The sequence below is a fragment of the Rutidosis leptorrhynchoides genome, chromosome 2 (assembly GCF_046630445.1).
Source record: "Rutidosis leptorrhynchoides isolate AG116_Rl617_1_P2 chromosome 2, CSIRO_AGI_Rlap_v1, whole genome shotgun sequence".
Classification (NCBI taxonomy): domain Eukaryota; kingdom Viridiplantae; phylum Streptophyta; class Magnoliopsida; order Asterales; family Asteraceae; genus Rutidosis; species Rutidosis leptorrhynchoides.
In genome coordinates this window covers 681,675,185-681,747,273 of record NC_092334.1, presented here as the reverse complement: position 1 = coordinate 681,747,273, position 72,089 = coordinate 681,675,185, and the positions used below count along the sequence as shown (strand labels likewise).

At 32.6% G+C, this 72,089-nt stretch overlaps 2 protein-coding genes and 1 pseudogene across 2 annotated transcripts; 2 read left to right on the top strand and 1 right to left on the bottom strand.

Annotated features, from left to right (window-relative positions):
• The first annotated feature begins 27,643 nt into the window (after positions 1-27,643).
• On the top strand, positions 27,644-36,973 carry LOC139890308 (uncharacterized; annotated as a pseudogene).
• A 28,816-nt stretch (positions 36,974-65,789) lies between these two features.
• LOC139893990 (probable carbohydrate esterase At4g34215) lies at positions 65,790-67,110 on the top strand. Its single transcript, XM_071877192.1, has 2 exons — positions 65,790-66,365; positions 66,883-67,110. Exons 1-2 carry the CDS (start codon positions 65,790-65,792, stop codon positions 67,087-67,089), a joined length of 783 nt encoding a protein of 260 aa, XP_071733293.1. The 3' UTR covers positions 67,090-67,110.
• A 1,783-nt stretch (positions 67,111-68,893) lies between these two features.
• LOC139890307 (uncharacterized) lies at positions 68,894-70,083 on the bottom strand. Its single transcript, XM_071873198.1, has 6 exons — positions 70,012-70,083; positions 69,695-69,909; positions 69,500-69,598; positions 69,265-69,386; positions 69,071-69,128; positions 68,894-68,955 (listed from the first exon to the last, which is right to left on the bottom strand). The coding sequence occupies exons 2-6, from the start codon at positions 69,891-69,893 to the stop codon at positions 68,894-68,896; spliced, it is 540 nt and encodes a 179-aa protein (XP_071729299.1). The 5' UTR covers positions 69,894-69,909; positions 70,012-70,083.
• Between the last annotated feature and the right edge of the window lie 2,006 nt (positions 70,084-72,089).

The window sequence follows — 72,089 nt, the reverse complement described above, 5'->3', positions numbered from 1 at the left end:
AAAGTAAAGGTAAAGTTTAAGTATAGTAAAAGTATAAAACTATGTACATATAATACGCGTATAAATATATATAATATTAATTTAAATCGTTATATATATTTAATAAAATAAAATATAAATATCGTTATCTTTATCATACTAGTTAAGTAATGAGTTGTCAAAAGTGGTTCTAGATATTTATAAAAGTTATATACGTTTTAATAATAAAGTTCTTTTTAAACTGAAAACGTTTTTGTACGTTTGAAACTAAATAGATCAATCGAGTCTTTATGAGATTCAATCTTCCACTATCCTTTGTCTAGTTCTCAATGATTGACAATTTGTTCTTATTTATAAATCACTTTACCATTTTCCAAATATTGTTAAAATGGAAAGATTTCTCAAATCAACGTGGGCCTTTCAACAGAGACTTGTAATCATAATTCAATATATCTGATAATTCAATCATTTGATCTTATCTTCTAATTCCATTGATAAATATTTTGAAACAGATACAATCATATAAAGTATTTAATCTAATATTTTGTTTACGTTTCAAGTTATAATATATATACACATATACATATATAATCATATTCGTTTAATGGTTCGTGAATCGTTGGAACATGGTCGAGGTTGAATGAATGTATGAACATAGTTTAAAATTCTTGCAATTTAACTTAACAAATATTACTTATCGTGTCGGAAACATATAAAGATTAAAGTTTAAATTTGGTTGGAAATTTCCGGGTTGTCACAGTACCTACCCGTTAAAGAAATTTCGTCCCGAAATTTGAGTGGAAAGGTCGTGAATGATAATAAGTATGTTTTCATGATGCATACGGGCTGAAAATTAGAGTTTTATCATCAGCGAATAATTTGGATAAACAATCCATTTATATGAAGAGTACGAATGAAGCTAACATAGAAGAGTGAAATGAGTAAGTGTAGATTCATCTTATCATTTGACGTAGATATGATTGATTCCCAGATTTCAAGGGATTTGAAGAAAATCTTTGTAATAAGATTTGATTCTCCGGTAACAAAAGGAATTAGGATCCGCTTTAAATGCGATCGTCCATTTTAATTGTTCTGTCAGAGATTTTCTTATAAATTCACCTCCTTCCTTTTCTTACAACTCACACCTTCTGTTGATGCATTTTATGCAAGTCCCTAGACATCTACCCATGTCCATTGCAGGTACAACAGTTTACAGGCCACCATGATCGTTCGTTATTATCCTATCCGTGTTTGTATGTGGTTACAGCAACTGCAGGAACGAGATGTGGATGTTTGACTATGTTAGACTTAGTCAGACGTCCGAGTGAAGCCTCACTCGTACTGCTGACAGGCTCATACGCACGGTTGATGCTGAGCTAAGTCACAATTACAACCTAACTGAGAAGACACGAGTGAGTGATCACCCGTACGGCTGATGAAGCCAACTCGTATGTGTGATGGATGAATCGTACGGGTGAGTCAACAGCAGGGGTATATAAAGTCTTATGTTCTTCATTTTTTAGGTTAAGCCTCTCATTTGTTACACACACTCAGATTGGGTGAGCTCTTCTGATTCTCTCTCAACCCAAATCACCCAGGTGGTGAATAATAGCTCTAGGTGTTGATCTAATCACACTTGATTTAGTTGTGGTATAACTAAATTAATCACAAAAAGCTTAACCTATTCACTAGAGGGGTTGATTCACTTATTCCGTCATTGTGTGAGTTAAATCTGTTGATTTCTAAGTTCCTAGTCATGTTTCATCACCTTCTATTCTTTCCCCCTCAACTCATATTTTAAAGTATTCATCAATATGCTCCATCCAGTTCTGATTCTCGATATACTTATAACTTTCATGTCGGTCATTCTTTTTTTTTCATCTACCGCCGGAAGAATCTATTTACTTCTACTATACTCTTGGGTTTATAGTGTTTCTAGTTCTCCCGTGTCTTTATATTGCTATATGCATCGATATATATGGTTTATAATTTTTTTGTTTGTCGTTGGGCTTTATATCTTCCCTTATATTTCAAAGTCTCTGTTTCTATCTTCTATAATCATTATCATCCACAGTTAATGCTCTCTTTTATTTGCTACAATTTATACCCCAATTTCTATTTCGGAGTTTTGTCCTTTCGTTTCTTCTTCTTGCGATTAAGCACCGTTTGTAATGGTCCAGAATTCACAAATATGAATTTTGGAATGAACATTGTTAATGTTCTAGGAAGGAAATTGTGATGGCACGATCTTGACTTGTCAAATTACTAGAATACCTTGGAAAAGGCCGAATCATCAAGAAATATTTTCTTGATATTTTAGAGGTTAAATAGAATACAAGAGTCGTATAACATGGCACATGATGATGTTATGATCTGTGAATCATCACGTTCCATTTAGAAACTCAGCATGAATTACTGTAATATAATCACGTTGATCAAGTGTCATTATATTATACTAACTCATGCTTCAATTTCCAACACTACTTCAAAAACATTCATATTTTAAACTCAAAGGTTTACAGAGTATAGGAACTAAACAGTTTCCTTTTTGATGTAATACAGATAGCGCAAAGAGATAAATGATTCCAGATAAGAATGGTTATGAAAATATCTTCAGAAATATGGAGGATATTTATAATGAAAGATACGATGACATCTTAGAATTTCTAATATCAGAGGATGATGAAGAATATTGTCTGTAAGGGTTTAGTGTCAGGAGCAAGGTATTCGTTAATGACTTCAGCAGACACTGAATCATTTGGATTCTTTGAAGGCAGGTTCAGTCTTTGTGATTTGTCCACAGCCTCCTTCATACTTTGCTCGATCCGTTTTCCAGTTCCAAAACTTCTCTATTTCTGAGCTTTGTTAATACACTAATCTTTATCATCAAACTTTTTACTGCTAAGGTCGTTTACAGTTTTTGTTGCTTCATCAACATTTCGAGAACTAGTTCGCGGTTCAGAGTGTTTTTCAGAAACTTCACATTCGAAGTATGTAAGCCTTGGAAATAGACGTTATGTATAACTGTTGGCGTCAACATGCCGTGAGATTTCAAAATACTGATTGCTAACTCCCAATGATTCGTATGACAATTCTCGTTACAAGAGGCAGATGAGTAAATGATGAGGTTTCGATAAATATAAAGATTCTTCGGAATGCCCAAGATCAGTGAAGTTGTTGGTAAGTTTATTGCTAATGTGGTGGAATATGAAAGGTTCTCCGGTAACAAAAGGGTAATCACATATATCAAAATTATGATAAGGCTACTCCGAATGAAAAATCGAAGTTGTCTTGTTGGAGCTGTGATATAATTTGCTACTTTGCAAAGGAATTGCAAGGTTATTTTTGCTAATAAATGCCAAAATATCTGACACATATATGTGTTGAATTATGACTTTGGTTTCGAGAGCTTTTTAAGTACATAACTGTGGGTAATATGTGGTTGGATCATCATCTCAATTGCTCATTATTTGAAGTGTCTTCAGAGATTTTCGAAGGGTTTGAACATAGATTGTAATCGTTTGTATACATTTGATGTTCTAACACACTTTTGAAGTCAAAGTATAGCTTTGAAAGATGTAGGAATCTAAAAGTAATGGTACCGGTTATATCTCGAAATGAATTCTGAGATTTTAAAATCAGAATACGTAATTGGGTTTGAATGAGTATGGTTGTTTTGATTTCTATGAAAGAATGTATATTATTGTGAAAGTAGGAAGTATAATTGATAATTTGCTTAATCTGATTCGAAGAATGTAACATATTAATTGTGAATTTATATATATCTCTCGGGTATTAGCTACCCGTTAAAAAATTTTCACAATTAATATTTTGTACATAAGAATTTTATTACAGTCTTTATGAAAATATATATGTATATATTCTCCTTAGATGTAACATAGATTTTAATGAGTTAATACTAAATTAAACTCATTCGATTTACGGTTGGAACTAGAATTGAATAATTCCTTGAAGGTTTAGAGGTTACATAAGTATTTCTTCAATAATATTGAAATTATGAATCAATACTTCGTTATTTGTTGAGATGTGATGTTGGTTTTCGTTAAATTCTTGTGAACTTCGCAAAGTACGAATGATGTTATCTGAAAAGTTTCGGTTACATCAATGATGAAGTGTAAAATCAAATATATACTTGATTTATTAGGAATTAGAATTTGTTGAATTGAGACAGAGATTGTAGTTAACGATGGTTAAGTCGCGGGTGAGGGACGTACATTATTGCATATTTGTAATATGAATTAACTAAGTAGTTAAGATTCACACACAATAGCTTAGCACGGAAAGATTTATTTTTTATTTCAAAAAATATATATATATATATATAATATATATATAATTTCTTCAGAGGGAATGAGTTAATTCTTCATAACTTGTTGATACAATATACACGTTATTGATTCGTAATGATGTCCACAGTGATTCTTGAACTGGCGGAGTTTGTGATGTTATAGGTGTTGTTGATTCTGATGTTGACTGTACTGACGATGCTGGTGACGTTGACGGTACTGTTGATGCTGTTGGTAAAACAAGTTTAACTTGTTAATCACACACCATTTTTGTCAGGGTTTCTACTCTTCCTTCTATCATTTTGGTTCGCTTAACTGATTTATGGTTAGGGCTAGATTAGATAATCTCTAAGACTTTAGAGATTATATAATCGCCGCGAAATGTTTCTCCAATGAAGTTATGAATGAATACTTCGTCAGTTATTGTTGTTGGTACTCCTTGGTATCTATGGTGCGTATGACGTTGATGCTCGTGGGACAGATTGTGAAGTTGAGGTTTACAACGCGGTTGTGGTTGGAGTTGGTAATGGTACTGTTGGCGTTGATGATGGTGGTACTGGTTATGCTGCTGGTGCTGCTGCTGGTGTTTGTAATCTCTGCACCATATTCTCCAAAGCCACTACCCGAGCGCGAAGTTCGTTGACTTCTTCTATTATTCCAGGATGATTGTCGGTCGGAACGAGCGGATAAATAAAATCTAGAATTTGATGTAGTATATAATCGTGACAAGATACCCTGGAAAAGAGAGAGAAAATGGTGTCTCGAACAGGTTCGCCGGTAAGTGCTTCAGGTTCTTCGCCAAGAGGGCAATGTGGTGGATGGAAAGGATCGCCTTCTTCTTGTTTCCAATGATTGAGGAGGCTACGAACCCATCCCCAATTCATCCAGAATAGGTGATGACTGATTGGTTGATCCATTCCGGTCACACTGCTTTCGGAGCTTGAGTGAGATTCCATTTCGGAATTCGAGTGACTTGAACTAATAACAAATTCCATTTCATACGATTGGATAAAGGATTTTCGATATAAAATGATTTTTCGGCTATCGGGTGGTATTCTATTTACATAGGATATCTATATATAGAGATCAAAAGATTTCATAGATTACGGAGGAATTTGCGGGGTATGTCAGGTAAAGTTTAAAGTAACAGATACGATAAGATATGATTTAGCAGATACGCTAAGATATGAAGTTTGTCTATACACTACTCATGCAATTAATGTAGCAAGACGTGTCTAGACTAATAATGATAAGCAGGTAATTTCCTATGGATGATAAGCAGATGATTTCCGACTAGAAATGATAAGCAAAACTTTTGACATGCAGACACGGTCGAAGTCCAGACTCACTAATGCATCCTAACGACTTATCAGTTAGACACACTAATGCAGACCTGGTTCGCTAAGACCACCGCTCTGATACCAACTGAAAGGACACGTTCATATACATTATAAACGATTCACAATAGTTGATTACATTGCGAGGTATTTGACCTCTATATGATACATTTTACAAACATTGCATTCGTTTTTAAAAGACAATCTTTCTTTACATCAAAAATTGACAGGCATGCATACCATTTCATAATATCCACTATCCAACTATAAATTGATTTAATAATAATCTTTGATGAACTCAATGACTCGAATGCAACGTTCTTCGAAATATGCTATGAAAGACTCCAAGTAATATCTTTAAAATGAGCAAATGCACAGCGGAAGATTTCTTTAACACCTGAGAATAAACATGCTTTAAAGTGTCAACCAAAAGGTTGGTGAGTTCATTAGTTTATCATAATCATTTATTTCCATCATTTTAATAGACCACAAGAATTTCATTTCCAATTCTCATAAATATACGTCCCATGCATAGAGACAAAAAATAATCATTCATATGGTGAACACCTGGTAACCGACATTAACTAGATACATATAAGAATATCCCCTATCATTCCGGGATCCTCCTTCGGACATGATATAAATTTTGAAGTACTAAAGCATCCGGTACTTTGGATGGGGTTTGTTAGGCCCAATAGATCTATCTTTAGGATTCGCGTCAATTAGAGTGTCTGTTCCCTAATTCTTAGATTACCAGACTTAATAAAAAGGGGCATATTCGATTTCGATAATTCAACCATAGAATGTAGTTTCACATACTTGTGTCTATTTCGTAAAACATTTATAAAAGTTGCGCATGTATTCTCAGCCCAAAAATATAAAGGGTAAAAAGGCAAATGAAACTCACCATACTGTATTTCGTAGTAAAAATACATATAACGTCATTGAACAAGTGCAAGGTTGGCCTTGGATTCACGAACCTAAATTAATTATATATAATTATGTGTTGGTCAATATTTGTCTAACAAATTAGGCCAAGTCATAGTGTACCACAATCCTAATGCTCGAGACTAATATGCAAAAGTCAACAAAAGTAAATTTGACTCAAAATAATTTCCAAAAATCTATACATGATTAATATATAGTTTAAATATCGTCGTTTTATATTTTTAAATATTTTTAAAAGATTTATTAGAGTAAATAATATAATTTATTTATTAATAAATAAAATTTTATATTAAATTTATATAATATAATATACTTTTATATATATTAAGTAATAAAATTTATAGGGTTCATTTAATATCATAAAGATAATATGATAGGTATTATTAAAGTAAGTTATTACACGTAGTAAAATATGTTTGTATCACATATTTATTTGATAAAATAATATCTATAATGATAGTAAGTAAAAGTTGTATTATTTTGTAATAATAATTATTATTATAAAAATATCAATATTTAAAATTACTAAGATGACATTATGATAAAACGATAATTCTAATTATGATAACTTTAATATTTACGATAATTTTTAATATTATCTTTAAAATAATAATTCTATTTAAAATAATAATAATGATGATATTTTATAGTAACAATGACATTTCTATTAAAATGATAATTTTTGTTAAAATAATAGTTTTAATACTAACGATATTTTTAATAATAATAGTAATGATAAAAATAATAAGAACGATAATTTTATCTAAATCAATATCTTGTAATATTTTAATTTCATCATGATACTCTTACTCATTATTTCCTAATCGTTTCGTTTAATAGCTTTTAATCGTCTTTTATATCGTGTTCATAATAATGATAATAATAGTAATCAAAATAATTAGGTGTTACAAATATTTGTTTTAATTACACTAATATTAATAATGATAGTTACTATAACATTTTTAACGATAATACTAATAATTATCTTAATGATAATATAGTAATAATAATAATAACAATGACAATATCCATTTTTAAATAATGATATATATATATTAATAATGATAATAATAATAATAATAATAATAATAATAATAATAATAATAATAATAATAATAATAATAATAATTGGATAATAATAATAATACTAATTATAACTTTAACGATAATAACGATAGTAATAATAATAAAAAATAATAATTTTTAATGATAAATCTCTTTTATTGATAAAGATAATAATAATGATAATAATAAGATAAAACTAGAACGACGATAAAAACGACGATAATAATAATCATTTTTAATAAAAATATAGAAAATTCAATTGATTATAACTTCTAATCCGTTCATCGAAACCATTCGATATCTAAAGGAAAAGTCCTTAATTTTTCGCTAGCTTTCCAAGGACATGCATATCTTATACCTTATCTCAACCGCAAGTGTAACTAATTCAATATTCAACCTAACCTGTCTAAGGGCAATATCAAAAGTACAAGCATGCATAATCCTAAATACTCGAGCACTAGTCAGGGATACACTATTAGTATGTAAAAGTTAAATTATGAGTACTCACGTATCAATATTGAGATTCAATATTGCAGGAAAGGTACGTAGACGCAACGGAAATGATAAACACTATATTGACCTCACGAGCATACCCATGAACCATACTCAATCACCTCCATAGCTATAACCCATAATTTCCTTAATCCTATCCTACTCGAAAAAACAATTTCGAAATCACTCGGACAGCACTCCGTCGTAATATTTTATGTATACTAATAATATCTTGAAATAATACGGAGTAAATATATATATGTAAATCGATTGAGAGAGTTTAGAGAAAAATATTTTCAAGTTTCTATGAAATAATGAAACCTATTGAATTCTATTTATAATAGATTTTTGAATTATTAAAGTGAATTATTAAAGTGAATTATTAAAGTATGAATTATTAAAGTATGAATTATTAAAGTATGAATTATTAAAGTGAATTATTAAAGTATGAATTATTAAAGTGAATTATTAAAGTATGAATTATTAAAGTGAATTATTAAAGTTAAAGTAAAGTAAAAATAAAGTAAAGGTAAAGTTTAAGTATAGTAAAAGTATAAAACTATGTACATATAATACGCGTATAAATATATATAATATTAATTTAAATCGTTATATATATTTAATAAAATAAAATATAAATATCGTTATCTTTATCATACTAGTTAAGTAATGAGTTGTCAAAAGTGGTTCTAGATATTTATAAAAGTTATATACGTTTTAATAATAAAGTTCTTTTTAAACTGAAAACGTTTTTGTACGTTTGAAACTAAATAGATCAATCGAGTCTTTATGAGATTCAATCTTCCACTATCCTTTGTCTAGTTCTCAATGATTGACAATTTGTTCTTATTTATAAATCACTTTACCATTTTCCGAATATTGTTAAAATGGAAAGATTTCTCAAATCAACGTGGGCCTTTCAACAGAGACTTGTAATCATAATTCAATATATCTGATAATTCAATCATTTGATCTTATCTTCTAATTCCATTGATAAATATTTTGAAACAGATACAATCATATAAAGTATTTAATCTAATATTTTGTTTACGTTTCAAGTTATAATATATATACACATATACATATATAATCATATTCGTTTAATGGTTCGTGAATCGTTGGAACATGGTCGAGGTTGAATGAATGTATGAACATAGTTTAAAATTCTTGCAATTTAACTTAACAAATATTGCTTATCGTGTCGGAAACATATAAAGATTAAAGTTTAAATTTGGTTGGAAATTTCTGGGTTGTCACAATTTTGGGAACTGAGAATACATGTGCATTTTATGTTTTACATACTAGGCACGAGTACTTAAACTTTATATACGTGTGGGTTATACAACGGCATAAACTTTCCCCTTAGCTCGGTAACGTTTAGTCATTGGTCTTTGAACCGGTGAACGCGAATCTTAGATATGGATCCATAGGGTTTGACATCCCCACTCGGGCTAGTAGCGCTAGCATTTAACGGCTGTTTAATACTTCGTAAACATACGCACTCGCCAAGTGTACTATTAGGGGTTTATAAACGTTAAGTTAGTTACCAAGTGCCCACGGTTGAACATATACTTTACATACTGTTTTGAAACGCTCTTTATAGCACTGAAATCTCGTGGCCTACCTTACATTACTTTTATACTTAAACTATAGCTCACCAACCTTTGTGTTGACGTTTTTAAGCATGTTTTTCTCAGGTGCTTAAGGTTTGCTTGCTTTCGCTGTACTAGTCATGCCTTGTAGACTTCCGCTGTGCTTACTAGAGATGTCACCGCATGAAATATTTTATCTTGCATTCAAACTTTGTTACTTTTGAACAATGATTTGTAACGACCATTGGGTCACGTACTATTATTACTTGCTTCCATTCATAGAAGCATACTTTTGGTTGTAAAACATTTGATGTTGGTTAAGACATCACCTTTTCGTATGAATGCAAACTTCTTTTGAAACAACTTATAGTGTTTGACCATGTAATGATCCTGTTGTTGATGGTCCGTACATGTTAATTTAGTACGGGGCGTCACAGCCTAAATCCCTTAGACCATGCTCTGATACCACTTATAACAACCCAAACCTAGAAACGCCCAAAAGTACGATCCAAAAAAAAAATCTGGGCTAGTACACCTGGACGGCGTCCAGGATTCTGGACAGCGTCCAGTACTGAAGGCCTGGACGGCGTCCAGGCTTTTGGGATGGCGTCCCAATGATCTGCGAGGGACTGATCCCCGTGCTCAACTTACGCGAGCGGAAAACCCTCTTCTCGACACTTTTAAACGAAAACCTTTTCACAACAAGTTATAATAAGTTAAAATAAGAGGTTTCCACAATAAAATTGAGTTTTACAACTTCGGGCCCACATCGGCCGTTTTACGAGTTTCGTTCAAAATACTAGTTTCGACCGTACGAGTTTAATTTCCAAACTACACTAGAGCATGGTGTTTGGGGTTAAACTACCCACATCTTGGCCAAACTTCAAAAGCTAATCATCACAAATGCTTCCCCTATCAAAACAAAGCGGGATCTCTAATCCAATCGAACGCCCTTACCCCTGTCAACACCCGAGCCTATAAAAAGGTAAACAACGAGAGGGTAAGCAAAGCTTAGTGAATGCAATAATTATACATATACATATATAATATACCTACTTGCATACACTTACAAACATCGTATAATCGCTAGTAATAACAATTAGCATACAAACTCCGAGTATAAGCTAATAACCTCCAAATACCGCAACTAGCGTAATAAATATCATATTCACCGAAATAATATATTATGCTATACAACGACACATACACAAACTATATGGTTAACCATACACACGTCATGGTGCTACCGGCTCCGTGGTTCACACCATACGTAATGTTATGACGCTACCGGCTCCGTGGTTCACGTCACTACGCATTCGAGTCATACTCTTTTATAGTTCTACCGGCTTCGTGGTTCACACCTCATTTTATAGTGCTACCGGCTCCGTGGTTCACACTTCGGTGTTACCGGCTCCATGGTTCACACCTCATTTTATAGTGCTACCGGCTCCGTGGTTCACACTTAGATGCTACCGGCTTCGTGGTTCACATCTCAACACATGCACCATGATGCTACCGGCTCCGTGGTTCACATCATAGTACACTCGCACACACTATGGCACTCCTGACTCCGTGGTCATACCATAGCATACAAATAAATACACCATATACATACATGTATAATTACTCCACTCACCTTATCGATTTGGTGATGATTTTTTACCTCCACAAGCTTCAAAGCAAGGTACCTAATATAATAAGTACTCGATTAACACCCAAGCTAGTTGGACTTTGTTACGATCGCTCCAAATCCATATGGACAATACGTCATTCATTGATTTCATTGCGAGGTATATGACCTCTATATGATACATTTTGTAAACATTGCATTCTTTTGAAAAGGCACACCATAAATGAATATTTAAATCAAAGGTTTTCGACATCTGATGATTTCTACATATAGACAATCACCGTAAATAATAGTTTACAATAGTACTTTCGTTGACAATGCAGTCAAAATAAGATACATGGTGATGATTTGGTGAATGCAACGTTTCCTTGAAAAGTATGTCATGTAAGACTCCATGCACATAGCTTGTCTAACATATAAGCAACAGCGGAAGACTTCTAGTAAACCTGAGAATAAACATGCTAACAAGTGTCAACACAAAGGTTGGTGAGTTCATAGTTTTATTGTTTCGTATAATCTGTATGTAAAGGTGAATCACAAGTTTTCAGTTGTTTCATCCAGAAACGTTTATCAAAATATTCTACGAAATTGAGCACCCTGGTAACTAAACTTAACGTATATATAATTTGTACCCTTTGTATAATCATCTTAATAATACACGCAAACCAACGTGTACGCTTCTCAAATAGCATACGTCCGTTAAAAGGCTAGTGCTCTAGCTCGGACGGGGATATCAAGCCCTATGGATCCGTATATAACTACTCGCGCCCACCAGTTCTTATAACCGGCAGTTACTAGTTACCAAAGCTAAGGGATTTTCGGTTCAAACTCGGTGTAGAATTTAGTATGTACTTGTATCCATTACGTTTAAAATAAAGTGCATGTATTCTCAGCCCAAAAATATAGATTGCAAAAGCAATTAAAAAGGGAGCAAATGAAACTCACCTTAGCAGCACATAAAGTTGTTCATCGTAATGTGACCGAAACTCGGTATATCAAATAATCGTAGATCTCAACCTAGAGAACATATGTTGGTCAATAAATGTCTATCAAGCTAGGTCAGGTCATAGTGTATCACAATCCTAATGCTCGAAATTGACATACAAAAGTTATTCAAAGTTGTTTCAAAAAGTCAATTTTGACAATAGTTCAACAAACAAGACGTACCTTATATAAGGATTCATTTACTCGGTTGGTAATATTCAAAAATCCATTTTATCAATCTCGTAAACAAGTTGTTTAAGTATTAATTGCAGATTCAAAAAGCAATTCCAATTAATGCCAATTATAATTCAGTTGACCATATCTTTTGATTCGTTCCTCGAAACTATTCGATATCTAAATGAAAAGTTATTGATTTTTCGCCAGCTTTCCGAAAACATGTATATCATATACCTTTTACCCGTCATATATGTATTTAATTCGTGATTTATTATAAACTGTTTAACGACGAAATTTAGTATACAAGCATGTATAAATATATATACTCGAGCACTAGACATGTATACACTATTAATTTATAAAATATAAAATATAAATGCTTACGTATCAATATTGTGATTCAATATTTCAGAAAAGTACGTAGACGTAACGGAGATGATAAACACTAGGTTAAATATACCCCCGAACATTACCCATAACCTCCTTGGCAATAACCCATAATTTCCTTAGTTCTATCCCGCTCGAAAAGCTTGTTTGAAGTGACACACTCATGACCTCGTCGTAGTATTTTATGTATAATATTAATTAAAAATAAAAATAAAAATAAAAATAATAATAATAATAATAATAATAATAATAATAATAATATATAAAGAGAGCAAAGGATGTGATATGTGTGTGTAATCGAGCAAAAACGAATTCAATTTATAGACTTTTCCTGAAATCTGACCCCATGCGATCGCATGGGTTTTATGCCTATTTTCCATGCGATTGCATGGCCCCAAAATCCAGCTCACAAATTTTTGTTGTTTTGTTTGTCGACATATTTAAATATAATATATATAATATATTTAATTTAAATAATTAATTATATATTATATTAAATTCATGTGCATAGTTGACTTGTAATTTTCGTTCCGATGACTCGTACGTTGTCACTCGACTTATGTCCCAGTTCTGGTTTCTCGAACGCATTTTCGTACGCTTAGAAAACTCGCAATTTACGTTTTGTGACTCGTACCTTTGTCAAAATATAGTCTTAAATTATCAATAAACTATATCATTCAAAGTGTATCTTAAACTTTCGAGTGTTTTGGTCATTTACTTTTATAAATCATTGTCTCGCTATTTGTTAATATATATATAATAACAAATCGTTTTATGACCAAGTTAATATATATTTTCAACATTCATAAACACTTTTTAAATATACGTCGCAAATTATTCATACAATTAATATTCCAACTTATCATATATATTCAAATAAATATTTAAACCAATAAGTTTAATATACAGTATCAAACAATTAATACATTGTTACATTTTCAAGTTATAGTATATATATATGTATCTATATACATATAATTGTTCGCGAATTGTCAAGAACAACCGAAAGGTATTTGAATATATGAAAGTAGTTCAAAAATTTTGAGATTCAGTTTTACAGACTTTGCTTATCGTGTCGGAAATGTTAATCATACAAAGATTAAGTTTAAATTTGGTCAGAAATTTCCGGGTCATCACAGTACCTACCCGTTAAAGAAATTTCGTCCCGAAATTTGAGTGAGGTCATCATGACTAACAATAAAAATGTTTTCATGACGTATATGTGTTGATAAATAGAGTTTTATCACCGTTGAATAATATAGATAAAACAATCCGATTATTCGAAACGTATGAGAGAAGTTATCGTAAAAGAGTGAAATGAAGAATAAAGATTCATCTTAACTCTTGATGTATTAACGATTGATTTCCGTAATTTAAGGAATAGAAAATCTTCATAATCTAAATAAGATTTGATTCTTCGAAATTTAGGGAAATTAAGATTTCCTTTAAATACGTAATCTGCCTCGATTGCTATGTCTGATATTTTGCTATAAATTAACCACTTCCGTTTCATTATTTTCACCACTCCTACATCTTCTTCCTTATTTCATACTTCCAAAAGATTGTGAAATGCTTCATCCAGTTCTGATTCTTGATATACTCCTAACTTTTATATCTGTCATTCTTCTTTTTCATCTACCACCAGAGGAAGTTATTTTCTTCTACTATTACCTTGGGGTTATAGTATTTTTCATTCTCCCGTGTCTTTATATTGCTATACGCATTGATATACACGGTTTGTAATATATGTGTTGTTGTCAGGCTTTATATTTTCCCTTATATTTCAAAGTTCCTGCTTCTGTCTTCTATAATTATTATCATCCCCAGTTAATGCTTTCTTTTATTTGCTGCAATTTATAACCCAATTTCTATTTCGGAGTTTTGTCCCTTCGTTTCTTCTTCTTGTGACTAAGCATTGCTTGTAATGGTCCAGAATTCGTAGGTATGGTTTTTGAAATGAACATAGTTAATATTCTAAGAAGGAAATTGTAATGGCACGATTTTGATTTGTCAAATTACCAGAATATTCGAAAAAGACCGAATCATCAAGAAAATATTTTATTGATATTCTTAGAGATTAACTAGAATACAAGAGTCGTATGACATAGCACATGATGACGTTATGATCTGTGAATCATCACGTTCCATTTAGAAACTCAGCATGACTTACTGTAATATAATCACGTTGATCAAGTGTCATTATATTATACTAACTCATGCTTCAGCTCCCAACACCACTTCAAAAATATTCATATTTTAAACTCGAAGGTTTTAGAATTTAGAAACTAAAATAGTTTCTTTTATGATGTAACACAGATATCATAAGGAGAAAATTGATTTCCGATAAGAATGATTATGGAATTATCTCTAGAAATATGGAGGATATTTATAATGAAAGATATGATGATATCTTAGAATTTCTAATATCAGAGGATGATGAAGAATATTGTCCGCAAGGGTTTAGATTCGGAAGCAAGGTATTCGTTAATGGCTTTAGCAAATACTGAATCATTTGGATTCTTGGAAGGCAGGTTTCGTCCTTGTGGTTTATCCACAGCCTCCTTGATACTTTGCTCAATCCGTTTTCCAGTTCCAAACCTTTTCTTTTTCCGAGCTTTGCTAACACACTATTCTTTATCATCAAACTTTTTACTGTTAAGGCCGTTTACAGTTTTTGCTGCTTCATCAGTACTTTTCAAAATTTCGAGAACTAGTTCGCGGTTTAAGGTGTTTTTCGGAAACTTCACATTCAAAGTACGTAAGTATAGGAGATAGATGTTATATGTACACATATAACTGTTGGAGTAGACATGCTGCGAGATTTCAAAATATTGATTGCTGATTCCCAGTAATTGGCAAGACAATTCTTGTTATAAGATGCAGATGAGTAAATGATGGGGTTTCGATAAATATAATGATTTTTTGGAAAGTCAAAGATCAGTGAAGTTATTGGTAAGTTTACTGCTAATGTGGTGGAACATGAAAGGTTCCCTAGTAACAAGAACGTATATGTCAAGGTTATAATAAAGTTAATCTGAAAAGTCGAAGTTGATTGGTTGGAAGTGTGATGAAAATTTGATATCTTGAAAAGAATTGCAAGATTATTTTCGGTAATAACAACGTTAAAGGATCTTGCACAGTTTTGAAGTCAAAGTATAGCTTTGAAAGATGTAGAGATCTAAAAATGATGTCACCGGTTCAGAGTTATGGCTTGGATTCTGATCCGTCAATATCAGAATATGTAATTGAATTTGTATGGAAACGATTGTATATTGCTGTGAGCATAGTTAATAATTTTTGAATCAAAGTTGAAGAATGTACAGTGTAACATATTAATTGTGAACTTATATATTTTTCGAGTATTACCTACCCGTTAAAATATTCTCACCATTAACAGTTTGTACAAAATAATTTTCTTAATTACAATCTTTATGAAAATATATCTATATATATAGTTTCCTTAGATCTAATCTTGGATTTAATGAGTTAACATAATATTAATCTCATCTGATTTTCGACTAGGACTAGAATATATAATCTCTAACACTTTTAGAAACTACATATTCTCTGCAGAATATTTCTTCGATGAAGTTATGAATCAATACTTCATCGTTTGTTGTTGTTGGTATTCCTTGGTATCTATGGTGCGTATGACATTGATGTTCGAGGTACAGATTGTGATGTTGAGGTGTGGGATGCGGATGTTGTTGTTGGTGGTGGTAATGATACTGTTGGCGTTGATGATGGTGGTACTGTTGATGCTGGTGATGCTGCTGGTGCTTGTAACCTTTGTACCATATTCTCTAAAGTCACCACTCGAGCACGAAGCTCGTTGACTTCTTCTACTACACCGGGATGATTGTCGGTTCGGATGAGCGGATGAATAAGATTCAGAATTTGAGATAGTATATTATCGTGACGAGATACTCTGGAAATGAGAGAGAAAATGGTGTCTCGAACAGGTTCGCCGGTAAGTGCTTCAGGTTCTTCGCCAAGAGGGCAATGTGGTGGATGAAAGGGATCACCTTCTTCTTGTCTCCAATGACTAAGTAGGCTACGAACCCATCCCCAATTCATCCAGAATAGATGATGGCTAATTGGTTGATCCATTCCGGTTACACTGTCTTCGGAGTTCAGGTGAATATCCATATCGAAATAGCTGTCGGAGTTTAAGGAATTTGAACTAGATACGTGATCCATCTTATATAATCAGGGAATTGATTTTTTATATAAGATAGATTATAGAATTTAGATTGGTACTCTTCAATACATAATTTACATATGTATATATAATACCAAAATCCCGTAAATTACGGAGAAATTTTCGAAAGATGTCAGGAAAAGTTTACAGTAACAGATACGCTAAGATATGAATTTTTGTCTATACACTATTTATGCAATAAATGCAGGAAAACGTGTCTAGATTTTAAGAATGATAAGCATGTAATTTCCGAAAAGAAATAATAAGCAAAACTTTTAACATGCAGACACGGTCGAAGTCCAGACTTACTAATGCATCCTAACAACTATCAGTTAGACACACTCATGCAAGACTTGGTTCACTAGGACCAATGCTCTGATACCAACTGTTACGATCGCTCCAAATCCATATGGACAATACGTCATTCATTGATTTCATTGCGAGGTATTTGACCTCTATATGATACATTTTGTAAACATTGCATTCTTTTGAAAAGGCACACCATAAATGAATATTTAAATCAAAGGTTTTCGACATCTGATGATTTCTACATATAGACAATCACCGTAAATAATAGTTTACAATAGTACTTTCGTTGACAATGCAGTCAAAATAAGATACATGGTGATGATTTGGTGAATGCAACGTTTCCTTGAAAAGTATGTCATGTAAGACTCCATGCACATAGCTTGTCTAACATATAAGCAACAGCGGAAGACTTCTAGTAAACCTGAGAATAAACATGCTAACAAGTGTCAACACAAAGGTTGGTGAGTTCATAGTTTTATTGTTTCGTATAATCTGTATGTAAAGGTGAATCACAAGTTTTCAGTTGTTTCATCCAGAAACGTTTATCAAAATATTCTACGAAATTGAGCACCCTGGTAACTAAACTTAACGTATATATAATTTGTACCCTTTGTATAATCATCTTAATAATACACGCAAACCAACGTGTACGCTTCTCAAATAGCATACGTCCGTTAAAAGGCTAGTGCTCTAGCTCGGACGGGGATATCAAGCCCTATGGATCCGTATATAACTACTCGCGCCCACCAGTTCTTATAACCGGCAGTTACTAGTTACCAAAGCTAAGGGATTTTCGGTTCAAACTCGGTGTAGAATTTAGTATGTACTTGTATCCATTACGTTTAAAATAAAGTGCATGTATTCTCAGCCCAAAAATATAGATTGCAAAAGCAATTAAAAAGGGAGCAAATGAAACTCACCTTAGCAGCACATAAAGTTGTTCATCGTAATGTGACCGAAACTCGGTATATCAAATAATCGTAGATCTCAACCTAGAGAACATATGTTGGTCAATAAATGTCTATCAAGCTAGGTCAGGTCATAGTGTATCACAATCCTAATGCTCGAAATTGACATACAAAAGTTATTCAAAGTTGTTTCAAAAAGTCAATTTTGACAATAGTTCAACAAACAAGACGTACCTTATATAAGGATTCATTTACTCGGTTGGTAATATTCAAAAATCCATTTTATCAATCTCGTAAACAAGTTGTTTAAGTATTAATTGCAGATTCAAAAAGCAATTCCAATTAATGCCAATTATAATTCAGTTGACCATATCTTTTGATTCGTTCCTCGAAACTATTCGATATCTAAATGAAAAGTTATTGATTTTTCGCCAGCTTTCCGAAAACATGTATATCATATACCTTTTACCCGTCATATATGTATTTAATTCGTGATTTATTATAAACTGTTTAACGACGAAATTTAGTATACAAGCATGTATAAATATATATACTCGAGCACTAGACATGTATACACTATTAATTTATAAAATATAAAATATAAATGCTTACGTATCAATATTGTGATTCAATATTTCAGAAAAGTACGTAGACGTAACGGAGATGATAAACACTAGGTTAAATATACCCCCGAACATTACCCATAACCTCCTTGGCAATAACCCATAATTTCCTTAGTTCTATCCCGCTCGAAAAGCTTGTTTGAAGTGACACACTCATGACCTCGTCGTAGTATTTTATGTATAGTATTAATTAATAATAAAAATAAAAATAATAATAATAATAATAATAATAATAATATATATATATATATATATATATATATATATATATATATATATATATATATATATATATATATATATATATATATATATATATAAAGAGAGCAAAGGATGTGATATGTGTGTGTAATCGAGCAAAAACGAATTCAATTTATAGACTTTTCCTGAAATCTGACCCCATGCGATCGCATGGGTTTTATGCCTATTTTTCATGCGATCGCATGGCCCCAAAATCCAGCTCACAATTTTTTGTTGTTTTGTTTGTCGACATATTTAAATATAATATATATAATATATTTAATTTAAATAATTAATTATATATTATATTAAATTCATGTGCATAGTTGACTTGTAATTTTCGTTCCGATGACTCGTACGTTGTCACTCGACTTATGTCCCGGTTCTGGTTTCTCGAACGCATTTTCGTACGCTTAGAAAACTCGCAATTTACGTTTTGTGACTCGTACCTTTGTCAAAATATAGTCTTAAATTATCAATAAACTATATCATTCAAAGTGTATCTTAAACTTTCGAGTGTTTTGGTCATTTACTTTTATAAATCATTGTCTCACTATTTGTTAATATATATATAATAACAAATCGTTTTATGACCAAGTTAATATATATTTTCAACATTCATAAACACTTTTTAAATATACGTCGTAAATTATTCATACAATTAATATTCCAACTTATCATATATATTCAAATAAATATTTAAACCAATAAGTTTAATGTACAGTATCAAACAATTAATACATTGTTACATTTTCAAGTTATAGTATATATATATATGTATCTATATACATATAATTGTTCGCGAATTGTCAAGAACAACCGAAAGGTATTTGAATATATGAAAGTAGTTCAAAAATTTTGAGATTCAGTTTTACAGACTTTGCTTATCGTGTCGGAAATGTTAATCATACAAAGATTAAGTTTAAATTTGGTCAGAAATTTCCGGGTCATCACAGACTTAATACCAACAACCCACACATGTGCATTTAATGACTTAATGCATTAAACCACCCATTTACTCCAAACAGTCCATTTAAGGTCAAGATCATCACGAACCATAAAAGCTAGTGATTAAGGTTCAACAACCCTAACTATTGCACAATTAGGTCATTTCATACCTATCTTTCTCAACTAGGTCAATTATTACCCATTTGGCCATTTTAAGGTCAACACACCCATTTCGGGTCATCCACAAACCCACATAACATCCATTTACTTAATAACTAGGTGTGCTAGTAATTAGCTAACCAATTATGACTCACAAGTCCCTTTAACATTTTTAAAACCCTAGGTTAGTCATCCTTGGGTCCTCATGACCCAATATTACCCAAGAACACCCAAAATTATCAAATATGGGTTTTATGTTCATCACTAACCCAAATCATAACCCTTAAACAAATTAAAATAAGGAAATCAAAGTTAGAGCTTACCACCACACTCACAACGTAGCTAGTGATTGGATGAATAACTTTAACACACGCGGTTTGGCTCGAAATCAACTTCTTCCTCCTTGATTTGAGCTTTCTCACACTAGAACTCCCTCTCTCTCTAGAATTGAAGTGAAAAGGATAAAGTTGTTGAAGATGGAGTAAATGATGCTCCAAAAACTGATCTAGGGCCTTAAATTCGGTCCCTATGTGAATTTACCACTTTGCCCTTATTAAAATATCTAAAAACAGCAAGCTGGCCCGCCAGACCATTTGGACGGCGTCCAAAAGTCTGGACGGCGTAGATCCCTTTACACTGGGACGGCGTCCCATCGTTTTGGACGGCGTCCCGATCAACTGGGAAGTCAGGATTTTACATCAAGTACCTCGCGATGTAACCATATGTAATGTATTCGTCCAGATGGATTAGGACGGGTCATTATAATCCGGTACCTCCAACTCATCCACAATGGAATTACTATAAAAATGACGCAGAATGGGAACGTCCTTATAAAAATCAACAAGATCTGTACCGTCAACTTAAACGTTCCAATTTTAAATCTCCGTCTTTTGTAGCTCTTTCCGATTAAAAAACTAATGTAATATTATTTGTTATTATTAATTGTTTGTTTTATATTCATGTAGAATTGTATATTAGTTATAATTTAATTTTTTAACTAAGAAAAAAAGATAGTATAACTTAAAAAAATATATATATCAAAAGGTTGAAAGTGATACGAGCATATATCATGTACATTACTAATCCTTTATTTACATTTATATTTATTTTTTACAAAATACCTATTAAAAAAAAGTTGACATAGACTAGTGATGTTGACGGGTAGAGATGGTGATAAGGAGTATGCTCACATTGAGCCTTTACATAAGATCAAGCTACAACTTGTAGGCCAAAGGAATTCTTCAAATATATTACTTTATATCTCTTCGTATTATATTTTCTTCATTATGTTTATTTATTTTAAAATTCCAAAAAATACTTATTAGGATATCCAATTTGTGTTTTAGGGTTGTTTATAGTATCATCAATTGAGTGAGATTTACAATTTTACTTACCACTTACAACTTCTAATTATATTAGTATTTTATATATATATATATATATATATATATATATATATATATATATATATATATATATATATATATATATATAGGGGCAGGATCAATGGGGAAGTAACCAATCGGGGAGAAGCGGGGGGAAGCAAATTTTTTTTTTTTTTGTTTTTTTTGAATTTTTTTTCCGGCATCAAGATCACACGAAAATATGAACATTTAGAAGAGACACTTCGTGATGAATGTTATTATTTAGGCGGAAAAACGATCGACAAAAATAACATTCAAGATAATATTGTTCGTGAAGAATATGAACGGGTTTTTTTTCATGTTTTGTGAAGTAAAATTTAGCCCGATTTAGAGTTTAGGGTTTAGGGTTTAGGGTTTGGTGTTTTGGGTTTATTTCATAAACCCAAAACACCAAACCCTAAACCCTAAACCCTAAACCCTAAACTCTAAACCGTTCGTGTTAAAAACTCAATCTAAATCCTAAATCTAAACCCTAAACCCTAAATTTCTAAACCCTAATATCTAAACCCTATAAACCCTAATATCTAAACCCTAATATCTAAACCCCAATAGCTAAAACCTCAAAATACGCTCGAAAAACACGATAATTGTTATATATTACTTCTTCGAGCGTTTTTCCGCCAAAATAAAAACATTTATCACAAAGTGTCTCTACTAAATGTTCATATTTTCATCTCATCTATAATATTCGTGAACAAAATTTTTTCAAAAAACGAAAAAAAAAAAGTTTTTGCTTCCCTCCGCTTCCCCCCGAATGGTTACTTCCCTCTTGATCCTACCACTATATATATATATATATATATATATATATATATATATATATATATATATATATATATATATATATATATATATATATATATATATATATATATATATATATATATAGTACTATTGTTTGGATTCATGTAAAATTTAACTGCGTTGATAGTCCATCAACAAAAATTTGGTTTCCTGCCTATGTTAATTTGACTTTTTCGTTCTCTGACGACTTTATACAACTATTAACTACGTATTCATTCATCTATTTATATTCCTTGTTTAAAAAGTTTGGTATGTTTTAGGTGTGGGTAACTACTGTAGATATTTTTGAAATAGGAAGATAGGAAAATAAGTAGACTGAAAGAAAATCGTTATCTGGTATTGCTAATATCCTTGCTGATTGAGAATACATATTTGTTCATATCCTTACCGATTGAGTTAAAAATTTACAAACTTGGTTGACATATTTTGATTTTTCTGTTTTTTATTCAGCTATTAGATATTAGATGATAGCTTTTTGTTCATGTTGAGTTAGTTTACATATACATTTGTAGATAATAATGGCCCGTCCTCCTATTAAAAAAAGACAACACGCATTGAGGAAATTTGTGTTGTGTAACGACCCGTCCTAATCCATCTGGACGAATACATTACATTTGATTACATCGCGAGGTACTTGACCTCTATATGATACATTTTACAAACATTGCAATCGTTTTTAAAAGACAAACTTTCTTTACATTGAAAGTTGACGGCATGCATACCATTTCATAATATATCCAACTATAATTGACTTAATAATAATCTTGATGAACTCAACGACTCGAATGCAACGTCTTTTGAAATATGTCATAAATGACTCCAAGTAATATCTCTAAAATGGGCAAATGCACAGCGGAAGATTTCTTTCATACCTGAGAATAAACATGCTTTAAAGTGTCAACCAAAAGATTGGTGAGTTCATTAATTTATCGTAATCAATCATTTCCATAATTTTAATAGACCACAAGATTTCCTTTATCCAATAATCATACACTCGCAAGTGTTTAAAAATCATTCATATGGATTAAACACTTGGTAACCGACATTAACATCATGCATATAGAATATCCCCAAAACAGAAATCCATCTGTATAATATAAACTCGAAGTACTAAAGCATACCATTTTCCAGTATGGAGGGAGTTAGTGCCCGTAGATCTACCTTTAGGATTCGCGTCAATTAGGGTGTATGTTCCCTAATTCTTAGGCTACCAAGTTAAAAGGATGATATTCGATTCGATAATCCAACCATTGAATGTAATTTTCGAGTACTTGTGTCTATTTCGTAAAACAGTTATAAAAACAGCGCATGTATTCTCAGTCCCAAAAATATATATTGCAAAAGCATTTAAAAAGGGAGCAAATGAAACATACAATACTGTATTTTGTAGTAAAAATACATATGACGGCACTGAACAATGTAGGGTTATCCTCGGATTCACGAACCTATATCATTTGCATATCTATTAAAATATATAATAGAAATCACATAATTTCATTTATTAATATATATTATTTATATATTTTTAGTTATATAGAATTTATATTAAATTTTATTTAAAAACATATACTTATATTATATCTTAAATTATATGTTACATATATTTATTTTTTGTATATATATTTAAAATGATTACTATCTATACATTTAGTTATATTAATATATATATTTAAAAATCAATAGTTTGTTATACGTATTTATATAAATAATGTTAGTATTTTTGATATATCGTTATATAAAATATTAATATAGTTATAGTATATGCAATAAGTATATTTTATGTACAAACTATTTATCTGTTAAAAAATGATAGTTTTGATAAAATTAATTTTCTAATAATAATAGTAACTTCATTAATATTAATAATAATAGTAATAGTAATAGTAATAGTAATACTAATACTAATACTAATACTAATACTAATACTAATACTAATACTAATACTAATACTAATACTAATACTAATACTAATACTAATACTAATACTAATACTACCTCAACGAAGTAGCCCTAGAAAAAAATGCCCAAGTCCGGGTTTGAACCCGCAACGTCCCGCTAACCCGATAACATCCTTAACAAATCTTCTGTCTATGCTTTTCTGTTTTAGTTTGACTCTAATTTACCTTAACCCATTGTCACCGTTATCAATATAACATAATATCATCATCATCAACTCCATTGTCATGTTTATACCCATTATCATCATTTCTAACACGCTCATCATCATTATCATTATTATCATGATCGAATATCATCTTAACATCATTCATCATCATACCCGTTTATCCTCTAATCGTGATTATTATCATAATAATATCATTATTATTGTCACTGTATAATATCGTATATTTAACTTTTCGGTACAACAATTTTCTAGTCCTCGGCCCAACATCATGCTACATATACAGCCCAATCAGGAAAAGGATATCTCGGCCCAACTCAGACCCACTCAAATATTAATAAAATTACTTGGTTTAATGGCCCAATAATAATAGTCAATCTATAGTTTAAAAGGAGCCCAATAACCAATTGAGCTTTACGAATTCAGTTTGCTTTTTCTTGCCAAATCCGATCAGAACAATAACACTAATAATTGTTATCCTCTCAAGTGGGGGTGACATGGAATACTCACTTTATGGATGTCGGCCAAACAAAAAGGAGATGAGCACTCAACTTATTTATCATTATTTTTATATCAATATCACTCTATGGAAAATTGTTAGTGAGCCTACTGCTAATATCACTCGCAACAATTATGGTGGGTTTGATGGGTTTAAATTACAAAACAGTTGTAGCAGTTGTATATATATATATATATATATATATATATATATATATATATATATATATAATATATATATATATATATATATATATAGCAGCGGTGATAACTGACTATGATGGTGGTGGTTTGTTGGGCTGCAAATAGAAAATGAAAAGAGAAGGCGGTGGTTTTGTTCAAACAAAGAAAATAGAATTGTATAGCTGCTGTAGCACAGCAACAATGGACTGCAGTCTTTGGTGATCATAGGTGGTTGTTTGAGTGGTAATGATGATATGGTGATTGGTTTGTCGAACAGGAAAAAAGAAAACGAAGGAAAAGTAAATAAATAAAATAAATGTAATGAGGGTGGTGATGGGTTTGATGGATACAAGGGGAGATCAAGGTCGATGGTTGAAAAGGATGGTGTTTATGAAAAGAAGTTGTAACAGTGATTGAGCAGTTGTAAGTTGTTTGCGAATTTTGGCACAAAACAGAAAGTAACGTGCAGCTATATGCAGTAGACTAGAAACAAAAACAGAAGTGAGCTGTTGTAGGTCATAATGCTTACCAGACAGCTTCGTTTGAGGTCTGATATGATTGAAATGAGTTCAGTGACAGTTTCAAGGAATAAAGAGTGACAATCTTTGAGTGCTCAAACTTCAATGGACTAAGGTTACAGAGTTTTCGTCTGATCGCAGTAATATTGAAGTCTGTAGATCGTACATCATATACGGTCTGATTTATCGTAGCAGAAATGATCCCTGGTAACGGTTTCGAGTGTGGAGGTTCGAACAAAGAGGTGTCAAGTGGGTTTCGATATTGGGATTACGGATGGGTAACAAATCACAAGTGGGTTTCCTTGTTTGGTTTAAGCTTGGTATTGGTTGATTTGTCTATGGCTAAAACGAAGAATGAGAAAAATATATAAATCGTGATGGATTGTGACAACAATAAGTGATAGTTTTCGTGGTTTAGTAGTTGATGGTTGAAGATCGAACATAAAAAGAAAATGGAAGGATAGTAGTAGTGATCAAGAGGAGTTTTTGTTGGTTGGTTGTGAAGGCTCACAAAAAAAAAAAAAAATAATCAGGAAATGGAAATGAAAGTGGGTTTTGGTTTCTATCTCTTAGAGTATGCATAGCTATATGCATTTATAAATATATATCCCGTATGTTTAATTGAGAGGAGGTCAAGTTAGCACTTAATAATAATATAATACCAATGATTGACATTCAATCAAGAAATTTAAAACAGTGCTAATTCATATTGATGAAAGGAATGTGTAACAAACACTGGATATCTTTAATAATCATTCACACGGACATCATTTAGCAAAATTAAAGTAATAATATAATATTAATAATAATTAATAATAATAATAATAATAATAAATAATATAACAATAATCAAAGAAATATAAACGTGTATATTGTTAGCCGTTGCCTTTTACGGACTGAGTTTCGTACACCGTTGTTAATCAATGGCGGACAAAAGTATTCGAAAATCCCAAATTTTTAAATTAAATTCCTTTATTTATTTCAGTCATTATAGGATAAAATTCAATCATTAGTTTATTAAATGAAAATTACATCAATTGTCCCTCTCGATTCTGAGTAAAATATGAAAAGTGTTGAAATTTATTAATTAGCTTCTAAATATATATTTAATATGCCTAAAATTTATATAGCTCATTTTCGGATCACCAATTATTTTAAAATTGCATAAGTTTGAATTTAACTTGCTTAATATCAATCGGATCATCAAACGAGTATTACAATCATTTAATATTTATTTTTAATATACTTTATTTATGGGGGATGATTCTCACACATACTTTTTTGATCCTCACACACCAATTTAAAGAAATGGAGTATTATTAGAAGAGTAAAAGGTTAAAATAGGTGTGTGAGGATCAAAAAATGGTGTGTTAGAATCATCCCCCTTTATTTATATATATAGATGTATTTAAATAATAATTATTATAATATCCTATTTTTATTTTATTAATTTTTAATAACAACAACATATAATACTTCAAATTATATTTTGAATTATTATTTATATATACATACACACATATTTATTTACAATTAAATGTTCGTGAATCGTCGAGAGCAGTCGAAGGTCAAATAAATGTATGACAACAGTTCAAAATTTTTGAGACTTCAACATTACAGACTTTGCTTATCGTATCAAAATCATATAAAGATTAAGATTAAATTTGGTCGGAAATTTCCGGGTCGTCACATGTTGCTTCAACAGATTACAACTACTATGTTGGTCTTGATATTCGCCTTCTACTATTTTATTATATGTTTATCGTATTGTTTTACGATTCGCGATATCATGACAAGAGAGGAAAAAAATGAAGAAACGAATGAAGTGGATGTTTGAATTGACTATGGCAAGTGATGAAGTTTGTATTAGTGAGCTTCGTATGAGTAGAGCCACCTTTCAAGTGTTATGTGATATGGTCAGTGACATTGGGGGTTTAAAACCTACTAAAAACACTTAATGTTCTTGTACACTTTGGCTCACCATAATAAAAGTAGGTCAATTAGTTTACTCTTTTATTGTAGTAGAGAAACAGTTAGTCGGCGATACCATCAGGTTCTTTTAGTTATATTGAGATTGCATCATATTTTGCTAAAGAAGCCTTTTAGATGTATTGAGATTGCATCATATTTTGCTAAAGAAGCCAGAGCCTATTACTCAAAATTATCAAGATGATAGATGGAAACATTATCAGGTATCATGTGGATATAGCTCTGTTAAGCTTATGATCCATTAATAAAGATTAATTTAAGAGATAACACGAAAGGGTTGTATTTCAACTAATGTATTAGGCGTTTGTTGTCCAAACATGCAATTTATATATGTGTACCTGGTTGGGAAGGTTCGGCACACGACGGCCATGTGCTACGCGATGCAGTCTCAAGGCCTAAGGGGCTAAAAGTCCCTAATGGTAACTATTACTTGGTTGATGCCGGGTATTGCAATGCGAATGGTTTTCTTGCTCCATATCGAGGACAACGATATCACCTAAACGAGTTCGATAATTACACACCAGAGACTGCCGAAGAATGTTTCAACCACAAACATGCGAAAGCAAAGAATGTTATTGAAAGATGTTTTGGTCTATTAAAAGGAAGATGGAAGATCCTTGCATCCCCTTCATAGATTCAAACCCAAGTTCGAATTATATCAGCATGTTGCCTTCTTCATAACTTAATTCGAAAGTTTATGAGTACTCATGATCCTCAAGAATCTGAATCTGAATCTGAAGACGAAGAAGAAGAAAGTGGTGATGAAAGTAGCGAAGCAGATTCTGTTACCAATATTAGTCCAAATGATGAATGGCTAGCATTTAGAAATAATATGGCAGCTACTATGTTTAACTCATAGATTACTAGATAGAATTCATACTTTGTATGCATGCACGTTGTACTTACTTTGTTTAAGAGTTTGTTTCTAGAAATTTATATTGATGGCTTTTAATGATGTACTTGTAATTTTTGACATCACTGGTTAGTATTTTATATGTTTTAATTAATTTATCTTTTATGTATAATCTCGGTCTAATAGATTGATATGCATTTTTATATTGACAATAACATATGCTGAGCGTGGGAGGGGAAAGAATAAGCAATATTGGAAAGACGAGGAAGCTGACGCATTGGTCGATGTCTTAGAAGAACTTGCGAGTGATCCTTTGTGGAAGGTAGATGGTGGTTTCAAAAACAATTATATGGTTTAAGTACGCAAAAGGATGATCAAAAAGATCCCGAGTTTTGATAAGGAAGTTAACCCACATATAGACTTAAGGATCAAATATCTAAAAGTATAATCCAATTTCTGAGATGCTACTACAAAGTGGATGCCAGTGGGATGATGTTGAACACAAAATTAATTGTGAAAAACAATGGTATGAAGATTGGTGTAAGGTAAGTATTATTAATCTAACTAAGATCTTTTTGATTTCATCTACTAATATAGTATTTCTTACATGATAGTGCTTTTCAATTTTGTAGAACCATAAGAACACGGTTGATTATGGAACTTCAGGTTTCCTTATTTGAAGAAACTGGACTTGGTATGGGGTCGCGATAGAGCAACGAGACTCAGAGCTGACGATATGTCACAAGCAGGTGAGGATGCTGTAACATCCCGCGTTTTTCCGTTAAATTTAATTTTAACACCGTCTTTTTTTTTTAAAACATAATCTTTCGTATTTAAATTAATAGTTTCCGTTGACTAACGTTTATAATATTCTCGTTATTTAATTATAACATCACTCGTCTACTCGAGCGTTTTTAAAATATTCGTTTGGTTAAATCCCGCACCCGCTTCTAAACTCGAGGGACAAAAATTGACACGGGGCAAACTAGTTGACTAGGTCAACTAGTCCACCCCAATCACCACCATTCAATCCCTCCATCTCTCTCTCTTTCTTTCTTTTTTTCTCTCAAGAACATAAACATAATTCATCATCTAAATTCGGATCGGGAAGCAAACTTCAAAACAAATTACATATTCGTGATCCTCTCATCATCCTCTTCGATTTGGTACCAATTTCATCCATTTTGGGTAACATTTCTAAAACACTAAATTTCTCTAAATTCGTTTTATATACTTGAAATTGTGTTAGTTAGTGTCTATGGCTCGTGTGTAACATGAATATATGTTTTGTTTGCTCGATTCGTTGTTTTGAGTAACTAGTTTGAACATTTGAAATGGGTTAGCTTAATCCTTGATTTTGGATGAGTTAATGTTGTTAGATTGTTAAAGTGCATGTTTTAATTGTGTTACTAGTATCACTAGCTTCGTTTTGATGCGTAGGTTGATTAAGGAAACTTCAAAAACATGAATATTGATTTTTGCGGATTTTGGTTAGGGTTTGATAGACTTAAAACGAGCTTTTGATGTTTCGAATGCCATGAAATGTTATTAGTAAGTGTTTAGTTGTAATGTATGCTTCATTACCTTCAAAACGGCATATCGTATGTGTAAATTGGATTCCCGAATCATAAAATACGTTTTACGAACTTGAAACTTTGAAAATAAACCTTTCTTGATCAATTGACGAGTTTTCGGTTATTGTAAATGATGTTTTTGATTAATGATATGTGGTTAGTTGTATTCCTTGTCGAAATAGCTTTCCGATGATATAAAATACATGTTCTAATTGGTTGCGGATCATAAAATGTGATTGTTTGTGTTTTGGTTCGTGCATACTTTGAAAACTGACCAGAATTCTCTGGCCAGGTAGTGGCGCGGCGCGCCACATCCCCGCGCGGCGCGCAGAATCGCCTGGCCAGATTCTGCTCACTTTGGCGCATTTCACGCGAAATGTTTGACTAGCTATCGACCTCCGATTCACATGAAACTTGTTCTAATATGCTTATATATGAATAAAAACCTCAGAAAAATAGTTCGGGACCGAACCCGAACGTGTTGACTTTTTCGTTGACTTTGACCAAGTTTGACTTTTAGTCAAACTTAACCAAACTTTTATACAATCATTCTAACATGCTTTCATACTTGTTTCTTGTATGAAACTTGACAACGTGATTCACATGCTATACTTAATCGAGTCGTAACGAGCCATAGGACTAATTGAACACATTTCACCCGACCTTGTGTCGTAACCGGTTAATTGATACAACTTACTTGTTTAGGTCAAGGCTAAGCAACTTTCATGCGTACGTTACTTTGCGAAGTACTTTTATACTCGTGCACTCGAGGTGAGATCATAGTCCCACCTTTTCAACAACTTTTTATACTTTTAAATTGTGGGCTGAGAAACATATACTTTGTTACATTTTGTACTACTTGCTTTTATACTTTGAACACAAGTACAAGGAAAACAAACATTCCACAGCGAGTTAGAACAAAAATCCTCAATTCGATTATCATTAGTTACACTTGCAGGGTGTAAGCGAGAACTTATATTGTGTGGCCATACGGGTTTGACAAACCCTCATTACGGACGGTTCGCTACCGTCTACGGATGAAATATATTTTCGGGAAACAGTGTATGTTCTAACACTATTGTGATGGGGTTCTATGGAAGGAAACGTTAAGTCTTGATAATTGGGTGCTCGCGAACCAACTTTTGGAATGCAACTTTTGGATGATCAATTTATGGAAATACTAAATCTTGTGGTTCAAAATATAACTTTTATTAATACACCTATGGTTTCACCAACGTTTTTCGTTGACAGTTTTCTATATGTTTCTCAGGTTCATACATGGCTATTTGATACATGCTTCCGCGTACATTCATACTTGCTTGGGGTCAAGCATACATGCATACACTCTGATTTCATGCTTGGAGTCAAGCATACATACATGCATACGCTAGTGATAGCACCGTTGGATTCAAACATATTGTTTACATACTTACGCTATTTATAGCAACTGTGATTTTAAACTAATTATGTCGCAAGATATTTCATTTGTACTTTACTACTTTTGTAAACTTAAACTCGTTGTCGATCCGTCTGGTGAACTAAACTTTGCAAGTCATGCACATTTCAAATGAATGCGACATAATTTTGGTCAAACGAGTCTCATATAGGGACTACGACCACGCAACGGGACCTAAGTTAACGACGCCGTCAATAACGGTTTTGGTCGGGTCGTTACAAGTGGTATCAGAGCGTTGGTTGTAGGGAACTAGGACGTGCATTAGTGTGTCTAACAGAGTCGTTAGGACGCATTAGTGAGTCTAGACTACAACCGGATAGTTAACCATTGCATTCTGACATACATTTGCTATAGATAGCACTTACTTGACTACTTGTGCATTATACTTGAATCATTCTTAGGAAAACTTTTTAATGGTACCCAACCTTCATCATACGAACTCGCATTCCGCCACTTTTTGGTGACACACGTAAATTCATGATTCATACACGTATGGATGACGACGACTTCATTAGTCACACTTGTTCGGGAACTCTGTCTCCCGGATTGTTATTTGCCACCGTTTCAACTTACTATCGGTTTCCCACTGGTGTTTCTTACTATCTACTTTTTGGTGTTACTACCATCACTACTCTAGGTGAGTATCGTCATCAACATTTATCACTACGGTTGCGTGCTACTCGTTATCATGACTCGTTACTCTTTTCATACCTAAATACATTATTGTTTGAATCGAACCGATTTGACGTTAACAATCATTTATACACTTCCCGCGGGGAAACGCTTCCTTAGAGTTGTAGAAACTATTTCGATTTAATACGAGTCACGTTTGAGACGTCGTTACATTTTGTTCATTTTAGATTTTCGCGATGACACGAACTTGAATCTATAGAGTGATGTGGGAATGGAGGTATGAGTTAGCGTAATATAACGACACTCGATCAACGTGGTTATATTACGGTAAGACATACCAAAGTTCTAGTGACGCGTGATGGTGGTTAGACTCGATCAACCTAAACACCACCATGTGCCATGTACATGACTTCATCTTTTCAGGTTTGGACATCCGAAAACTCCGAAAATATTTATAACAACCATACCGGGGACACACCTTCGACTTTTGTCGAACTATATTTATGCTTCCGAATGAATTACCGATTCCTCTCGACTTCAACCGTATGTTACACGTGTATACTATCTCGTCCTCGCACAGTCTTATTGACTAATTACGATTTACTCGTTATGCTCGCACCGAGGCGGAAACTTCTCTCTCATCACACTCGTACTTCCGGTTCGGGAAATCTTTATTCTAAACTCCCAATGGAGGGAGGGACTCTCCACGTTATACTAGTATTCACCTCGAGGGTGAATAGTTCCGACGAACGTTTTTTCTTTCAGAAACCGATGAGAACCTGCCCCGACGAACGTTTTTGGAAACCGATAAATCTTCCGCGACGCGAATTTTCTTGAGAAACTTGTCCTAGCTAACGTTTTCAATTCCTAGCAAACTTGTTCAATATGCCTTAGGGAAATATACCCCGTTTCGGATCGAGATCCTCGTTTCATTTCTAGATTTTGGAGTACCTTACAAAAAGCCTCGGGACCGCATTTAGACATGAGTACCGCGTACCATCCACAACCCGACGGACCGAACAAACATGCGATTTAAACCTTGGAAACCATAATACAAGTTTGTATTACCAACTTCAAATTTACTTGAGAAAAGTATTTTCCTTTAACCGAATCCTCGTACTACAAGGATTTTCATTCGAGTTTTAACGTCACTCCTTTTGAAACCACATGTGACCGGAAACGTCATTCTCCTTTGTCGAACCAAGTAAACGATGATCAATTCACCGGGGCCGAGGTTATTCATGAGCAACCGAGAAAATTTATTCATATTCAGGTAAAACCCTACGCGACTCGTAATCACCAAGAGCTACGCCGATATTAGACGTAAACATTTCAAATTCCACGTGGGAAACCGCGTCACGTTAAGAGTCGCACCTTGGAAAGGTGCAATCCGTTTCGGGAAACGTAGGAAGCTAAATCCGCGATATTTTGATCCTTTAAATTCTTGGGGTGTTTTGGACCCGTCGCTAGCCGTTTAGACTTTTCCGACTCATTTTGGGTCTCCGTTTATCCTACATTCGATGTATCAACTCAAAGACGTGTTTTGCGAAACGAGAACTTGCTATCTCCTTTGATGAACTCACTATCGACGATAAACTTCATTCCTAGGAGGGCCGGTCGAAACCATGAATCGTGAACCCAAACTCTAAGACGACGTGAAATCCCGACTGTCAAAGTTCGTTGAAATGCCCAAGGGAGTACCTTCACTTATTCGTAGAACCAACAACGCAAGATCTCGAGGAAGAAACAACAACTACTACTTCCAACTAAATTTCGGGACGAAATTTCTTTTGAGTTGTGGATAATGTAACATCCCGCGTTTTTCCGTTAAATTTAATTTTAACACCGTCTTTTTTTTTTAAAACATAATCTTTCGTATTTAAATTAATAGTTTCCGTTGACTAACGTTTATAATATTCTCGTTATTTAATTATAACATCACTCGTCTACTCGAGCGTTTTTAAAATATTCGTTTGGTTAAATCCCGCACCCGCTTCTAAACTCGAGGGACAAAAATTGACACGGGGCAAACTAGTTGACTAGGTCAACTAGTCCACCCCAATCACCACCATTCAATCCCTCCATCTCTCTCTCTTTCTTTCTTTTTTTCTCTCAAGAACACAAACATAATTCATCATCTAAATTCGGATCGGGAAGCAAACTTCAAAACAAATTACATATTCGTGATCCTCTCATCATCCTCTTCGATTTGGTACCAATTTCATCCATTTTGGGTAACATTTCTAAAACACTAAATTTCTCTAAATTCGTTTTATATACTTGAAATTGTGTTAGTTAGTGTCTATGGCTCGTGTGTAACATGAATATATGTTTTGTTTGCTCGATTCGTTGTTTTGAGTAACTAGTTTGAACATTTGAAATGGGTTAGCTTAATCCTTGATTTTGGATGAGTTAATGTTGTTAGATTGTTAAAGTGCATGTTTTAATTGTGTTACTAGTATCACTAGCTTCGTTTTGATGCGTAGGTTGATTAAGGAAACTTCAAAAACATGAATATTGATTTTTGCGGATTTTGGTTAGGGTTTGATAGACTTAAAACGAGCTTTTGATGTTTCGAATGCCATGAAATGTTATTAGTAAGTGTTTAGTTGTAATGTATGCTTCATTACCTTCAAAACGGCATATCGTATGTGTAAATTGGATTCCCGAATCATAAAATACGTTTTACGAACTTGAAACTTTGAAAATAAACCTTTCTTGATCAATTGACGAGTTTTCGGTTATTGTAAATGATGTTTTTGATTAATGATATGTGGTTAGTTGTATTCCTTGTCGAAATAGCTTTCCGATGATATAAAATACATGTTCTAATTGGTTGCGGATCATAAAATGTGATTGTTTGTGTTTTGGTTCGTGCATACTTTGAAAACTGACCAGAATTCTCTGGCCAGGTAGTGGCGCGGCGCGCCACATCCCCGCGCGGCGCGCAGAATCGCCTGGCCAGATTCTGCTCACTTTGGCGCATTTCACGCGAAATGTTTGACTAGCTATCGACCTCCGATTCACATGAAACTTGTTCTAATATGCTTATATATGAATAAAAACCTCAGAAAAATAGTTCGGGACCGAACCCGAACGTGTTGACTTTTTCGTTGACTTTGACCAAGTTTGACTTTTAGTCAAACTTAACCAAACTTTTATACAATCATTCTAACATGCTTTCATACTTGTTTCTTGTATGAAACTTGACAACGTGATTCACATGCTATACTTAATCGAGTCGTAACGAGCCATAGGACTAATTGAACACATTTCACCCGACCTTGTGTCGTAACCGGTTAATTGATACAACTTACTTGTTTAGGTCAAGGCTAAGCAACTTTCATGCGTACGTTACTTTGCGAAGTACTTTTATACTCGTGCACTCGAGGTGAGATCATAGTCCCACCTTTTCAACAACTTTTTATACTTTTAAATTGTGGGCTGAGAAACATATACTTTGTTACATTTTGTACTACTTGCTTTTATACTTTGAACACAAGTACAAGGAAAACAAACATTCCACAGCGAGTTAGAACAAAAATCCTCAATTCGATTATCATTAGTTACACTTGCAGGGTGTAAGCGAGAACTTATATTGTGTGGCCATACGGGTTTGACAAACCCTCATTACGGACGGTTCGCTACCGTCTACGGATGAAATATATTTTCGGGAAACAGTGTATGTTCTAACACTATTGTGATGGGGTTCTATGGAAGGAAACGTTAAGTCTTGATAATTGGGTGCTCGCGAACCAACTTTTGGAATGCAACTTTTGGATGATCAATTTATGGAAATACTAAATCTTGTGGTTCAAAATATAACTTTTATTAATACACCTATGGTTTCACCAACGTTTTTCGTTGACAGTTTTCTATATGTTTCTCAGGTTCATACATGGCTATTTGATACATGCTTCCGCGTACATTCATACTTGCTTGGGGTCAAGCATACATGCATACACTCTGATTTCATGCTTGGAGTCAAGCATACATACATGCATACGCTAGTGATAGCACCGTTGGATTCAAACATATTGTTTACATACTTACGCTATTTATAGCAACTGTGATTTTAAACTAATTATGTCGCAAGATATTTCATTTGTACTTTACTACTTTTGTAAACTTAAACTCGTTGTCGATCCGTCTGGTGAACTAAACTTTGCAAGTCATGCACATTTCAAATGAATGCGACATAATTTTGGTCAAACGAGTCTCATATAGGGACTACGACCACGCAACGGGACCTAAGTTAACGACGCCGTCAATAACGGTTTTGGTCGGGTCGTTACAGATGCCAATCAAAATAATGATGAATTTGTGTGTTACCCCTCTCAAAGTGAAGATGAAATTGTCATGGTATCTAATGGACAAGCATCACCTACTTCCTCGAACGTTGAAATGTCAAGGAATAAACGTATAAAGGTCTTACAAAAGCCACGAAATTTAGAAGAAGAAACCGGTGACAACGCAGGAAATTTTAGATGAGAAGTTAGATAACCTTACTTCTGATTTTAAGTCTCTCTGTGGTGCAATGGTTTCACAAATTGTTGTTGCTGCTAGTGCTTTGATTGTGGATGCTAATAATTCAGACTCATTGAGTGATGAAGATGCAAGAGGTATTGAGTGAACTTCTAAATATGGGGATAGCTCAAGCGGGTGTTGGAAAGGTTATCGAAGCATGCTACAACGATCCTAACAAAGTGAAGACTTTCTTTACTTTACCAGTTTTTATGAGAAGATCTTACGTGACGAGTTTCATATATCCATCGCAAGTGTAGTCTCTTTTAAACTTGTTTTTTAGCGTATTTTATATTTGTTTATTTTGATACGTGGAACTTTTGTAAGCAATTTTATGGTACTCTAAGATTATTATTTGGAGCATTTTTTGCAAGTGTTATTTTCTTTGATTTGACATTGAATGTCAATGTGATTGATATGTGATATTGTTAGGATTCAGGACCCAAACAAGACAAGTGATTGATCACAATAACTAAACCCACGAACGACAAACGAATTAAAACTAAAGCATAAAGTAAACGACGCAAGGATTTAACGTGGTTATATCCCATCTCGAAAACACGGAGACGGGTTTAGTCCGCGGGCGCAAATCAGAGAATTTCTTTATATTTTTCATGCACACAATTACAATGAGGCTATGGGTCTATTTATAGTGAAACATTAAAGCTAGCTACTTGTTGAACAAGCTAACTTGTCCTTCAAGCCAAAGGCAATCCAAAAATAAAATACTTGCTCCCTAAGTAAACCTTGGCTTCCAAGCTAACTTAATCTCCAAGCTAATTTGATTTCTTTCCTTTTGTTTAAAGTTTCCATATCTCAACAATCTACCACTTGGAGACTTTGAACAAACCCATACCAGATTACCTGTCTCGACTTTGTTCAACCTACCCATCTATACCGCCAAGAAAGCTTCTTGGGACACTGTGATGACCCGAAAATTTCTGACCAAATTTAAACTTAATCTTTGTATGATTAACATTTTTGACACGATAAGCAAAGTCTGTAAAACTGAATCTCAAAATTTTTGAATTATTCAAATACCGTTCGGTTGTTCTCGACGATTCGCGAACAATTATATGTAAATAGATACATATACTATAACCTGAAAACGTAACAAAGTGTTAAGTAAATGATAATGTGCATTAAACTTATTGGTTTGATTATCTGATTGATATATTCAACTACGAAGTTAAAATATTATGCCAAACAAATGAATTAAAAGATATTTATTAGGTCTCTGTTGTGAGGTCCACACTGATTTGAGAATTTATTCCTTTTTAACGGTATTCGGAATAAATGGTAAAGTGTTTGATGACAAAAGTTAGATAAAAGTTAGTGGTAAACTAAACTGCATAATATTTAATTGATTGTGTTTCGAACGTGCGAAAACGTTTTTCGATATAATAGAATTGGTTAATTAAGTGTGTTTGTTTAAATAACGTAATTTGGACATATACAAAAATAAAGAATATTAACTGTTAGAATTAAGTATATGAATAACTTGTGAGATGTATTTTAAAACGTGTTTATAAATATTGAGAATAGATATTAATTTGGTTATGAAACGTTTGATAAATACTATTACATTAATAAATAACGAGACAATGGTTTATAGAAGTAAATGACCAAAACACTCGAAAGATTAAGATATACTTTGAGTGGTATAGTTTATTGATAATTTAAGACTATATTTTGACAAAGGTACGAGTCACGAAACGTAAAGTGATAGTTTTCTAAGCATACGAAAATGCGTTCGAGAAACCGAAACAGGGGCATAACTCGAGTGACAATGTACGAGACCTCGGAACGAAAATTTCAAGTCAACTATGTACGAGAATATAATATAATATATAATTAATTAATATAAATTATATATATTATATATTAATAAATAAATATGTCGACAAACAAAAAAACAAAAGTTGGTAAGCTGGATCAGAGGGCCATGCGATCGCATGGCCTTGAAGCACAAATCCCATGCGATCGCATGGGGTACTTTTTCAGAAAAGGTTCTATAAATTGCTCGATTTTTGGCTTAGTTTTCACACATCATATATTACTCCGTTTTTATTATTATTATTATTATTATTATTACTATTATTATTATTATTATTATTATTATTATTATTATTATTATTATTATTATTATTATTATTATTATTAAGATTAATATTATTATTAATATTATTAATTATTATTATCCATAAAATACTACGACGAGGTTATGAGCGTGTCACTTTCAAAATGGTTTTCAAGCGAGATAGAGCTAAGAAAATTATGGGTTATTGCTAAGGAGGTTATGGGTAATGTTCGGGGGTATATTTTTGAATCAAACCTAGTGTTTATCATCTCCGTTGCGTCTACGTACATTCCTACAATATTGAATCTCAATATTGATACGTAATCACTCATATTTTATCTTTTATATATTAATTGTGTATCAATGTCTAGTGCTCGAGTATATATATTTATACATGCTTGTATGCTAAATTTCGTTAAACAGTTTATGATGAATCACGAATTAAATACATATATTACTGGTAAAAGGTATATGATATGCATGTTTTTGGAAAGCTGGCGAAAAATCAATGACTTTTCATTTAGATATCGAATAGTTTCGATGAACGGATTAAAAGATATGATCAACTGAATTATGATTGACGTTAATTGAAATTGCTTTTGAATCTACAATTAAGATTTAAACAACTTGTTTAAGATTGATAAATTGGATTTTTGAATATTACCAACCGAGTAAATGAATCCTTATATAAGGTACATCTCATTTTGTTAAACAACTGTCAAAATTGACTTTTTGAAACGACTTTGGATAACTTTTGTATGTCGATATCTAGCATTAGGATTGTGATACACTATGATCTGACCTAGCTTGATAGACAATTATTGACCAACATATGTTCTCTAGGTTGAGATCTACGGTTATTTGGTATTCCAAGTTTCAGTCACATTTCGGTGAACGACTTTATGTACCGCTAAGGTGAGTTTCATTGCTCCCTTTTTAATTGCTTTTGCAATATATATTTTTGGGCTGAGAATACATGCAATTTATTTTAAATGCAATGGATACAAGTACATACTTAATTCTACACTGAGTTTGAACCGAAAATCCCTTACCTTTTGTAACTAGTAGTATCTAGTACATAGGATATGGACTGGTGGGCGCGAATAACAGTATATGGATCCATAGGGCTTGACATCCCCGTCCGAGCTAGAGCGCTAGCCTTTTAACGGACGTGTGTTATTTGAGTTTAGGACACGTTGGTTTGCGTGTATTAAAACGAATGGGGTATTTATCATTATAACGTTAAAGCTTAGTTACCAGGTTGCTTTGTTACGTAGAATCTATTGATAAATGTTTCTGGATGAAACAACTGAAATCTTGTGATCCACTTTTATATACAGATTACGCGAAACACTACAACTATGAACTTACCAACCTTTGTGTTGACACTTGTTAGCATGTTTATTCTCAGGTTTCTAGAAGTCTTTCACTGTTTGATTATATGTGATACAAGATATGTGCATGGAGTCATACATGCTTTATTCAAGAAAACTTTGCATTCAAAAAATTATCACCGTGTATCTTATTTTGACTTCATTATCAACAGATGTATTATGGTAAACTATTATTTATGGTGATTGTCTATATGTAGAAATCATCAAACGTTGAAAACCTTAGAAATTGATATTCATTTATTGTGTACCTTTTGAAAAGAATGCAATGTTTACAAAACGTATCATATAGAGGTCAAATACCTCGCAATAAAATCAATAAATGACGTGTTCGTCCATATAGATTTGGAGTGATCGTCACAGTTGGTATCAGAGCGTTGGTCCTAGTGAATCAGGTCTTGCATAAGTGTGTCTAACTGATAGTTGTTAGGATGCATTAGTAAGTCTGGACTTCGACTGTGTCTGCATGTCAAAAGTTTTGCTTATCATTTCTTGTCAGAAATTACCTGTCTATCATCTTAAGTCTAAACGCGTCTTATTGCATTGATTGCATAGATAGTGTATAGACAAAATTCATATCTTGGCATATCTATTACAGTAAACTTTGACTGCCATCTTCCGAAAATTTCTCCGTAATTTACGGGATTTTGGTATTATATATACATATATAAATTATGTATTGAAGAGTACCAATCTAAATTCTATAATCTATTTCATATCAAAAATCATCTCTCTAATTATACAAGATGGATCCCGTATCTAGTTCAAATTCCTTAAATTCCGACAGCTATTCCGATATGGATATTCACCTGAACTCTGAAGAAAGTGTAACCGGAATGGATCAACCAATCAGCCATCACCTATTTTGGATGAATTGGGGATGGGTTCGTAGCCTACTTAATTATTGGAGACAAGAAGAAGGCGATCCCTTCCATCCACCACATTGCCCTCTTGGCGAAGAACCTGAAGCACTTACCAGCGAACCTGTTTGTAATACCATTTTCTCTCTCATCTCCAGAATATCTCGTCATGATCATATACTCTCTCAAATTCTGGATCTTATTCATCCGCTCGTCCGAACCGCCAATCATCCCGGTGTTGTAGAAGAAGTCAACGAGCTTCGCGCTCGGGTAGTGGCTTTGGAGAATATGGTGCAAAGGTTACAAGCACCAGCAGAATCACCGACATCAACAGTACCACCGACAACAACACCAACAGTACCATTACCACCACCAACAACATCCGCACCGCAAGCCTCAACATCACAATATGTACCTTGAACATCAACGTCATACGTATCGTAGTTACCAAGAAATATCAGCAACAATAACCGATGAAGTATTAACTCATTTTCCCTGAAGAAATTTTATGTATATTTAATATATATGAATTTTGAAATCAAAATAAATCTTTTCGTACTAAGCTATTACGTGTGAATCTTAACTGGTAGGTACTACTCGGTTAGTTCATATTACTAATATGCAATGATGTACATCCTTCCTTAACAACTTAACCATTGTTAACTACAATCCCTGTTTTAACTTAATGAATTCCATTTCATAATAAACCAAGTGTATTATTCAATTACATAATTGATTTTACATTTTCATTTTTGATGTACTCGAAACTTTCCAGAAAACATCATCTGTGCCCTATAAGGTTCACAAAAATTCCACGAGCATCAACATCCTTCACCGAGGAATAAGAATAAATAATGAAGTATCGATTACATTAGCGAAATACTCCGCAAAGATTATGTAATCTTTAATGTTTTAGAGATTAATCATTTCTAAGTCAAGCCGAAAATTAAATGAGCTTAATATTGAAATGTCCCGTTCTTATTGATTAAAAACGTTCCATATTAATTGATTTCGTTGCGAGGTTTTGACCTCTATATGAGACGTTTTTCCAAAGACTGCATTCATTTTTAAAACAAACCATAACCTTTATTTCATAAATAAAGGTTTAAAAAGCTTTACGTAGATTATCAAATAATGATAATCTAAAATATCCTGTTTACATACGACCATTACATAATGGTTTACAATACAAATATGTTACATCGAAATCAGTTTCTTGAATGCAGTTTTTACACAATATCATACAAACATGGACTCCAAATCTTGTCCTTATTTTAGTATGCAACAGCGGAAGCTCTTAGTATTCACCTGAGAATAAACATGCTTTAAACATCAACAAAAATGTTGGTGAGTTATAGGTTTAACCTATATATATCAAATCGTAACAATAGACCACAAGATTTCTTATTTCAATACACATCCCATACATAGAGATAAAAATCATTCATATGGTGAACACCTGGTAACCGACATTAACAAGATGCATATATAAGAATATCCCCATCATTCCGGGACACCCTTCGGATATGATATAAATTTCGAAGTACTAAAGCATCCGGTACTTTGGATGGGGTTTGTTAGGCCCAATAGATCTATCTTTAGGATTCGCGTCAATTAGGGTGTCTGTTCCCTAATTCTTAGATTACCAGACTTAATAAAAAGGGGCATATTCGATTTCGATAATTCAACCATAGAATGTAGTTTCACGTACTTGTGTCTATTTTTTAAATCATTTATAAAACCTGCATGTATTCTCATCCCAAAAATATTAGATTTTAAAAGTGGGGCTATAACTCACTTTCACAGATTTTTACTTCGTCGGGAAGTAAGACTTGGCCACTGGTTGATTCACGAACCTATAACAATATATACATATATATCAAAGTATGTTCAAAATATATTTACAATACTTTAAATACATTTTGATGTTTTAAGTTTATTAAGTCAGCTGTCCTCGTTAGTAACCTACAACTAGTTGTCCACAGTTAGATGTACAGAAATAAATCGATAAATATTATCTTGAATCAATCCACGACCCAGTGTATACGTATCTCAGTATTGATCACAACTCAAACTATATATATATTTTGGAATCAACCTCAACCCTGTATAGCTAACTCCAACATTCACATATAGAGTGTCTATGGTTGTTCCGCAATATATATATAGATGGGTCGACATGATAGGTCGAAATATTGTATATGTGTCTATGGTATCTCAAGATTACATAATATACAATATAAGTTGATTAGGTTATGGTTGGAATAGATTTATTACTAACTTTCACGTAGGTAAAATGAGTAGTTTTTATCAATCTTGTTTTACTCGCCATTTCTTCGTTTCTAATCCGTTTTGAGTGATTCCAGTGGCCACGGTTTCGTATTGAAATTAAATTTATGAATCTAAATAGAAAAAGTATAAGTTTATAGTCAGAAATACAAGTTACAAGTCATTTTTGAAAGAGGTAGTCATTTCCGTCGAAAGAACGACATCTTGATGACCATTTTGAAAAACATACTTTCACTTTGAGTTTAACCATGATTTTTGGATATAGTTTCATGCTCATAAGAAAAATCATTTTTCCAGAAGTATAGCTTTTAAATCAAAGTTCTTCTTAGCTTTTAATTATCCCAACCAAAACAGCCCCCGGTTTTACTACGACGGCGTATATCCAGCTTTATGGTGTTTATCGTGTTTTCGGGTTTTAAATCATTAAGTTAGCATATCATATAGATATAGAACATGTGTTTAGTTGATTTTAAAAGTCTAGTTAGAAGGAATAACTTTATTTGCGAACAAGTTTAGAATTAACTAAACTATGTTCTAGTGATTACAAGTTTATAACGTTGAATAAGACAGCTTTTTATGTATGAATCGAATGATGTTATGAACATCCTTACTACCTCAAGTTCCTTGGATAAACCTACTGGAAATGAGAAAAATGGATTTAGCTTCAAAGGATCCTTGGATGGCTTGAAAGTTCTTGAAGCAGAATCATGACACGAAAACAATTTCAAGTAAGATTTCCACTCGAAATAAGATTGTTATAGTTATAGAAATTGAATTAAAGTTTGAATATGATTATTACCTTGTATTAGAAAGATAACATACTGTAAGTAACAAAGGTTTCTTGATCTTGGATGATTACTTGGAATGGATTTAGAAAACTTAGAAGTAAACTTGCAATCTTGGAAGTATTCTTGATTTTATTAAACTAGAACTTTTGGAATTTATGAAGAACACTTAGAACTTGAAGATAGAACTTGAGAGAGATCAATTAGATGAAGAAAATTGAAGAATGAAAGTGTTTGTAGGTGTTTTTGGTCGTTAGTGTATGGATTAGATATAAAGGATATGTAATTTTGTTTTCATGTAAATAAGTCATGAATGATTACTCATATTTTTGTAATTTTATGAGATATTTCATGCTAGTTGCCAAATGATGGTTCCCACATGTGTTAGGTGACTCACATGGTCTGCTAAGAGCTGATCATTGGAGTGTATATACCAATAGTACATACATCTAAAAGCTGTGTATTATACGAGTACGAATACGGGTGCATACGAGTATATTTGTTGATGAAACTGAACGAGGATGTAATTGTAAGCATTTTTGTTAAGTAGAAGTATTTTGATAAGTGTCTTGAAGTCTTTCAAAAGTGTATGAATACATATTAAAACACTACATGTATATACATTTTAACTGAGTCGTTAAGTCATCGTTAGTCGTTACATGTAAATGTTGTTTTGAAACCTTTCGGTTAACGATCTTGTTAAATGTTGTTAACCCAATGTTTATAATATCAAATGAGATTTTAAATTATTATATTATCATGATATTATGATGTACGAATATCTCTTAATATGATCTATATACATTAAATGTCGTTACAACGATAATCGTTACATATATATCTCGTTTCAAAATCATTAAGTTAGTAGTCTTATTTTTACATATGTAGTTCATTGTTAATACACTTAATGATATATTTACTTATCATTTAACATAATTAACCAAGTGTATCAATATCTTAATATGATTCATATGTACCTAGTAAGACGTTATAATGATAATCGTTATATATATCGTTTTCGAGTTTCTTAATTTAATAGTCTCATTTTTATGTATATAACTCATTGTTAAAATACCTAATGAGATACATACTTATAATAAAATCATGTTAACTATATATATAACCATATATATGTCATCGTATAGTTTTTACAAGTTTTAACGTTCGTGAATCACCGGTCAACTTGGGTGGTCATTTGTCTATATGAAACCTATTCCAATTAATCAAGTCTTAATAAGTTTGATTGCTTAACATGTTGGAAACACTTAATCATGTAAATATCAATTTCATTTAATATATATAAACATGGAAAAGTTCGGGTCACTACAAATATGATATTAACTCATTAAATATGTATTACATCTGAAGAAAATATACATACATATATTTTCATAAAGACGGTAATAAAAATTCTTTTGTACAAAGTATTAATTGTGAAATCTTTAACGGGTAGGTAATACCCGAGAAATATATAAGTTCGCAATTAATATGTTACACTATACATTCTTCAGCTTTGATTCAAAAATTATTAACAATGCTCACAACAATATACAATCATTTTCATACAAATTCAATTACATATTCTGATATTGACGGATCAGAATCCAAGTCATAACTCTGAACCGGTGACATCATTCTTAGATCTCTACATCTTTCAAAGCTATACTTTGACTTTAAATCTGTGCAAGATCCATTAGCATTGTTTTTACCGAAAATAACCTTGCAATTCTTTTCAAAGTATCCAGTATTATCAACCATTCAACCAGTCAACGACGACATTTCAGACTTGTAACTTTGGCATATACGTTTTTGTTACTGAGGAACATTTCATGTTCCACCACATTAGCAGTAAATTTACCAACAACTCCATTGATCTTTGACCTTTCGAAAAATCCTTATACTCATTGAAACCCTATCATGTACTCATCCACGTCTTGTAACGGTAATTGCCATACCAACTACCGGGAATTAGCAATCAGTATTTCGAATATCGCAGCAATTCTACCCCATTAATTATATATATATATACATATAATATCTATCTTCTAGACTTACATACTTTGAATGTGAAGTTTCTGAAAAACATCCCAAACTATGAACTATTTCTCTGAAATTGGAACAATGTTGATGAAGCAGCAAAAACTGTAAACGAACTTAACAGTCAAAAGTTTGATGATAAAGAATAGTATGGTGGTAAAGCTGAGAAAAAGAGAAGGTTTGAAACTGGAAAATGGATTGAGCAAAGTATGAAGGAGGCTGTGGATAAATCACAAAGACTGAACCTGCCTTCAAAGAATCCAAATGATTCAGTGTCTACTGAAATCCTTAGTAAATACCTTGCTCCTTACTCTAAAACCTTCGCGAACAATATTCTTCATCATCATTATTATCTCAAATATTCTAAGATATCATCATATCTTTCATTATAAATATCCTTGATATTTCTGAAGATATTTTCATAACCATTCTTATTTGAAATCATTCATCTCTTCGCGTTATCTGTGTTATGACATAAAAGAAACTATTTTAGTTTCTAAAATCTGAAAAATTCGAAAAAATGGATGTTTTGAAGTAGTGTTGGGAACTGAAGCATGAATTAGTATAATATAATGACACCTGATCAACGTGATTATATTACAGTAAGTCATGCTGAGTTTCTAATGGAACGTGATAAAGGTTCACAGATCCCACCCTCATCATGAACCATGTTACATAACTCTTTCATTCTATTTAACCTCTAAATATATCAAGAAAATATATTTCTTGATGATTCGGTCTTTTCCGAATATTCTGGTAATTTGACAAATCAAGATCATGTTATTACAATTTCTTTCTTAGAACATTAACTATGTTCATTCCGAAATCCATACCTACGAATTCCGGACCATTATTCGCTTGACCTAAGGTCGGGAAGAGAAATCGAAAGCATAGAGTTCTGAAATATAAAGGAGAATAAAAGCCCGATAACAACCCCAAAAATTTACAAACCGTGTATATCAATATGTATTGCAACGTAAAGACACGGGAAAATTAATAACACTATAACCCCAAGATAAAAGTGAAAGTAAATAAAATCCTCCGGTGGTAAATGAAAGAGAAGAATAACAGATATGAAGGTTAGGAGTATATCAGGAATCAGAACTGGATGAAGCATTTCACAATCTTTTGGAAGTATGAAATGAGGAAGGAGATGTAGGAGTGATGAAAATAATGAAACGGAAGTGGTTAATTTATAGCGAAATATCAGACATAGCAATCGAGGCAGATTACGCATTTAATCAAAGGAAATCTTAATTTCCTTAAAATTCGAAGAACCAAATCTTATTTAGATTATGAAGATTTTCTATTCCTTAAATTCCGAAAATCAATCGTTACTACGTCAAAAGATAATACGAATCTCTATTCTCCATTTCACTCTATTACAATAACTTCTCTCATACGCTTCAAGTAATTGGATTGTTTTATCCATATTATTCAACGGTGATAAAACTCTATTTATCGACTCATATACGACATGAAAACATTTTTATTGTTAGTCATGACGACCTCACTCAAATTTCGGGACGAAATTTCTTTAACGGGTAGGTACCGTGATGACCCGAAAATTTCTGACCAAATTTAAACTTAATCTTTGTATGATTAATATTTTCTACACAATAAGCAAAGTCTGTAAAACTGAATCTCAAAATTTTTAAACTATTCAAATACCTTTCGGTTGTTCTCGACGATTCACGAACAATTATATGTAAATAGATACATATACTATAACCTGAAAACGTAACAAAGTGTTAAGTAAATGATAATGTGCATTAAACTTATTGGTTTGATTATCTGATTAATATATTCAACTGCGAAGTTAAAATATTATGTCAAACAATTGAATTAAAAGATATTTATTAGGTCTCTGTTGTGAGGTCCACACTGATTTGAGAATTTATTCCTTTTTAACGGTATTCGGAATAAATGGTAAAGTGTTTGATGACAAAAGTTAGTGGTAAACTAAACTGCATAATATTTAATTGATTGTGTTTCGAACGTGCGAAAACATTTTTCGATATAATAGAATTGGTTAATTAAGTGTGTTTGTTTAAATAATGTAATTTGGACATATACAAAAATAAAGAATATTAACTGTTAGAATTAAGTATATGAATAACTTGTGAGATGTATTTTAAAACGTGTTTATAAATATTGAGAATAGATATTAATTTGGTTATGAAACATTTGATAAATACTATTATATTAATAAATAACGAGACAATGATTTATAGAAGTAAATGACCAAAACACTCGAAAGATTAAGATATACTTTGAGTGGTATAGTTTATTGATAATTTAAGACTATATTTTGACAAAGGTACGAGTCACGAAACGTAAAGTGATAGTTTTCTAAGCATATGAAAATGCGTTCGAGAAACCGAAACCGGGGCATAAGTCGAGTGACAACGTACGAGACCTCGGAACGAAAATTTCAAGTCAACTATGTACGAGAATATAATATAATATATAATTAATTAATATAAATTATATATATTATATATTAATAAATAAATATGTCGACAAACAAGAAAACAAAAGTTGGTGAGCTGGATCAGAGGGCCATGCGATCGCATGGCCTTGAAGCACAAATCCCATGCGATCGCATGGGGTACTTTTTCAGAAAAGATTCTATAAATTGCTCGATTTTTGGCTTAGATTTCACACATCATATATTACTCCATTTTTTATTATTATTATTATTATTATTATTATTATTATTATTATTATTATTATTATTATTATTATTAAGATTAATATTATTATTAATCTTATTATTATTAATATTATTAATTAGTATTATACATAAAATACTACGACGAGGTTATGAGCGTGTCACTTTCAAAATGGTTTTCAAGCGAGATAGAGCTAATAAAATTATGGGTTATTGCCAAGGAGGTTATGGGTAATGTTCGGGGGTATATTTGTGAATCAAACCTAGTGTTTATCATCTCCGTTGCATCTACCTACTTTCCTACAATATTGAATCTCAATATTGATACGTAAGCACTCATATTTTATCTTTTATATATTAATTGTGTATCCATGTCTAGTGCTCGAGTATATATATATTTATACATGCTTGTATGCTAAATTTTGTTGTTAAACAGTTTATGATGAATCACGAATTAAATACATATATTACTGGTAAAAGGTATATGATATGCATGTTTTTGGAAAGCTGGCGAAAAATCAATGACTTTTCATTTAGATATCGAATAGTTTCGATGAACGGATTAAAAGATATGATCAACTGAATTATGATTGACGTTAATTGAAATTGCTTTTGAATCTGCAATTAAGATTTAAACAACTTGTTTACGAGATTAATAAATTGGATTTTTGAATATTACCAACCGAGTAAATGAATCCTTATATAAGGTACGTCTCATTTTGTTAAACAACTGTCAAAATTGACTTTTTGAAACGACTTGGATAACTTTTGTATGTCTATATCGAGCATTAGGATTGTGATACACTATGACCTGACCTAGCTTGATAGACAATTATTGACCAACATATGTTCTCTAGGTTGAGATCTACGGTTATTTGGTATTCCAAGTTTCGGTCACATTTCGGTGAACGACTTTATGTACTGCTAAGGTGAGTTTCATTGCTCCCTTTTTAATTGCTTTTGCAATATATATTTTTGGGCTGAGAATACATGCAATTTATTTTAAACGCAATGGATACAAGTACATACTTAATTCTACACTGAGTTTGAACCGAAAATCCCTTAGCTTTGGTAACTAGTAGCTGCCAGTACATAGGATATGGACTGGTGGGCTCGAATAACAGTATATGGATCCATAGGGCTTGACATCCCCGTCCGAGCTAGAGCGCTAGCCTTTTAACGGACGTGTGTTATTTGAGTTTAGGACACGTTGGTTTGCGTGTATTAAAACGAATGGGGTATTTATCATTATAACGTTAAAGCTTAGTTACCAGGGTGCTCTGTTACGTAGAATCTATTGATAAACGTTTCTGGATGAAACAACTGAAATCTTGTGATCCACTTTTATATACAGATTACGCGAAACACTAAAACTATGAACTCACCAACCTTTGTGTTGACACTTGTTAGCATGTTTATTCTCAGGTTTCTAGAAGTCTTCCGCTGTTTGCTTATATGTGATACAAGCTATGTGCATGGAGTCATACATGCTTTATTCAAGAAAACTTTGCATTCACAAAATCATCACCGTGTATCTTATTTTGACTTCATTATCAACAGATGTATTATGGTAAACTATTATTTATGGTGATTATCTATATGTAGAAATCATCAAACGTTGAAAACCTTAGAAATTGATATTCATTTATTGTGTACCTTTTGAAAAGAATGCAATGTTTACAAAACGTATCATATAGAGGTCAAATACCTCGCAATGAAATCAATGAATGATGTGTTTGTCCATATAGATTTGGAGCGATCGTCACAGAAACGCACATTCTAACCAACAAGTTAGCAGCTTTCGATAAAGAGTACTTCAACTACACTCGCCAAAATGTAATCTTCACCTGTCAATTGTGTTAAACACCCACAACAACTCTAGATCACCCGATTATGAAACTCCATTTGAATACCGCCGAATAAATACCCGGGATACGCCGCACTTCCACGCCATGGGAAGGAAGACTTTTGACACTCAAATAGCTGAGTAATAATCTGATCTTCGTTGCTAGCTTGAGTCATCTCTCGATTTCAGCGCCATCATTGAAGTGTGCGAGACTTCAATCACACAATTTTAAACAGGAGACAAAACTGCCTCAACTCATCACTCTAGACACGCCAACCCTGTCAGCGACATGTCAATGATCACCCTCATACAGAATTTTCGTTTATCACTGATTTTCCTTCCCAGCAATTAGAAAATCTGACAAACGCCCTTGTAGACTATTCATCAAGGCTCTAGTGAGAACGCAGTCACAACCTCGAAATCTACACTTTCAACTTTCCGCTTTCACGCTGGTACACTGATCCTCGTAGCTATGAATTTCACGAACCCATCTTCTCAATCTCAAGCACGCTCCCACTGTACGAGTAAGAAAATAAACCGCTGCTACCCGAGAAGAATCTGTTTCGTACCACCTGATCAGTTGCAAATTTCTTTGCCATTGGAGAGTAAAAACAAGTATCCGAGTATCTAGTCGGAATTGATGCACTAACACTATGAAAATAAGAGAAACATATCGCACAACCATCTCTACAACTCCCACTTACCCGATACTTCAGTCAGTTCCTAAACTCACTCCGAGTTCCCGACACTCTCAACAATATCTTGAAAGCTTCAAGTTCCAGGACTTACAAGATTATCCACTCCATCAATCACCTAAGAACTCCTAATTGGTAACCCCGAAAGAAAAAGCTCGTTTGTTGAACCAAACATCACCCAAAACCCTGAGCACTGGTCGAACACGTTCTATCCAACACCCTTCGTCAACCAATCTCCTTAGTGAGAGAAGCTCTAACCCGCCTGCATATTCCACACACTATGGAATATCCAACCAAAACCTTTGGTTTTCCCGTTTCAAAACCGCAAGCATAAAAAACTTCCCTGATAATTCTCACTGTCGATAATAACCCGGACGTAATCCCCTCGTTATCCAAACCCTAAACTTGAGAGATCACCCTCGTGAGCTTCTGTAACAAGCCAACATCCCAAAATATCCAGCTCATATCGCCCGAAGTTTCCGAGACTAAACTATCTCGCACTCGCGTCATCAAAACCCGAATTTAAACCACCAGTAGGTCCGACTGTTGATCACAATCACTAAATCCACGAACGACAAACGAATTAAAACTAAAGCATAAACTAAATGACGCAAGGATTTAACTTGGTTATATCCCATCTCGAAAACACGGAGACGAGTTTAGTTCACGGGCGCAAACCGGAGAATTTCTTTATATTTTTCGTGCACACAATTACAATGAGGCTAGGGGTCTATTTATAGTGAAACATTAAAGCTAGCTACTTGTTGAACAAGCTAACTTGTCCTTCAAGCCAAAGGCAATCTAAAAATAAAATACTTGCTCCCTAAGTAAAACTTGGCTTCCAAGCTCACTTAATCTCCAAGCTAATTTGATTTCTTTCCTTTTGTTTAAAGTTTCCATATCTCAACAGATATTACAATACATAGTTCTTTAATTTGTCTTTCAATTACGAATGTATATAGTGAAATGTTGTAATTGTAATGTTTAAATTGTAAATAATACAAAGTAGCAACCAAGCAACACTAATGTAATGGGAATGCTCATTGCATTCCCTTTCCCTATCACATTCTCATCATGTGTTGAACCAAGCATGCCCTTATTACTTTGCACTCTGTAGAATTTTTTGTTATTATATACATTTACTAAATAGTAATTTGTTTACAAGAATTTGCAATAGTCTTGGTTGGCGTTTTAGCTAAGCGATCTTGGGCTCCCATGAATAAGTTAAATATCTAAATATATAATACATGATCAGAGCCCTTCAAATGGAAAAGTTCAAGTTCTATCACTTAATATAAGAATATATCTATACTATATAATAAAAGGGAGTTTTGGCTGATGTCGTGATAAGCTTCTAAGAGTAGTAATATGTGCTTCTAAGGATTGTATCATCTTATTTGATTATGTAATATTTGACATTATAATATAAATAAAATTTTCTATTATTTACTGCAAAAAGCTTACACAAAAAGACGCTGGATATCAATTACTCCATATCTAACAGTGTCCATCTAACTTCTTTTCTCAACTATTAAAAAATTATACACGAATATAAAATATAATTACCTTTTCAACTTTCAAAAATCTAAAGTTTCTTTCATCTACTTCTTATACATGAATCTAAAATCCTTAAGGGGGCGTTTGGTTCAAGGATTTCAATTCCCAGGATTTGAAATCCCATGGGATTTGAAATCCCACAGGATTTTGAAATCCTGAGATTTGAAATCCTGTCTTCTGTTTGGTTCGAGGTTTTCAAATCTCAGAATTTGTAATGCGAACCCGAAATAGGAACGCTATCGCAAAAAGCAAACCCGAAATCGAACGTGAATCCAAAACAGGAATGCGAACTCGAAACCAAAATGCGAACCCGAAATCGAAACGCGAACCCGAAATCGAAACGCGAAACACGAACCTGTAACACGAACCCGAAACGAGAGCCCGAATCGCGAACCCGAAACGCGAACTCAAAACGCAAACCCGAAACTCGAACCCGAAACTCAAACCCGAAACTCGAACCCGAAACTAGAACCCGAAAAGCAAACCCGAAACGTGAACCCGAAATGTGAACATGAAAATCGAACCGAAACACGAACCCGAAACGTGAACGCGAAACATAAATCGTAAACGTAAAATCTTAGAACATGGGATTTCAAATCCCTCATATATACAAAGGATTTTCAAATCCTTCATCTATGGAATTTCATGGGATTTGAAATGCAAATCCCTCCAACCAAATCCTCCAACTAAACATGAGATTTTATGGGATTTGAAATGCAAATCCCTCCAAATCCCACGAAATTCCACGAACCAAACGCCCCCTAAGATTTGTATAAGAATTAGATGGAAACAGATTCAAAATGAAAAATAAATCCAATTATTCAATTCTGTGGTGTAATTATTCGAATCAAGTTTTCTTTTTTATTTGTTTTTGCCGTTTTACGAGATTAATGCTGTTCCGTACGAATGTTTGACTATTTCAATCTTTAGCTATGGTAGAACTATGCTCAGACCTTATGATTGGCTGTATATTAGAGGTGGTTTTTACTTATTAACTCTCTTAGTTGTTTATTTTATAGTTAATTTGTGTTTCAAATTTAAATTAGGAACTTAAAAGTGGAATTGGTTAAATTTTTGAGAGTTTTACATTTGGGTTAATGCTTAGTATCAGCTTAAGTTATCATTTTCAATTTCTCTAACATTTCAGATTCAATCAGAAAGTAGGATGAGATCGTGATTGTCTTCAGGTAATACCTTCAGTTTTGCATTCAGTTTTTTAATATATTTATGATTTCTATATTGATTCTTCCTTTCTTTTAACAATTACCTGATTCAGAGATTATTAGGGTTTAAATCCGTTAGATTGAGATTAAAATTTTACATTTCAATCTTATCTTGGATTCTTATTTTATGGTTTTAATCTCATTATATATTCCACTGATTTGTTAAATTTAAGGTATTTGTTGCTTGATTTGACATCCAACTAAACTTATTTTTCTATTGTAGCGATTTTGTAGAATTGAAAACCCAATGTTTTGTATTGTTTATTACGCATTTTATGTTCGTATAGCATTGATAAGCAGTAGGATTCATTCTAAATTGTACATTGAGCTTAGTGAAGTGATATTGGCTGTTAAAAAAAGAGAGCAGGTGTTTACAAAATGATTGTTCTCTTTTGTAATAAGTGACCTTTCTATATTTACTATGATTTGGTCAGCACCAATTTTGTTTGTAGTGAGTTGCTTTTGCTTTTTATTTTTCTACTATACAATTTAAGACTCATTGAAGTTTTAATATTATTTTAGTATAATTTTACCTTTAACTAATGGTGACACTTAGAGGACACTTAGAGTGGTGATGCGTCAGTTCAGTATTAGTTCAGTGTCTTGCTGATGATTGGACGCTGACTGGACTGACACTGAAAACTGACATTGGTGAAAAAACAGAGGAATTGGGAAGATGGTCAGTTCAGTGTCTTGGAGAGAGAATATATTTATTTTTATTATATTTATTATTATTATTATTATTACTAGTGGAGGACCCGTGAATTCGCGGGGCTATGTGAGTGTTTGTAAAGAAATAATGTTTATGATTATTGTATTTAATGTAAATAGTTATGTTAGTTGTTCTGTATCCAATGTATGTACTTAAAATTTAAAAACCAACCATATATGTGTGTAGAAAATGAGAAGAGTAAATGCAAAATTGTCCCTCCAAGTTTTATTATTTTTCTGTTTTAACCTTGTACTTTATAATACTTTTTGTTGATTGTGTGCCACGAAGTATCAAACAATTAGGATAACTTTGTCGACCCATTTGACCCATTAAAGATAAGCATAACTCAAATCAACCAATTCATATGTAAAGGGAGTGCTTTATGCACTTCTTAAAAATATATCACACTTATTGAATTCTAACCTTGACTTATAGGATCCCATACCTTTAGCATTTGTAGGAAGCAAAAATAACCTAACATCAACTTCTGGTGGAAAATACCATCTTGCAATTTGATGCTTTCATATATGAGACTGTATTTCAGAAAATTATAGATTTAAATTTTAGAGCTTTCACAACCGAATTCTATTCTATTGATCAAATGATATTAAAACATAAAAAGCATAACTCATATAGAACTTCCACCTTATACTCCTCATTTTTCATAATATGGCATTAAAGCCCATACTAATTGAAAGTTTTAACTGCAATTGTAAGTCTATATTTAACGAATTTAAAAGCGAATGAAGCCCATATATAACTGTAATTGAAGGTATTAACCGCAACTGTAAGTCTATTAAATACTTAATACTTTGTGTTTTTTTTTTTTTTTTTTTTTTTTTTTTTTTTTTTTTTGAACGGCACGTTAGCTTCGCAGGTTAGTGGTTAGCACACACGCAGTCAGAGGAGGAAACCGGACCGTAACCAGAGGGCAGAGAGACCGAGGTCTCACAGGTTAAGGCGGGGAAAACCCCCTTGGCGCAAGCGAGACTCGAACCCGGGTCTCTACTCACCTAACACCCCCAGGTGTTAGACCACTGAGGCAAAGCCCCAATGGCTTAATACTTTGTGTTTTGAATAAAAAATTGTAAGGAACAACTCACAACATTTATAGCTTCAAGCTTTTCTGCCCAACAATTAATGGTATTTGGATTAATTACAAATACACATTTTACTGACGTGTCATTCAACATTCCATACACTCATGAGCCAAAACATACTTGAATTTCATTTGAAATTATCAACCCATTTAACCCGGCAGATCCAAAGCAACCTTTACTCATTTCCACCGTCATGACCCAAACTACATTTTTAAATCAATCAAAGTCTTTCAAGTTATACACTTATACCTTGTAAATCTCTGTTGTGATCTGAAAGCTCTCAGATTAATTGCCAAATTTTTCACTGCGAATCTCTGATGAGTATTCGTGAGGAAATAGTGCAGACAACTGAGAGGTTAACGATGGAAGCCACTATTGAAGATAAATGTCCTAATCCCTATTATTAACAATATGGTCAGAAAATATTCACGTATACTCATATTTCTGATGAGTATTCGTGAAGAAAATATAGTTAGAAACCTATTTAGGGTACTTAACTGTACAAATTTTGTACTTTTTTTTAACGAATCACAAACATTTATGTTATACTATAAGAAAAAACCATCACCCTTGACAAGTACAAATGAAAACCCTTTCAAACACTATACCTTAATGTCCACCATCTCACAATACTTTAATGTACATGGAACTGTTATACAAAATGGAGTATGAATATAATTACGTGCTCAGAGTCTATAATTTTAAAACAAGCCTACACAAACAAAAGGCACTAACAAAGAACAGATAATGAAATTCAAGATTAGCCCAAAAAGCCATAATCTCATCTTAAAATCAAGCTGTTATGTAGGTTAACTTCAAGATCCGATGTTATTTTTGTAATGTATAGCTCCCTGTTTGTGTATAGTTCTTGTTTGTATGTATACTTAGTGTGCTGTTAGATTCTTTTTTTTCCCGTGATTGTACAGCTTGAGCATAGTTATGCTCATCCTTTTGTACTCTGTTTTTCATAGTAATGCAAGTTGGCTTTTCAAAAAAATAAATAAATAAAAATCAAGCTGTTAAAAGTACTTTTCCCCATTAAAAATTAGTTGCTTATGTTTATATTGTGATCAATCTAACTAATTATCACAAATCAAGCTGTATCACATTTAAGATTAACACAAATCATGCTTTATCACATTAATTAAAAATTAGATGTACTGTGATCAATAAGCGCTATCATTTCAATTACGGTACAACACAAAATACACATCAAAAAACATGTTTATCAACATACTAATCAATCTAAATCTTCTTTAAATAACAATAATCAATAGTTGAATGATTAATTATAATCAAAACAAAAGTACCATAGATGTGGGGTACCGTTAATAGGCTACTAACCATATTGTCAATAATAGGTATTAGGAAAATTGTCTTCAAATAGTGGCTTCCATCATTAACCTCTCATTTGCATGTACTATTTCTTAATAATCGATAACATGATTTTGGCTCTACTTTCGCAACGATATGATACAGTATATAGCAAGAACATATTGAGAAGAGGGTATAATTATAACTATTCTATATTATATAAACACTTTTGCAAAGTGCAATGTCAAATAGCTTCGCAATATGTTCTTAGATATCATAAAGTATGATTATTACCTTACCTTTGAAAGTTAAATGGAGGCCCTCCCGTTCTCTGCACACAAAAAAGAACCCAGTAATGATTTTGAGTTGCATCTTCCTTATTCGAGTTAGCAAAAAAAAAAAAAGATCTAAACCACTATTCTTCATCATCATAAATCGTAAATAAATTCAAAGAAAGAAATACGAATAAGTCAAATTCAAAGAGATAATATTACTCAATGATAACCTATTCGGCTTCGTATAAAAAATCCGTTAAGCCGTGATGAAGAGGTAGTGAGACACGCTGCTGTGAAATCCACATTAACAAAATCAATTGCAAACCATAGTCAACAAAACTTTGATTAATAATATAAATTAGATGAACCGACTGACAAAACCACCATATCACAGCAAAAAATCAAACAAAGATGAAGTTACCTGATGGAGAAAAACAAACGATAAGCTACAGGGGTGGTGCAACACTATGCATTTGGCGTTATAAACATACAGATTGACTTTCATCTTTAGTATTGACAAACATATAAATTTCACATATAAAATCTTATAAAACAATAGCCGCGCGCTGCGGTGGACCCCTTATTTTTATGCTATAATTTTTTTAGTATCTAACTGCAACATAGTGTACTGATATAACAAAGGGTCCACACTGCATAGAAGTCATTTACGCTACATCTTATGTTAAAAAAAAAATGAATGGATCTATTGTTGAATGTTTTTTGTCTTTTTTTTCTTTGACCGGTACACCTGTGGGTTTGCAAAAGTAACTCTATAAATCGGAACTACCATCAGGATACCTATTTGATGATAGTCCGGAATGACAACTACAAACCACACAACGTTAACACCAATGAAAGGCAAACAAATTTGTACCACTTTTGACCCTTTTATTATGAAGTAGTGGAAGGTCCACGAAAGAGGGTGATTATGTTTTCTCAAGGGCAACGGAAGGGACAATCTTGGATAGTTAGAAAGCGGATACCTGATAAAACATATAACAGCAGCAGATATCCAGTAAGTTAAACATAAAATTGCGATAAAATTTTCTTAAATTACCGCAAAATAGAAGAAACCTCGAGCAGGGTAAAAAGCTTGATTAATAGGGGCAAAATTACATTAACCGGTAGATTGGTACTTGATGATGTTTAGCTTATATGCAAGTACCATTTGAAGAGGACGGCAATTATAGATACAACTAAATGTTAAAACTTAAAACCCTGAGTTGACATTGCTTGTATACAAAAGTATTTGTACCGGAAGATCATTAGAGTATAATTCAACCCATGTAGCATAACAAACACAGGAGCAAACAACCTAGCATAGATGTTCAGTTTGGAAGCGAGAAACTGTGAGTGAACTTATGTGATTCATTGAGTATACCGGTGCAAAATGGAAAAAGCTAAATCTTTTTTAGTGTATTTCCTAACTTAATAACAATAAAAATAAATTGCTAATTGCACAGGCTTTGATGTACCATACTAACCTCATTTTCATCTTAATAAAAGCTTCCGTCTTCAATGTTAGATACCCATCATGGAGACTCTTTAGGTAATGAATGTATAATGAATGTATTAAATTAAAGAAGTCGAGTTAGTTGTCTTAATGTTATTCCACTCTGAAGCTCCTTATATGCAACTGTGCGTAATTTATCTGCATGCATGAATTTTTTTTATAAACTCCGTTAGAAAAATTTAATGATAAAAGTATATCATATAGAAAATGATGAATGAAGTAAATAATAAAATCACTTTAGCTAAGTAGTTTTCCATAGCTGTTAATTTGCCAAGTTGTTCGAACATATTGTTTTTGTAATTCGACATAGCAGCATGATGCCTATATCAACGAAATAAAGGAACTGAAGAAATAGAGGAACTGACAACTGCATAAAAAATTCACTTAGAGTAATGATGACAAACATATAAAAAAATTCAATGTAATTACACACAATTGGCCGAAAAAACCATAATGTTTTGAAGGTATCGAACTTAGTAGTCACACAAAAGTGGGTGAGAAATAAAAAGTAGTTGAAAAGAGTAACTAACCGGGTAGAAAAAACCTGTCGTAAGATGGTGGAGACCTCTGTAGCTTTTATGCTACTCCATGATAGTCATTAGATATATGCCCATTATTAACCAAGCTATTGCATAAATAACAAAATGTTATAAATAAAATTTAGTTAATAACTATTTCAATAAGCAACAATTATAGAAACTAAACATAAAATTACCGACAAACTTTATATAACTAAGCATAATCATAAAATTAAGCAGAATGCAACTATACGTTATGTCATTCACAATAACTTCTATTTTTCAAAGTTATTAAAGTTGACATGGTGCGGATTCAATACAAATTACCGACTAACATAACTCTCATCATTTACCGGACAGTTGTAGTCATTCAAGTTTGGCTCCATAAGTAGACACCCCCCCATGTGATCCATAAAGAACGCCTACAAATTGAATTAGATACAGTTGACACTTACATAAACCAATTATGCAACACATTGATACTAAAAATCAGTCGAAACTTGACACTATCCCGAGTAGGAAGCTTACATGTAATCACACATCCTTGCTCTCTCTCTCTCTCTCTCTCTCTCTCTCTCTCTCTCTCTCTCTCTCTCTCTCTCTCTCTTCTAGATACTTGCATCTTTCAACAAACAAATACATCACCCAGGCCCAAATGGGTCAATACAGATGAAATATAATAACTATAGAAATGAGACAAACCTTTAAAACTGAAATTTTAACTTGAAGGAGTGGGGAGCTCTTTGAAATTTTAACTCGAGTGAGTTAAGTTGAAACCGGAAATTTAACTCCAAAGGAAAAGGCTCAAATGAATCGAGCAAGTCAAAATGGTTAACATAAAATTTGTAAATCATATTTTAAACTTCAATTTTGGTATAAAAATATTAGATAGAATTGTGTAGTTAGTGAGCAAGAATAGTGAAATGGGTCGGCACAAAACCGACCCATGTCACTCGTGATACGCGTTGACCCATGCTAAAATTTACCCTATTTGACTTGTTACTCAAAATGCTTTTTTTGTAGCCGTCCCCAAGCTATAATACTAAATGGAAATCTTTCAATAATGAAAAAAAAAGTCAGTGCACATGTAATATTTATCTGAACTGAACAACAGTGTATCAAGATGGACTCCAGTTTTAAAGATATTTAAATAAAGACGACATTTTTGATAGCTAAGTTAACAAATCAACATGATACGTCAAAAATACCTACATTTCACCAGTTCTTAGTTGCATCTCTGTATCATCTAACAGAATTTCTGCCATCAAGCTATTAGTTAAGCACCATCAAACATGTTACGGAGTATAAGTAATTATATTATGAATGCTAACGACAGTCAGGGCTGTCGTTAACACGATTTATAATATTGTAAATTTTGATAACCGCCTTTATGAAAATGACTAATAACCGCCATGTACAAAAATACTTAATGCATGTTAACGATAATCTTTAGGGCTGTCGTAGCATTTTCCTAATGTATAATTATATACTAACTATACACCTTGTTTCGTCAAAGTGTATGATGTTGTTAGCATCAAGGATTGCGTTCTAAAGTACTGATTTGAGTGGATTTTCAAAATCGATCATATCACTACATGAATATATAATACAATAGCATTTTAGAAAACATATAAATATAATTATTATATAACTATATACAAATATAAATATGAATTAAAAATTCAAAAACACTAAAAAGATTACAAAATCTAATTTCACCTTCAGATAATTTGCTGCCAGATCGTAGCCCGTTCGCTGATATGAAAACAGCCCTTGCGCAGCCCTAATTGCAGACTGCACGGTGCTCAGATCACACCCGTGCTGCTGCCCCTGATCACTGATACCGTGCTCTCTTGATCACCGATTTGCAGCCTACACATGACAAAACATAAACCGATTTGAAGCCCTAATCGTAGCCCGTTCATTATTTTGAATAATTATTTTGAGACATAATAAAGTATTAAAAAATTAAAAATGAATTTATAGAACCATAATTTTAATTTTATCATCAGAATTATATCCATATGACCCTACATTGGTATTGAAACGGCCATAACGAATTCAGCTTCAAGTGCTTCAATACGCGTATCAATCCGTACAATAGATCCAAACAATATAATCCATCTCGAGTTTAGGAGTCATTCAACTAAAAAACACAGCTTCATACCATTTATGTTGTCACCTTTATTCCAAGATGCACCCTATATGTATATGGAGTATAAGTTACCTTTACGTTGTCTACTATGCGTGCATTCTTTTATTCGATTAATATAAGTGTTCTTCCCTTTTGTCCATCACAACACCTTCTGCAGCAAAAAAAACTCCTAGTCAACAACATTTATAAGATCAAAAAAGTCCAAATAATATCACATGGTGCAAGTATTAGGTGAAAGTGTTAAAAATGAAACACGACCTTAAAATGTATTATCATGATGATGTAATACGTCGTAATAATATGTTTCCAAATGAATCTTTTATTGACTACACCTTCAGCTATGCAAGAATGAAGCTCAACAACAGAATGACGAAATTGATGTTCAACTGTTCTGCACAACCAAGTTTAATAAAAAAAATGCTATTTTTATTATATAACTTCATCTTGAGACCTTTTACAACATAGGAAAAATGCTATTGTTGTTGAATGATTGATGCATAATACATAGAAAATAATATAAGAAACTTACATTGTAGAACCTCACAAATAGTTTTTCACATAAAAATAGATAGATTATGGATTATAGATTTTTTTTTTTTTTTGAGCAGCAAAAACACACATTTTTTGTCTATAAATTATAATTTTGGACAGTGTTTCATGTCACTTTGAGCCAACCAATTTTCATTGCATACAAAATTTTGACCCGTTTAGGCTTCAACCTGTTGACTCACCTGACCCATTTTCAAATCAAGGATTTAGAGAGAAGTTTATTGTACCTTGCAAATGTACTTGCAAAATGTCTGCATTCCCCTCTCAATGGACATGAACTGCAATTTGGTTAGTTTTTCGTCAAGAAAACCTTTTGAAGTAACGAACTTACGTTGGCATCATTCAGAGGTGTGTACATTATTTTCCTAGTGTTAAAGATTTTTCGCAGGGCGATTTGAAAAAGAAGAATCACATAGCCCGATTAAATATATTGTAGATTCGCCCAAAGTAAAATATTTACCGCCCAAGATTTCAAGCTGCTATCTTGCAACATTCCTTCTTGTCCATCATCCCCCATTATAGATTACCTACTGACAAATCAAAGCTAAAAACTTTAAGTGTTTTTTACTAATCACTTCTTGTTCGGCATCCCACATTAAAGGACTATGAAATATTCCTTTGCGTGACGCATCCCACCCTATCTATAATCAAGAGTAATGAAAATGCCTGTTTAGGGATACTTATTTGTTTAACTACGCATTTCTACGAACACCTGATCTGCAATAGCAATTAAAGCAACTGAATGGATAGAAAAAAAAATCTTTAATGAATATATTATTATCATGGTGATTAGAAGCGAAGTAGCATAAATGGAAGAGAAGTAGCATCTGGCGAAATCAATTCAAATAGATGGTGAATCAAAACAATTATTTATAAATAATTAGCTATAAATATGATTAAAATCGACTATACATTCATATTCTATTGAATCCGAAACATAAGCAACGTATTTTTCTTTAAATCTAAAACAAAATATCAAATTTGAAGAAATCAACAATAATGAAATTCGGAAGATACCCAGGTTCCATTTATTTGGATCATCAGCATCAACAACAACAACAAATTCTACACAGAAAAATTCACAAACATTTTAAAAAAATATAAAATACAACACCTTAATTTGTATAATATCAAAAATAACAATCGATAATGCTCAGTAAACTGTTTAATTGAGTGTAAAAACTATATCAAGACATTAAATTCGCTAAAATACCTAGTGTAACACGATGATGACGGCGATAATTATCGGACCGAACGAACAACGATGATGACGGAGATTTCTGATTGTTTGCTTCTTGAAATCGATTTCCGATTCTTTGCTTCTTGAGATCGATTAGGGCTTGGAATCGACTTCAGATTGTTTGATTCTTGATTACCACATATTGAGTTCGATTGATAAGAGAAGAGGAAAAATAGGGCTGAATAATCGTGCGTGACTCTCTGCAGATGAATTGAGAAAAAAGACCCCCTAATTTAACTTCAAAATCCCGTCCTTTTTTTGTTTGAGGGTTAATTTAGTCTGATTAATTGCTAATCCAAGGTAAATCACGTGATTAAGGGAGGGATTTTAAATGGATGGCTAGGATTAGAGGTGATTAAAAGATTTGATAGTTAGGATTGAAAGTTGATGAGAATTGTCACTCAATTGTGTGTTTACTTTAAGTATAAGAGAGATTATTATTATTATTATTATTTTAATTTATCATGAATATATTGAAACACTATTTGATGATATAAAAGAAAAATAAAATTAAATAAAATTATTTATTACTATATACGTAAAATACTCAACAATGACAATTTATTTTCATATAAACCATAAAATTAGATTAAATGTATTGTCTACTTTTTATAAAAAAAAAAAAAAAAAAAAATTAAGTTACTGAAACTTTTTGCAAAGAATAAGCGAGTGTAAGATTTGAAAATGTCATGTAAGTTGAGGGTTATAATATGTAAATTGAAAAAGATACTTCATCTTCTTCAAATTTCAGCCTCCATTCTCGTTCAAAGATAATCATCTCCTTGTATATTTTATATATGAAATTAGTAAGTTTGAAAAAAAAAAAAAAAAAAAATGGTCGACGGATAACGTTCAGGATTTCAAATAGTGGGACCCACAAAACTCACACCTCCACCGTCGTGCAGACGACTTCGGCCCTTGAGACGCCGGACCGACACCGAGATGGTGTGGTCCGACCGTCGGCGGGTTAACCGACGACGAGCTGACTGGATCCACACCCAGTGCTCTTATGACCCATTTACTTGTGGTTATGAAAACTCCATATTTTTCGGCCTTTGAGACGACCTGCATTGTGTAAGTTACAAGCACCAATTTTTTCACATTTTTTATTGGGCTATATGTTCATTCTGGTATATGATTGATTGTGTTTTTTGTAATTTTTTTTTTTACTCTCTTTGTAGAGCTAATGGAAGTAGTGTACTTCGTTATTATCCATGTGTTGCCTTCATTTGTTTCACTGAAGGTAAACTCATCCCCCTTTTGTTATTTTTTATTGTGTCTAACATTCATTTATCGCATATGGGTTTTGCTCTAAAGAATAAATGTTGTTCTCTTTACGTATAAGTTTTGAGAACCTGTTTTATTGTAAGGAACTAATAGAGGTTATATTAAGCAGATGTCATCTCTCTTATTAATAGGCTATGTACATGCGTCTTCGATCAACAAATGTGTGCAAGTTTATCAATATAATCGACCCAATTAGTTTTTTTACTTTGTCAAATTGCTAATAGTTGGTTACTTTCATACATTTTTTGTGTTACAGTATTTAAATATGTCTTCACTATTGCTGACTAAAATATTAAAAGCCTTTTCTTTTGAGTAGTGAAGAATGGATTCATGACTCTTTATGTATCTCTTATTTTCTGGTTTATGAGTTGATGGATCTTTTGAAACTTCAAGTTTTTTTGTTTATGAAAGATGATTTCAGTACTTCTAAAGTTTTTTAATCACTCCAAAGTATTTGTATGTTTTTCTTGAATAAATTTGGTAGTAATCTATTACAATGGTTTTTAATCAAACCCGTGAATTCACGGGTCACTTAACTAGTAATTAGTAAATGTGTCATTTTACAATGTCAAACACAAGTACGTAATTAAGTTTTTTTTATATAAAATTAAAGTATTTTGTATAACTCGAGATTCATGATGTTGTTTTCTGGTACAACATTGACATTACTCAATTTCCTCAGGCCTGCAAGTCTGCAACTATAACTAACAACTTCTTAAAATAGACGTCCCAGTTTCATTATACAGTTTGGTATTGACTCAACTGCTTTTTACACATATATAATAGTACTAACTACTCCTACTAAAGATAAAGATTCTTAAAAAAATGATACCTCTGTTTATCTTTTACTCCTATCTAGTAATCTCCGTCGGAGTTTATGGGGCGGCATCAAACAAGAACATTTTTCTCTTAGCCGGCCAAAGCAATATGTCTGGTCGGGGCGGAGTTGTAAACTTGACGTGGGATGGTTACATCCCACGTCAGTCTGCTTCTAACCCCGCTATTTTACGTCTCGCCGCCAATCTCACGTGGGTGACAGCGGTGGAGCCTATTCATAAAGACATTGACGTTTTGAAAGTATGTGGTGTGGGTCCTGGAATGGCGTTTGCAAATTCATTGTTGAGAAAGGCTCCGAGAATTGGGGTGGTGGGGTTGGTGCCTTGTGCTATTGGTGGGACTAATATTAGTCAATGGGCTCGCGGTGGGGAGCTTTATAACCAGATGATGCGGCGGGCCGCGGTGGCAGTCAATGGTGGAGGGATCATCCGTGGATTGTTGTGGTATCAAGGAGAAAGTGATACATTGACTCTTGAAGATGCTAAGGCATATAAGAGCAGATTACATCAGTTTTTTATGGATGTTCGTAATGATTTACATATACCTCATCTTCCTTTAGTTCAGGTAACTTAGTTTAGTACTGGTTAACTTCGTGGTTTTGTTTTTTATTATCATAATCATCTAGTAATAACTTGAATACAATTTTACAATTAAAAAATGTTTACTGTTTCACTCGTCACTTGATGTCTTTGGTACGGTGTATCAGGTACATTAGGTGATACGGAGCAAGTGTTTTTAATTCTTTATTAGTTGAAATGCTAATCAAATTCAACCCTTTTATCATGTTATAACATATCTAGCATAATATCTGATATTCAGTGTTAAAATGAAAAGTCAAAGAATGAGGATGCGTATCTGGGTAGGGCCATTTTCGGGTCATGTTAGAGCGTGTTTGGTACTAATTTGGTGCCCATTTAAGTAATCATTGTGCTAGACTACTAGTAGAAAAGAACTGAAACTATATGAATCTCTATTAGGCCTGTGGGTCTTAAAAATGGGCCGGGGGTCAGATCCAAATCAAGATCTGCATAATTAACAGGTTTTGGGTTGCAATTTATACATGAAACATTTCAAATTGCAGGTGGCCCTGGCATCTGTATCAGGCAATTACACAAACATGGTGAGAGAGGCTCAACTAGGAATGAAGCTTGTGAATTTGGGGACCGTTGATGCAATGGGTCTGCCCGTGCAGGAACCAGAACGATTGCACCTCACTACACCAGCTCAAGTGTCTCTTGGAAAGATGTTGACTAATGCTTTTCTTCGAATCTGTAATTCCAAATCATGAACACCAACCATACTTGGTTTTTGTCACAAAATAATTTAATTCTTATTTGAAAAATATGTACAATGTACAATTTTTCATCTCATCAAAGATAACTCAAGCATCCATGATAGATTCTCCGATTGTTTCATCTCCGCTCCTTGAATTGGTTTCTTTTCTTTCTTTTTTTTATATATTTTTTTCTTTCTACCTTGAGCCGATGCAATAGGAGGAACGATTGAATTAATAACAACACCCTTATGAACATCTTCCATATTATCTGTCATTTCGTTAAAAGCCAATAACGATCAACCGATTAAAAGTTGTTTTTTTCAAAGGACTAGTCGAATTTAGGAGCTACGTTGGTAAAATCAATGCCCACAACCTCGTGTTCAACCGAATGAGCCGCACGATTATGATGAAATCCATGTGGCTAAATTCAATGTTCACATTCTGCATAAGAGTGACATAAATGCATTTGATAGATATGTTCAACTATAATGGCATATTTCTATGGACATCTTCTAGGACAGCTTATCTAGTTATCTTCACTGAATGTACTATATGTGAAGGCAATATCTGTGGGTCTGGTTAACTTAGAGACTAATATAGGTCATTTGTAGTACCTCTTTTCATATATCATAAACAGTTCCAAAATAGATTATGTAGATGTCGAAAAATGTGTGGGTTCATTTATGGGTCACAATGTAAAGCTTCTCTTGTATGGGTTGAAGCGGGTTGGTTCACTTCGGTTTGCAAAAACCTAATCGTCCTTCTAGTTTCCTTATGCGGTATTATGATGGAAACCTTCATTTGTTCTGAAGTCTTTCTAATTTGAATTAAGATTATTATGTAGGTTTTATACATAAAAATGCACTTAGAAAGTGTTTGGATTACCTTATATATATGGCTGATGTGTTTAACCTTATAAGCTCAATAAGCCTTATAGATGGAGCTTAAGTTCGCAAACAGTAGTCTTATTTACAGATAATACACCTTGCATGAATATCATGATTTAAAAATATTATCTCTTTTTGATGGTAAAAGTGGAAATAAAATAGGGTGTCAATTTGGGTTTAAGCTGCTATTGAGACATGTTATTGTCGTTCCATTTATAAATGATTGTATTTGTGCATCATGGTAATAGGAATTGCATTATGCACCACAAGACGTATACTCAGAGCATAAAACCACCTAAATAGTTAAATTTAAAAAACATGTAGGTTTTTGTTTGATCATCCTATTTTCGCACCTCTAATGGAAGATCACATTCGGACACACTATCTAAATAATATTTCCAATAGATAGACTAGATAGAAGTTCACATCAACTCAACCGGCAGCCGTTACCTAAACCACGTTTTTGCTACCCATTTAATTTCGGATATTCGGGTATCCAAATATTCGAAAATTTTGAAAAGTTGATCCGATATCCGAAAATACGGAATTCCAATTTTTAGGATCGGATGGCCTGATTATTAGGGTTGCGGATTTGGATTTGGATTCGGATATTATGAACAACCCTAGATAACATGTTTTTAAAATTGGATCTAAACATACTACTACTTTTAACAAGTTAGAAAAATATAACCCAGGCACTACAAATAAGTTATAATACTGTAATCCGAATGTCTAACAAAATTAAAATAAAACAAGACAAACATCTGATAAGTGATAAATGCAGCAAGCATAATTAATGCATTGTAGGTTACTTAAAAGGTTAAACCTAGGAACTACAATAAGTTACAATCTGCATGTTTTACAAAATTAAGAGTCAAGTAAAACTGAATTTGACCAAGCGTTCCTAACATCTATAGACGAGTTATTAATTACAAAGTTAAACCTGTTTCCTCACGATGGCGCTTGAGCACAGATGTTCCTTGCACGTCATCTAGAAGAAAAGAAAATAAGCCAAACGTGATATGTATGAAACATTAAGGAGTAAGTAATTATGAAAACCATCCAATCTCATCTCAAGATAAGAGTGGATTGGATTGAATGTTTACCGCCAGAAGTTGTTGGCAGAGCAGTTAGACTTGAGTCACATTGATCCTTGCGGAAGCGCTTGATCACACATGCGGTAAACAGAACAATTATTAAATAAACAGAACAATTATTTCAGCTCATTAATCATATCAGAACAGCTACTCTAATAATAAACCAAGGAAAAAAATAAATAATACAAAGTCTTAACGGTTACACCAGCAGAAGTGACCAAAAGCAGCACATACATACCAGTTAATGGGTTCAAAACCTTGAACACCTGCTCACGTGGGTCTGCATTGGCTGCCTTGTTATACCAATCAGCTTCAAACTCGGTATCTAATTAATTAACCATAGGTAAAGTTAGTCTTTTCAGCCTATATCAATTAATAATTAGGTTCATATTAGTGAATGGTGTAAAAACCACGAGATGAGGGATTTGGTTTCGTTACAACAAGTTGCTTCAGTGCTGGTGTCTTTTATAGTTTGCGGAATGAGGTTAAGCTTGACGGGACCATTTTTTTTCAACCTTTCCAACCTACCTGCTTCACCTGAACCAAAATAAAAATAAAAATAAAATTCAATATTAATATTTAATATTAATAAATAATTAAACGTCAAGGGAACAGGGTCCGGTATCTATTAACGAATTTTTTGGAGTTGGGCATCGTCGATAATAGGCTTCCGTTTCATCCGTTTCTCTTTCAATTTAGTCAGCAGCTCCGGGTTGTTTCTTTGAATATCTTCTAGTATCTGATATCTTCTTCGTGTCTCCGGGGATGGAGGAGCCAAGGGAACAGGGTCCGGTATCACTATTCGACAAACAGCAGCACTACTGTCTTCCATCTTTTTTGACCAAACCCTAGCTCGGATGGAAAGAAAAATCCAATAGGAAATTGAATTCGTTTGATCTTAAAAATAAAAATAAAAAATAAAATAAAAATAGACAGATAAATAGAGATACCTTGCACAACTTTGAATCTTGACGGCTTAGAGACAAACTTAGTTGATAGCTTATAGCTAGCTTCTAACCCGTAGCTTTTAGCTTAGCTGATACTGAATCCATTTGATTCATTTATAATGGATATGAATGATGGATGATGTAAATGAACGATTAACGGATATGGATGTAGATGATCTAAATATTTCGTGGATTAGATATGGATGACAATTTATTATCCACGGTTATATCCATTAACACCCGAACTACACCTATATCTATATATACATATATACGTACTAAAATATATGCATATACGTCTACATATCGATATACATATACATATAACCAACAAATTCTAAAATTATTACCGAAACTAACAGTTGTGATGGTCATAATTTTTAAATTTTTACTAACAATATTCATAGTTAAATATTTAGATTAGTTTAAACGTATATTTATTATAACGTATTTTGTTCAATTAAATTCACAATCGGTGACAAATTACAATCAAAACATATGTAACAAATCAAAAACATAAAGATTAAATATTTACATTTGTTATAATCTATATTAAATTAATAAATCGTCGTTAGATTAAAATTTTCATTCGATATCCAACGAATATCCATTAACCCGCTTAATCCATCGGATATGAATTTGGACGGATGAACTAGAATTAAATAGATATGGATGAGCAAAAATTAAATAGATATGGATGTGGATATGGTATCATCCGATCCATATCCGATCCATTGCCATCCCTAATATATATACATGTTTTGTAAAATAGGTGAATTTGTTAAATAAAGAATAAAATAACAAAGACTAAAATTAAAAGCTAAACGCTAGTTTTAGTAGCTTTTAGATATATACTGGTTACCACCATGTATTTCTACTTCCATTCACACCTTGAAATACATCAGTGACTTGATGTGCTTAACATTTAAAGCTAACATCGTGATAAGATTATAATTATGATTAGTGATCAAAGGTGAGTACATATCAATACATTGAAAATGTTTCCCCTTAAATCAAATAATCCACTGATGTTTTAAAAGGTAGGACTCTGTCCGTAGGAGAAAAAAAATGAAAAAGTGAGGGGATGTAAAGTGAAGATTAAGGGCTAGTCCCACATCGGCTGGATGAAGAAACCAAGGGGAGTGAAAGTGACGATATAATGCAAAGAGCTGGAGCTGGAATAAGTCTTATATATATATATATAAGATATTATTCAATATATGTTTAATATATAAACAAACCAAATATATATAATATATATATATATATATATATATATATATATATATATATATATATATATTTATATTTGGTTTGTTTATATATTAAACATATATTGAATAATATCTTATATATATATATATATATATATATATATATATATATATATATATATATATTTGGTTTGTTTATATATTAAACATATATTGAATAATATCTATAATATTTTTTCTTTTTTTATTACAGCCTTTACCAGTCGAATGGTTTTAAGTATATTATGATGTATCAATGCCTACACATTAGTCGAATGGTTTTAAGTATATTATGATGTATCAATGCCTACACATTATATTTAGATCCATACCTTAGAAGGATATAATTCTGAAGTAGCTTTTTGAGTAGTTGATCAAACTTTATTTCTTGGTGTAGGTTGGACAAAGATTATAATGATCTTAAAATTAGAGATTCTAATATTGTTTGCTTGACTGGTATTGACAAAAGAAATTATGAATTAGTTATTTATTCAAAATACATGATACTGAAGAATTACTTTAACATTAGTCAAAATTGGACTAATATTATTGAAATTCAACAAAGATTGTTTGAAAGGGCTCCATACAGGAGATTCTCTTAATTCATGTCATTTGTATATGATTCAAATCATGTTAGATTGGTATGTACTTTCTTCAATATTATTTTTTTAATATAGTTTTTATTAGTAATTTTATTATATGATTTATTGTTTCTTTTACATTTTATCATTTACTAAAATCTTATTTTTATTACATTTTTATTTATTTTGTTACATTCATCAGTAATAGTTTTACATGTTTTTGTTATCAGATTACGGGGAAGAAATG

Bases quoted from the DNA above. Each gene is read 5' to 3' on its own strand.
- LOC139893990 (XM_071877192.1), top strand. From the start codon at position 65,790: ATGATACCTCTGTTTATCTTTTACTCCTATCTAGTAATCTCCGTCGGA. The intron at 66,366-66,882 runs GTAACTTAGTTT...TTCAAATTGCAG, and splicing joins CTCATCTTCCTTTAGTTCAG to GTGGCCCTGGCATCTGTATC.
- LOC139890307 (XM_071873198.1), bottom strand. From the start codon at position 69,893: ATGGAAGACAGTAGTGCTGCTGTTTGTCGAATAGTGATACCGGACCCT. The intron at 69,387-69,499 runs GTAACGAAACCA...TTAATTAATTAG, and splicing joins CAGCACTGAAGCAACTTGTT to ATACCGAGTTTGAAGCTGAT. The intron at 68,956-69,070 runs GTAAACATTCAA...CTTTTCTTCTAG, and splicing joins TCTGCCAACAACTTCTGGCG to ATGACGTGCAAGGAACATCT.